This window comes from Homo sapiens, chromosome 6 (assembly GCF_000001405.40).
Source record: "Homo sapiens chromosome 6, GRCh38.p14 Primary Assembly".
Lineage (NCBI taxonomy): Eukaryota > Metazoa > Chordata > Mammalia > Primates > Hominidae > Homo > Homo sapiens.
Window position 1 is genome coordinate 115,158,430 of NC_000006.12, and position 72,089 is coordinate 115,230,518.

General features: G+C 35.7%; 1 annotated feature.

Moving 5' to 3' along the window:
- Positions 28,605-28,774: an enhancer, noted in NCBI's record as "experimental_87752 CRE fragment used in MPRA reporter constructs". NCBI's record gives its function as "activates a minimal promoter by MPRAs in K562 erythroleukemia cells, with activity observed for the non-introgressed 6:115508283 variant allele {active_cell/tissue: K562}" and the evidence as "EXISTENCE:reporter gene assay evidence [ECO:0000049][PMID:34662402]".

The following is a 72,089-nucleotide window of genomic DNA, read 5'->3' on the forward strand; positions in this document are numbered from 1 at the left end:
TTCCCTCATAAATGGCTTCATGTTAAGATTTCCTATCTAAGACCCACAACAAGTCTGATGTCTGGAAAAGCAAAACTTTCCTTTGGTATAATAAAAGATGTTTATAAGAAAAGGAAGCATATTAATCACAGAAATAAGTGCAGGCTGAGTTATTTTGAAGCAAAATTAAAATTTATAAAATCAAAGAAAAAATCTGCATGTTAATTTTTCTAAATATGCAAACTTTATCTATTTAGCAAAAATAAAAATATGATCACCAATATGCTTTTCACAGAAATGCCATCAGTGCATTGATTAGAATGTATTAGATCTCTAGAGAGAATGAGTACTTTTTTTCTATCACAACCCATAAGCACAACTTATAATAAGAGACCACACACACTAATAGATTTATCAAAAAAAGGAGAAATAGCATTTAGAGATGCAAAACATCATTTTGAGGTTTTCCAGGTACCATAATGATAGTTTTTCTTACCACTGAATATTCATGACACCTCATAAAACTAATGATAAACATAAAAATTGATGTGAACATTTGACTAATCTGCTCTTATTTGTTTGGAAGAGCTGTCGTAATTGCCTGGTTTGTAAATTAAACATCTGCTATGGAAATAAACAAAAACATAACTGAGCATATTCAAATAAATTGAATTCACTCTGGTTTCATAAATTTTATTATATGGGCTCATCACTTTTATTACACCTGAGTGCAGCATTGCTGTCAAAGTGAATGCATTTTTAGATGTCCTATTTGTAAGAATAAATGCTTTCTTTTTCTAATAAAATGCAGGTATTATTTAGATCATTTTTAAAGAAGCATTTCAATAGCCAAGCTCAATAGATTGATGCGACATGCCATATTGGTTGAACATGAGTGGGAGCTCCACTACCAGCTTCCTTAAGAGTTTCAGTGGACCATTAAAATCATGTCTATATTGAAGCAGCACATATCAAACAAGATAACAATAATTTCACTTTAGCCAAATTAATCTGTCTAATGTTAGGCAAAGCCATATTTTTCTAGCTTCTTAACCATATAAAATGAAACATATTGCAGAACAATTAACCAGATCAAGGGACACAGTGAAAGAAACCAAGTGGGCTTGGCAAAATATGAGAGTCATGCATTTGATGTAATTATATATTTTTTCTTCTGTAGACAATTTCTTAGTGCTGCATACCTACTAAAATGATTTATATCAATATTTCACTTTTCTGTAGAGATTACCAAGTTAAATTTAGTATTTAAAGCAACAGACAGTAAGTCATAGCTAGAAATAACACTTTGCTGCTACAGCTACTAAACCCAATATTAGAATGACTGCCTGTGAAAGGAAATTATGGAAAGTAGCATAAGACAGAATATAAAATGGCTTAGAAATCCCTGACTTTGGATATTTGTAAGTTGTGTTCCACATTATTCTGAGAATTATAAAATGACAACAAAAGACATATTGTGTGATGATTCCCCTTCAATGTTTGCATAAAAATGACACAAATATGCTGACATAGTAGATTTCCTTTTAAAAAGAAAAGCAGAAATTTCAGTTAGCAAGGAAACTCAAAACTTCAAATTTACTTCATTGATATTACAGGTGCTGACCTAGAGGCTTGATGCCTGTTACTCTGACAAGCTAGGCCTTTTTCTGGTTCCTACTTTCTCTAAGAAAGGAAGCAATTCCATCATTGCTCAATCAGGAGCTGTGTAACCTGAAGGAGGCCTCTGGAAGCTTCAAGAAGGGATATTCTCTTGACTGCAATTTGTCAGAAACTCCAATTATGAAATGTATTTCACTGAGGACTTCTCATTTCTAGGTTTCTGTTATAAACTGAGAAAGACTTTTGAGTCAAGCAGGTAATGGCAAGATTTTAATCAAGGTTCCAGGCCAATGATTCAGAAATTGAACCACCCAGTAATCTAAAAAATTCATATAATGTGAAAGAAAAAAATCACCAATATTTTCTGAGAGAAACAAAATCAAACACAGATGATGGGTTCATGCAAAGACAGTGTCTGATTAGATCTAATTTGATTCATTAGTAAATTGTCACTGACTCAGAACATTTTAAAAAATTCATATCATACCCAGCTGGAGAAAACATGGAAGAAATACCAACCGCAACTGGTATACTGTTCAAGAAGATTTGATTTAGTAACAACAATACTCTTAGAGAGGAAATTCATCTTGTTTTAGTCCACTAGATATGCTTTTAACAGTACCTGAAATAGTTATTGTTTAATTTTTTTATACTTTAAGTTTTGAGATATATGTGTAGAACATGCAGGTTTGTTACATAGGTATACACGTGTCATGGTAGTTTGCTGCACCCATCAACCCATCACCTATGTTAGGTATTTCTCCTAATGCTATCCCTTCCCTAGCCCCCCACCCCCTGACAGGCCCTGGTGTTTGATGTTCCCCTCCCTGTGTCCATGTGTTCTCATTGTTCGAATCCCACTTATGTGTGAGAATGTGCAGTGTTTGCTTTTCTCTTCCTTTATTAATTTGCTGAGAATGATGGTTTCTAGCTTCATCGATGTTCCTGCAAAAGACATGAATTCATCCTTTTTTATGGCTGCATAGTAATCCATGGTGTATATGTGCCACATTTTCTTTATCCAGTCTACCATCGATGGGCATTTGGGTTGGTTTTAAGTCTTTGCTATTGTGAATAGTGCTGCAATAAACATACTTGTGCATGTGTCTTCAAAGTAGAATGATTTATAATCCTTTTGATATATACCCAGTAACGGGACTGCTGGGTCAAATGGTATTTCCGGTTCTAGATCCTTGAGGAATTGCTACACTGCCCTCCACAATGGTTGAACTAACTTACACACCCACCAACAGTGTAAAAGTGTTCCTATTTCTCCACATCCTTTCCAGCATCTGTTGTTTCCTGAATTTTTAATGATCGCCATCCTAACTGGCATGAGATGGTATCTCACTGTGGTTTTGATTTGCATTTCGCTAATGACCAGTGACGACGAGCTTTTTTTCATATGTTTTTTGGCTGTGTAAATACCTTCCCTTGAGAAGGGTCTGTTCATATACTTCACCTACTTTTTGATGGGTTTTTTTCTTGTAAATGTGTTTAAGTTCCTTGCAGATTCTGGATATTAGCCCTTTGTCAGATGGATAGATTGCAAAAAATTTCTCCCATTCTGTAGGTTTTCTGTTCACTCTGATGATAGTTTCTTTTGCTGTGCAGAAGCTCTTTAATTACATCCCATTTTTTAATTTCGGCTTTTGTTGCCATTGCTTTTGGTACTTTAGTCATGAAGTCTTTGCCCATGCCTACGTCCTGAATGGTATTGCCTAGGTTTTCTTCTAGGGTTTTTATGGGTTTTGGTCTTACGTTTAAGTCTTTAATTCATCTTGAGTTAATTTCTGTATAAGGTGTAAGGAAGGGATCCAGGTTCAGTTTTCTGCATATGGCTAGACAGTTTTCCCAACACCATTTAGGGAATCCTTTCCCCATTGCTTGTTTTTGTCAGGTTTGTCAAAGATCAGATGGTTGTAGATGTGTGGCGTTATTTCTGAGGCATCTGTCCTGTTCCATTGGTCTATATATCTGTTTTGGTACCAGTACCATGCTGTTTTGGTTCTGTAGCCATTAGTATAGTTTAAAGTCAGGTAGCATGATGCCTCCAGCTTTGTTGTTTTTGCTTAGGATTGTTTGGGCTATACAGGCTGTTTTTGGTTCCACATGAAATTTAAAGTAGCTTTTTCTAATTCTGTGAAGAAAGTCAATGGTAGCTTGATGGGGATAGTGTTGAATCTATAAATTACTTTGGGCAGTATGGCCATTTTCAAGATATTGATTCTTCCTATCCATAAGCATGGGATGTCTTTCCATTTGTTTGTATCCGCTCTTATTTCCTTGATCAGTTTTTAGTTCTCCTTGAAGAGGTCCTTCACATCACTTGTAAATTGCATTCTTAGGTATTTTATTCTCTTTGTAGCAATTGTGAATGGGAGTTCACTCATGATTTGGCTCTCTGTTTGTCTATTACTGCTGTATAGGAATGCTTGTGATTTTTGCACATTGATTTTGTATCCTGAGACTTTGCTGAAGTTGCTTATCAGCTTAAGGAGATTTTGCGCTGAGACGATGGGGTTTTCTAAATATATAAATCATGTCATCTGCAAACAGAGATAATTTGACTTCCTCTCTTCCTATTTGAATAGCCTTTATTTCTTTCTCTTGACTGACTGCCCTGGCCAGATCTTCCAATACTATGTTGTAATAGGAGTGGTGAGAGAGGGCATCCTTGTCTTGTTCCAGTTTTCAAAGGGAATGCTTTCAGCTTTTGCCCATTCAGTATGATATTGGCTGTGAGTTTGTCATAAATAGCTCTTATTATTTTGAGATATGTTCCATCAATACCTAGCTTATTGAGAGTTTTTAGCGGGAAGCGGTGTTGTATTTTGTCGAAGGCCTTTTCTGCATCTATTGAGATAATCATCCGGTTTTTGTCTTTGGTTCTGTTTATGTGATGGATTACATTTATTGATTTGCATATGTTGAGCCAGACTTGCATTCCAGGGATGAAGCCGACTTGATCGTGGTGGATAACCTTTTTGATGTACTGCTGGATTCGGTTTGCCAGTATTTTATTGAGGATTTTCAAATCGATGTTCATCAGGGATATTGACCTAAAATTTTCTTTTTTTGTTGTGTCTCTGCCAGGTTTTGGTATCAGGTTGATGCTGGCCCCATAAAATGAGTTAGGGAGGAGTCCCTTTTTTTTCTATTGTTTGGAATAGTTTCAGAAGGAAAGGTACCAGCTCCTCTTTTTACCTCTGGTAGCATTCAACTGTGAATCCATCTGGACCTGGGCTCTTTTTGGTTGGTACGCTATTAATTACTCTCTCAACTTCAGAACTTGCTATTGGTCTATTCAGGGATTTGATTTCTTCCTGGTTTAGTTTTGGGAGGGTGTATGTGTCCAGGAATTTATCAATTTCTTCTAGATTTTCTAGTTTATTAGCATGGAGGTGTTTATAGTATTCTCTGATGGTAGTTTGTATTTCTGTGGGATCAGTGGTGATATCCCCTTTATTATGTTTTATTGTGTCTATTTGATTCTTCTCTCTTTTCTTCTTTATTAGTCTGTCTAGCAGTCTATGTATTTTGTTGATCTTTTCAAAAAAGCAGCTCCGGATTCATTAATTTTTTGAAGGGTTTTTCATGTCTCTAGCTCCTTCAGTTCTGCTCTGATATTAGTTACTTCTTGTCTTCTGCTAGCTTTTGAATTTGTTTGCTCTTGCTTCTTTAGTTCTTTTAATTGCGATGTTACGGTGTCGATTTTAGATCTTTCCTGCTTTCTCCTGTGGGCATTTAGTGCTATAAATTTCCCTCTAAACACTGCTTAGCTGTGTCCCAGAGATTCTGTACGTTTTGCCTTTCTTCTCATTGGTTTCAAAAGAAATGATTTTTTTTCTCCCTTAATTTTGTTATTTACCCAGTAGTCATTCAGGAACAGGTTGTTTCCATATAGTTGAGTGGTTTTGAGTGAGTTTCTTCATCCTGAGTCCTAATTTGATTGCACTGAGAGACTGTTTGTTTGCACTGAGAAACAGTCTGAGAGACTGTTTCTTATGATTTCCATTCTTTTGCGTTTGCTGAAGAGTGCTTTATTTCCAATTATATGTTCAATTTTAGAATAAGTGTGATGTGATGCTGAGAAGAATGTATATTCTGTTGATTTGTGGTGGAGAGTTCTGTAGATGTCTATTAGGTCCACTTGGTCCAGAGCTGAATTCAAGTCCTGACTATCCTGGTTAATTTTCTGTCTGGTTGATCTGTCTAATATTGACAGTGGGGTGTTAAAATCTCCCACTGTTATTGTGTGGGAGTCTAAGTCTCTTTGTAGGTCTCTAAGAACTTGCTTTATGAATCTGGGTGCTCCTGTATTGGATGCATATATATTTGGGACAGTTAGCTCTTCTTGGTGCACTCATCCCTTTACCATTATGTAATGCCCTTCTTTGTCTTTTTTATCTTTGTTGATTTAAAGTCTGTTTTATCAGAGACTAGGATTGCAACCCCTGCCTTTTTTTGTTTTCCATTTGCTTGGTAGATCTTGCTCCATCCCTTTATTTTGAGCCTGTGTGTGTCTCTGCATGTGAGATGGGTCTCCTGAATACAGCACACTGATGGGTCTTGACTTTTTATCCAACTTACCAGTCTGTGTCTTTTAATTGGGGCATTTAGCCCATTTACATTTAAGCCTCATGTTTTTATGTGTGAATTTGATCCTGTCATTATGGTGCTAGCTGGTTATTTGGCCCATTAGTTGATGCAGTTTCTTCACAGTGTCAATGGTCTTTACAATTTGTTATGTTTTTGCAGTGCTGGTACCGGTTTTTCCTTTCCATATTTAGTGCTTCCTTCAGGAGCTCTTGTAAGCCAGGCCTGGTGGTAACAAAGTCTCTCAGCATTTGCTAGTCTGTAAAGCATTTTATTTCTGCTTTGTTTATGAAACTTAGTTTGGTTTGATATGAAATTCTGGGTTGGAAATTCTTTTAAGAATGTTGAATATTGGCCCCCACTCTCTTCTGGCTTGTAGAGTTTCTGCAGAGAGATCCACTGTTAGTCTGATGGGCTTCCTTTTGTAGGTAACCCGACCTTTCTCTCTGCCTGCCCTTAACATTTTTCTCATTTGTTTCAACCATGGTGAATCTGACAATTATGTGTCTTGGGGTTACTCTTCTCAAGGACTATCTTTGTGCTGTTCTCTGTATTTCCTGAATTTGAATGTTGGCTTGTCTTGCTAGGTTGGGAAAGTTCTCCTGGATATTATCCTGAAGAGTGTTTTCCAACTTGGTTCTATTCTCCCCGTCACTTTCAGGTTCACCAGTCAAGCATAGGTTTCGTCTTTTCACATAGTCCCATATTTTTTGGAGACTTTATTTGTTCCTTTTCATTCTTTTTTCTCTAATCTTGTCTTCAAGCTTTATTTCATTAAGTTGATTTTCAATGTCTGATATCTTTTCTTCCGTTTGATCAATTCTGCTATTGATACTTGTGTATGCTTCACGAAATTCTCGTGCTGTGTTTTTCAGCTCCATCAGTCATTTATGTTCTTCTCTAAACTGGTTATTCAAGTTGACAATTCTTCTAACCTTTTTTCAAGGTTCTTAGATTCCTCGAATTGGGTTAGAGCATGCTCCTTTAGCTCAGAGGAGTTTGTTATTACCCACCTTCTGAAGTCTACTTCAGTCAATCCATCAAACTCATTCTGTGTCCAGTTTTGTTCCCTTGCTGATGAGGAGTTGTGATCCATTGGAGGAGAAGAGGCATTCTGGCTTTGGAATTTTCAGCCTTTTTGTACTGGTTTTTCCTCATCTTTGTGGCTTCATCTACCTTTGGTCTTCGGTGTTGGTGACCTTCGGTTGGGGTTTTTTTGTGTACATCCTTTTTGTTGATGTTGATGCTATTCCTTTCTGTTTGTTTTCCTTCTAACAGGCCCCTCTGCTGCCGGTCTGCTGGAGTTTGCTGGAGGTCCTCTCCAGACCCTGTTTGCCTGGGTATCACCAGCGGAGGCTACAGAACAGCAAAGATTGCAGCCTTTTCCTTCCTGTGGAAGCTTCATCCCAGAGGGGCACACCCCAGATGCCAGCCAGAGCTCTCCTGTGTGAGGTGTCTGTCGACCCCTACTGGAAGGTATTTCCCAGTCTGGAGGTACGGGGGTCAGGGACCCACTTGAGGAGGCATTCTGTCCATTAGCAGAGCTCTAGTGCTGTGCAGGGAGATCCACTGCTCTCTTCAGAGCCAACAGGCAGGAATGTTTACTGAAACTGTGCCCACAGCCGCCCCTTCCCCAAGGTGCTCTGTCCCAGGGAGATGGGAGTTTTATCTATAAGCCCCTGACTGGGACTGCTATCTTTCTTTCAGAGATGCCCTGCCCACAGACTAGGAATCTAGAGATGCAGTCTGGCTATGTGTTGCTTAATTTAACCATTCATGATGGTAGCAGCAATTAGGAACAAGTAGTGTTCATTATAGCTAATGTAAGAACAACTTTCACCTTTTTATAGTGCTTTTAGTAGGACCTGAACCTCCCAAATACAGATTTAACTCTCAATCATATTTTGAGAGGTAGAAAAAAAAAGTGTTGCCTCTCATTGTATTGCCAAAAGAGAAAAAAATTCTTTTTTGATTTCAACATCATATCTAACACCATGTTGAAAGATGCAATTTTTTTGTGCACTAACTAGCATCTATTTATTTTTCAAATGCAGTCATTTGATAGTATATTTTTTATAGTTTTGCAAACTTTTAAAACTTTAATACATGTTAGTGTTCAGATTTATATTTTGTATGTAATAGAATGTGGCATAAACTATAATTCTCTATGTAAGACTCTATAATGGCCCTTTTTAGTCTTTGTAAGAAATACAGATTTCAATAATTTTATAGCTGTAGGTCATCTGCAAGAGTCTGTTGTAATAATTTGGATTTATGAGATTTTTCTGTTTTATACAAAATATATGAAATATGTTGATTGTTCAGTAATTATTTCTGAATGAATATTCTGGGCAATATGCTGTACCAGGAACTGTGAATAAAGCAGTAAAAATGACAGAAAAGCCCTTTACCTGATGGAGCTCACCTACATATCAAGGACGGCAACATCAAACAATGGATTCCAAACATGGCATTACAATTGTGAGAGGTGCTATGAAGAAGTAGAGCTTCCTAATCTTCAAAGTGCATTTGAATCATCTGGAGATGTTATTAAAATGCAAACTCTTATTCAATAAATCTGGGCAGAGGCCTGAGGTTCTATGTTCCCAGCAAACTGCAGTGATGCCAGCACTGCAGGCTGTTCTACAGCTCACACCTGTACTAACAAGGAGCCAGCGTTGGGCAGAATGTACAGCAGGAAACCTGGCTGAATTTAGGAGGATAAGGATAGCTTTTCTGAGAAGTAATGCACACATTATCCAGACTTGAAGGAGAAATAGGAGTTAATTGATAATTGAGGAGGAATAGAGAATATTTTGTGTAGAAAGAATAGCAAGTGTGAAGGCCCAGGCAGGAAGAAATCCTGTCACACTCAAGAACATGCAAGGCCAGCATGGTTCCAACACAAAGTCCAGGAGAGAGTTGAGGCCAAGGTATTGGCAGGGATCAAATCACTAAGGGGTTAAGGAAGGGATGTTTGGAAGCATAGTGGAGAGAGTCTAAAATGTAAGGGATTGGAAAAGGTTTGAGCAAATGGATTCTTGAGGTTGCAGGCAATAGGTTTTGCAGAGGAGAGGAATGCAGTTGAGAGCCAGGGCTCCAGGAATGTTCTCTGGGGCACTCTTGGGGGTTTGTAGTCAGAGAGGGGCCTGAGAAGTTAAAAGAATGCTTCTAGGGATCCCCAAAGGATGACATTTAAAGAGGAGAGAAAGGACAGAGAACAGATAGAACTCAAAATGTGTTGATGAAGTCACATTAGGCAGCAGAAGGGGAACCCAGACTTAGAATGATCATCTAAGCTTTAAGTCTAGCACCACTGTTGTGTAATAAAGAATGTGAGAAAGCTTGCTGAGTGGTCAGGAATAAGGGCTTTGAAACCTGTCTGCAGGAGTCAGGACCTGCCTTAGCATCCTCCTAGCCCTGTGAATATGAGCAATATTCTTCACTGCTCAGTTGGTAAATGTCCTCATCTCTAAAAAGAGTTAATTTAAGTGTCAATGTCCTAGCGTGGTTGTGAGGATTAAATGCAACACACATGTCAAGAGATTCTTGGTGTATGTTAGTCAATAAATGTTGGTCATTATTATTTGTATTCTTACATAAATCATGTATTTATTTTGTTGATGTTATTTTTCTGAGGAGATTGAAGTTCGTTATATGCAACAAATTATCTAATTTAAAGATATTATCATTAAAAGAAATATATTTAATATGGAAATAACACAATTAGAATTACACAGTTTCCTACTCCAAAGTTCTTGCACAGGTGTCCCTATCATTTGTGCATATGACTATCACTTTTTAACTAGCTTTGTACTTTGTTCTTTTAGTACTCTAATGATATTTTTTGAACATAGCCACAAAAGCAACTCATGTAGGAGACTGTATCTACACATTATTTCATTTTTTGATGGTTTTTAAGTAAGTTGTATTAGAGACAGCAATTTGCACAAATATATGAAACTGTGTGTTTTTAGAGACTTAAAATTAAGATTACCTTTTCTAGTCTTTCCTTTTGTAGGGGTGGTCAAGAGATGAAAGATCTGGCAAATGAGATACACATAAACATGTTATATGGTAGCCTACAAGAAATCTCACTTATGTTTTGGGGCTCTTCTCCCTTCTTCATCTTCTCACTTACTGGAATGTGGATGTGATGCCTGAACTGACATATCATATAGGAGTATAAGATGGGAGTCAGGCTGATGATGGAGAAGAACAAGATATAAAATACCTGCATCACTGAACACATGCCACTATGCCAGTCCAGAATAACCTTCACCTTGGTTCTGTCATGTGAGTGAGGAATACACTGTTATCTCATCTAAGCCAGGCATTTTGACATTTCAAAAATATTTGTTACCAAATTAATCCTAACTACTATACTACCATAAATAATAAAATTAAAAGAATATATATATAACTATATATATAAAAGCTTTCTTAACTTTTTAAAATTATACTTTAAGTTCTGGGGTACATGTGCAGAACGTGCAGTTTTGTTACATAGGTATACACATGCCATGGTGGTTTTCTGCACCCGTGAACCCATCACCTACATTAGGTATTTATCCCAATGCTATCCTTCCCCTAGACCCCCACCCCCCGACAGGCCCCACTGTGTGATGTTCCCCTCCCTGTGTCCATGTGTTTTCATTGTTCAGCTCCCACTTATGAGTGAGAACATGTGGTGTTTGGTTTTCTATTCTTGTGTTAGTTTGCTGAGAATGATGGTTTCCAGCTTCATCCATGTCCTTGCAAAGGACATGCATCCCTTTTTACAGCTGCATAGTATTCCATGGTGTATATGTGCCACATTTTCCTTATCCAGTCTATCATTGATGGATATTTGAGTTGGTTCCAAGTCTTTGCTATTGTGAATAGTGCTGCAATAAACATATATGTGCATGTGTCTTTACAGTAGAATGATTTATAATCCTTTGGGCATATACCCAGTAATGGGATTGCTGGGTATTTCTAGTTCTACATCCTTGAGGAATCGCCACACTGTCTTCCACAATAGTTGAACTAATTTACACTCCCACCAACAGTGTAAAAGTGTTCCCATTTCTCCACATCCTCTCCGGCATCCGTTGTTTCCTGACTTTTTAATGATCGCCATCTAACTGGCATGAGATAGTATCTCCTTGTGGTTTTGATCTGCATTTCTCTAACGACTATATATAACTTTCTTTTATATATATTTATATACAAAAGTTATATATATGAAGTTATGTGTATATATAACTTGTATGTATATATAACTTCATATATATAGTTATATATAAACTATATACTTAACTATATATAATTATATAGTTAATATATAGCTATATATAAGTATAGAGTTATATATTTACACATTTTAAAAGTTTTGTTCAAGCTTTTTCAAAATATCAAAGTAATTTAGGCCACAAAATAGTTAAATATGTTTGTATGAGCCTAAGATCTTCCATATATATATATATGTATATATATACTATATAGTTTATATATAACTACATACTTATATATAGTTCATATATAACTATATACTTATATAGATATATACAAAAATTATAGTTCTATATATATAGTAAGTGTAACTTATGGAAGTATTTATACTTACTATATAAACTATATAGTTATATGTATTTATATATAAAGTATATATATACACTAAGTGTATATTATACCATATAACTATATATGCCTAGCATATATAGGTTTTCCAGGTATATATAGCATCTGTCATGATAGGATGAATTCCCTCAGGTGGTTCAGCACCACACTCAGCACACAAGTAAGCTGCAGGATCATTACATAAACGACTCAGGCTCTTCCTAACTGATCTTATTGTTTTGATTTTGCAAGTGGGTAAATAAGAGGTTGAACTTTTGTTGCTTTGCTAAAATGAGTCTTTATATTTTAGTCTCTCACAGACCAGTGGGTGGTAAGTTTGATGTGATAGCATACACCAAAACTGTTGCACACATTCTAGCACTAAGAGAAGGCTTATTCATACCTTAGTGCGCATATCAGACACTTCTTATGTACCACTTCAAGTTCTCTCAGCCTTATCTCTCTTGTTGCAGTCAGGTGTGGACCAGCTGTGTGTGTGAGTGTGACAGATTTCACAAAGACACAAGCTAAGAGTGCCTTGCTTAATGTCTACACTGCTCATTCCTCACCTTCTACCTGGAACTTCCCTGCTGATGTTGAGACATGAGATGCCATCTAACCCCAGTCGGTGCCCTCTCATGTGCAAACCAGAAGCTCAATGAAGTTAAGACCTTGTGAGGCAAACGTTTAACCAATAAGACACAGCAACCAGTAGATAGAAGTTTTGTGGGTATTCGCTTCTTTCCCCTTCTTATGTGTATAATCTTCAGATTCAGTCCTTTGTAACCCTTTTAATTTTTGTAGGCCATCCAAAGATTGTATCAAGATAAAGCAATGGCACTTGATACTAGGTATTAATTGTTGCCAGATTATTAATGCACCCACATAATGGTGTTTCTCATTCCCTGACTCATGCTGATTTTCCCTTACTCCCTTTTTCCCTTTTTTCTTTCTTTTCTATGTTTATTTATTTATTTTCTTGGGGGGACAGAGTATTGCTGTGTCGCCCAGGCTGGAGTGCAGTGGTACATGCAACCTCCACCTCCTGGGTTCAAGCAATTCTCATGCCTCAGCTTCCCAAGTAGCTGAGATTACAGGTGCCTGCCACCAGGCCTGGCTAATTTTTGTATTTTCAGTAGAAAATAAGATGGCCTATGCTCATTCAGAATACATGACTCAAGAGGGTCAATGATGCTAAGATGTCTGTTGTAGGTAACAAACTTGTGGACTGTCTCTGTTAAGCCCTGATATGAAAGTGACAGTGCAGACCCCTAAGGTTCAGAAGCAAGGCCATGCCTTCTCTGGCAGATAATTGCTCTTTATTTTAAAAAAGGCTACCTGTATCTCCTGCATGTTCAGGGATGCTAGTACATTTATGAGAAACTGTAAAAATGAAAGAAAGAATGACCTAAAGTATAGATGTACATGAACTTCTAAGCATTGGCAAGTAGCTTAGTTATGGTGAGAATCTGGGAAGACCCCAGAATATTAGGGACGAGCCAATCTGAAGAAAGGATATGTAGCAGTGACCAGCCATTTTCTTTGGCCACTCTAGTGTTTATTCAATGGACATATGAACAAATGACCATTATAGTAGGGATGGAGGTCATGCATGTAACCACAGTAGAGATTGTTATCTCTCACCAAGACTAATATAATTACTTCCACTGCGAAACGTTTAACCTTCCAGGAGAAGAGACTGATATTGAACACTTAATATGCCCTATTACCTCAAGGGGTACAGTACTTCCATTCTTAAAAAGGCAGCAATTTGCCATTATCTCATCAGATATGCACCCTGGGAGTCTGATTGCCTTCTCTTACTGCAGTGCCTCCACTTCTGTAAATCAGAAAAAAAAAAAAAAAGAAAAAAAAAGTAGAGGGAAAAATGAGGAAAAAAAAGAACAGTTTCTCAGTGAACTGTAAAACAACATCAGTACATGTAATTTTAATTCTAGAAAGAAAGAAGAGAGGGAATGGGGCAGAAAGAGTATTTGAACACAGAATGACAAAAATCTCTGATATTTGTTGAAAGGTGGTAAGTTTACAGTTTCCAGAAATTCAGTGAACCCCAAGTAGAGTAAATGCAAAAAAGAACCACACCTCGGGAAATTATGGTCAAATTGCTGAAAGCCCAAGATAAAGGAAAAAAAAAAACTTGTAAGCAGTCAGAGTAAAATCACACATCATATGTAAGGAAATAACAGTGTGAATGTCTACTGACTTCTCATAAGAAGCAATATAGGCTAGAAGAGAATGAGATAATATTAAAGAGCTGAAAGAGAAAAAAAGTCAGAATTCTATACACAGTGAAAATATCCTTTGAAGGTGGAATATAGGCATTTTCAGACAAAATAAAAGCAAGAAAATTCATCACCAGCAGATATGCTCCATAATAACTGCTATAGGAAGTTATCCAGGCTGAAGGGAAAGAAATTCAAAAGAAAATTCAGATATTTTAGAAATGTAGAGTTAAACCAGCAGTTTTATATTTTCTGTCACATTTTATAAAATATACATGATACAAGCAAAAAATGTATATTATTATGAGTTTAAAACATATAAATATAATTCTATAACAACTATAGCATATAAAATGGAGCTAGAGGTAAAAAATGGACCTAATATTGCAAGATTTCTACATCATAAAAAAGTGATCCAGCGAAATAGTTAAGAATGCATATTGGGGTCCTTAGAGTAACCACTAAAAACGAATGTAAAGATAGAACTAAAAATAAAATAAGCCCTTAATTACTACAGGATATTCATATGATAACTCTGTCAACACTGTCCCTAATGATGCCTGAAGTAATGGAAAATAAGAATATCTGGCAATTAATTCACATGTTGATAATTCAAAAGCAACTATCCTTGAGAAATTCTAAGCATTCAATGCTTCCCTATGAAGAGAGAATGTGAACAAGACTTAGAATGATAATCTATCAGCTATAATTTTTTATGTTAACTGGCTACTTTAAGGTATTTCTTATTGCTTTAATACTTGAACATATCCAACATCTAAAATACAATAAAAAATAATTTGACATTTAAAAAACAGAAAAAATAAACAATGAAAATTAACTTCAAGATGATCCAATGTTGCCCACTGATACATATTGACACATTGTTACATAACTACAAAATGATTTATTGTAAAACTTTAAAATATATATGCATAAAAAGGATTAGTTTTCAACAGGAAGTCAGTATACTACAAACAGTTTAAAGTCAGATGTACATCAGTGATCAATTTTTTAAAATGTTTGTTATAGAGAGCAGAAGAGTAGTTATGTGGTTGGGGTGGAGACGGGGTGACTACAAAGTGGTATGGTAGATAAATATTAAAAGTAATAAAAATAATGTTTTATATCTTGATTGTGGAGGTGGTTACGTGAACAAATGCATTTGCCAGTACTCATTGAACCTGTCACTTAAAAGAGGTACAGTTTAATATGTAAACTGTACCCCAAAAAGTAAAAAATGTAGACCAAACTCATTAACTTGTTGTATATCTGGGAAATCAAATAATCATAATCAATAGTTATTGGTCAACATGAAATTTGACAATAATTTCAGAAAAATAATATTTTGAGAAAATTATTTCCTCAAATTAGCTATTTAATTTTATAATACAGCAATTTTCTATGTAACAAGTTTGATCAGAGCACATTTTTCCCCCTTAAGAGGAGGACAGCTTATCAAGTAACACCTGGAGAAAATAATCGGAGGACAGAGATAAAATTCAAGTAGTATATTTCCTGTTAACGAACCACAAATTGGGTATAAAATGCAGGCTTCAGGAAGATAATACAGGTAGTTGAGAAAATGAAACAAAGTAATAATGCAGAAAGATTATAAAGAGCTGCAGGTTCAGCTTTGTATCTTTACTATCAGCAAACATAGCGCCAAGTAGATTATAATGGTTTCATCTTTACTTTTCTATTTCTCTCAAGTTTAATGTGATAGCACGATTTTAAATGCTGAGTTAATTAGATACTTCAGTGTATTAACTTTCTCTCCCTTTTTTGGCAGTTAGTATCTATACTGTTAAATTCCTCTAGAATCTGTACTTTTATAAATAGTTTACTTAAACTTTAAAAATAAATAAGAGTAATAAATTACTTTGATAGAATTAGGCCCTGTAAGTTGATTATATTCATTCATCTATTTATTTAAGTACTCACAAACTGTACTATGCAAATGTTACTCCCAGCTACTGAAGAGCATGAAAAGAAATGCAGGCATACTGCTTATTCCAAGGACTTCACATATAAAAAAGGAGAGCTGGAAAAAAATTACAGGTAGCAAAACAAGGTCAAATAGAATTAATTACCAAGCAAATTACCTAGATGCCTATTCAAGATAATAATTGCTAAAAATGCCAATGAAATTTAAAAACTTCTTAGTTTACTACCACCCAAACAAAATGGAACTTGCTTTGATCTTTAAAGATAATATGACAAACACTGAAATACTTGAACTCTTTTGCAGTTTCTCTTTTCATTTTCTCAAGGACAAATATAAAAATAGTCTTGGAACATATTTTTTCTATAACTACTGATTAAGAACTTAAACACAGCTTGCATTTTATAACAATGTGTTTATTTTTTAAATTGTAAAGGGACATTTTTGAAAGAGTATATTGCCCTCACAGCCAAAGAACCCAAACTATTTTATGTTTCTCTTCTGAAGCCACTTTTATGAAACATAAATGCAATATGTTATTGGAAAGAGAAATAAATTTGTATGCATGAATTCACACTTTCTTGTGAGCCTTTCCCATGGAAAATACTACACAAATGTACTCTGTGACTACCAGTATTATAAGGTAAATGCAAAATTATTTTTTGGCTATTACTATAATTAACGTATATGAGCTATGTAAAGGGAGGAGAAAATGAATTCAAACTGAATCTGAATATTCTGGGTAATACACGGATTGCAAATGGATTAATACACTAGGAAAGAAGTAACACTGTAGATAAATTAAGAACAAATAGGAGGAGCCAAGATGGCCGAATAGGAACAGCTCCGGTCTACAGCTCCCAGTGTGAGCCACGCAGAAGACGGGTGATTTCTGCATTTCCATCTGAGGTACCGGGTTCATCTCACTAGGGAGTGCCAGACAGTGGGCACAGGTCAGTGGGTGCGCGCACCGTGCGCGAGCCGAAGCAGGGCGAGGCATTGCCTCACTTGGGAAGCACAAGGGGTCAGGGAGTTCCCTTTCCGAGTCAAAGAAAGGGGTGACAGACGCACCTGGAAAATCGGGTCACTCCCACCCGAATATTGCGCTTTTCAGACCGGCTTAAAAAACGGCGCACGACGAGATTATATCTCGCACCTGGCTCGGAGGGTCCTATGCCCACGGAGTCTCGCTGATTGCTAGCACAGCAGTCTGAGATCAAGCTGCAAGGCGGCAGCGAGGCTGGGTGAGGGGCGCCCACCATTGCCCAGGCTTGCTTAGGTAAACAAAGCAGCCAGGAAGCTCGAACTGTGTGGAGCCCACCACAGCTCAAGGAGGCCTGCCTGCCTCTGTAGGCTTCACCTCTGGGGGCAGGGCACAGACAAACAAAAAGACAGCAGTAACCTCTGCAGACTTAAATGTCCCTGTCTGACAGCTTTGAAGAGAGCAGTGGTTCTCCCAGCACGCGGCTGGAGATCTCAGAACGGGCAGACTGCCTCCTCAAGTGGGTCCCTGAACCCTGACCCCCGAGCAGCCTAACTGGGAGGCACCCCCCAGCAGGGGCACACTGACACCTCACACGGCAGGGTATTCCAACAGACCTGCAGCTGAGGGTCCTGTCTGTTAGAAGGAAAACTAACAAACAGAAAGGACATACACAGAAAAAAACCCATCTGTACATCACCATTATCAAAGACCAAAAGTAGATAAAACCACAAAGATGGGGAAAAAACAGAACAGAAAAACTGGAAACTCTAAAACGCAGAGCGCCTCTCCTCCTCCAAAGGAACGCAATTCCACACCAGCAACGGAACAAAGCTGGATGGAGAATGACTTTGATGAGCTGAGAGAAGAAGGCTTCAGACGATCAACTTACTCTGAGCTACGGGAGGAAATTCAAACCAAAGGCAAAGAAGTTGAAAACTTTGAAAAAAATTTAGAAGAATGTATAACTAGAATAACCAATACCGAGAAGTGCTTAAAGGAGCTGATGGAGCTGAAAACCAAGGCTCCAGAACTACGTGAAGAATGCAGAAGCCTCAGGAGCTGATGCGATCAACTGGAAGAAAGGGTATCAGCAATGGAAGATGAAATGAATAAAATGAAGCGAGAAGGGAAGTTTACAGAAAAAAGAATAAAAAGAAATGAGCAAAGCCTCCAAGAAATATGGGACTATGTGAAAAGACCAAATCTATGTCTGATTGGTGTACCTGAAAGTGATGGGGAGAATGGAACCAAGTTGGAAAACACTCTGCAGGATATTATCCAGGAGAACTTCCCCAATTTAGCAAGGCAGGCCAACGTTCAAATTCAGGAAATACAGAGAATGCCACAAAGATACTCCTCGAGAAGAGCAACTCCAAGACACATAATTGTCAGATTCACCAAAGTTGAAATGAAGGAAAAAATGTTAAGGGCAGCCAGAGAGAAAGGTCGGGTTACCCTCAAAGGGAAGCCCATCAGACTAACAGCAGATCTCTTGGCAGAAACTCTACAAGCCAGAAGAGAGTGGGGACCAATATTCAACATTCTTAAAGAAAAGAATTTTCAACCCAGAATTGCATATCCAGCCAAACTAAGCTTCATAAGTGAAGGAGAAATAAAATCCTTTACAGACAAGCAAATGCTGAGAGATTTTGTCACCACCAGGCCTGCCCTAAAAGAGCTCCTGAAGGAAGCACTAAACATGGAAAGGAACAACCAGTACCAGCCACTGCAAAATCATGCCAAAACGTAAAGACCATTGAGACTAGGAAGAAACTGCATCAACTAACGAGCAAAATCACCAGCTAACATCATAATGACACGATCAAATTCACACATAACAATATTAACTTTAAATGTAAATGGACTAAATGCTCCAATTAAAAGACACAGACTGGCAAATTGGATAAAGAGTCAAGACTCATCAGTGTGCTGTATTCAGGAAACCCATCTCACGTGCAGAGACACACATAGACTCAAAATAAAAGGATAGAGGAAGATCTACCAAGCAAATGGAAAACAAAAAAAGGCAGGGGTTGCAATCCTAGTCTCTGATAAAACAGACTTTAAACCAACAAAGATCAAAAGAGACAAAAAAGGCCATTACATAATGGTAAAGGGATCAATTCAAAAAGAAGAGCTAACTATCCTAAATATATATGCACCCAATACAGGAGCACCCAGATTCATAAAGCAAGTCCTGAGTGACCTACAAAGAGACTTAGACTCCCACACATTCATAATGGGAGACTTTAACACCCCACTGTCAACATTAGACAGATCAACGAGACAGAAAGTCAACAAGGATACACAGGAATTGACCTCAGCTCTGCACCAAGCGTACCTAATAGACATCTACAGAACTCTCCAACCCAAATCAACAGAATATACATTTTTTTCAGCACCACACAACACCTATTCCAAAATTGATCACATACATGGAAGTAAAGCTGTCCTCAGCAAATGTAAAAGAACAGAGATTATAACAAACTATCTCTCAGACCACAGTGCAATCAAACTAGAACTCAGGATTAAGAATCTCACTCAAAACCGCTCAACTACATGGAAACTGAACAACCTGCTCCTGAATGACTACTGGATACATAACGAAATGAAGGCAGAAATAAAGATGTTCTTTGAAACCAATGAGAACAAAGACACAACATACCAGAATCTCTGGGACGCATTCAAAGCAGTGTGTAGAGGGAAATTTATAGCACTAAATGACCACAAGAGAAAGCAGGAAAGATCCAAAATTGACACCCTAACATCACAATTAAAAGAACTAGAAAAGCAAGAGCAAACACATTCAAAAGCTAGCAGAAGGAAAGAAATAACTAAAATCAGAGCAGAACTGAAGGAAATAGAGACACAAAAAACCCTTCAAAAAATTAATGAATCCAGGAGCTGGTTTTTTGAAAGGATCAACAAAATTGATAGACCGCTAGCAAGACTAATAAAGAAAAAAAGAGAGAAGAATCAAATAGACACAATAAAAAATGATAAAGGGGATATCACCACCGATCCCACAGAAATACAAACTACCTCTGCGCAAATAAACTAGAAAATCTAGAAGAAATGGATAAATTCCTTGACACATACACTCTCCCAAGACTAAACCAGGAAGAAGTTGAATCTCTGAATAGACCAATAACAGGAGCTGAAATTGTGGCAATAATCAATAGTTTACCAACCAAAAAGAGTCCAGGACCAGATGGATTCACAGCCAAATTCTACCAGAGGTACAAGGAGGAGCTGGTACCATTCCTTCTGAAACTATTCCAATCAATAGAAAAAGAGGGAATCCTCCCTAACTAATTTTATGAGGCCAGCATCATTCTGATACCAAAGCCGGGCAGAGACCCAACCAAAAAAGAGAATTTTAGACCAATATCCTTGATGAACACTGATGCAAAAATCCTCAATAAAATACTGGCAAACCGAATCCAGCAGCACATCAAAAAGCTTATCCACCATGATCAAGTGGGCTTCATCCCTGGGATGCAAGGCTGGTTCAATGTACGCAAATCAATAAATGTAATCCAACATATAAACGGAGCCAAAGACAAAAACCACATGATTATCTCAATAGATGCAGAAAAAGCCTTTGACAAAATTCAACAACCCTTCATGCTAAAAACTCTTAATAAATTAGGTATTGATGGGATGTATTTCAAAATAATAAGAGCTATCTATGACAAACACACAGCCAATATCATACTGAATGGGCAAAAACTGGAAGCATTCCCTTTGAAAACTGGCACAAGACAGGGATGCCCTCTCTCACCACTCCTATTCAACATAGTGTTGGAAGTTCTGGCCAGGGCAATTAGGCAGGAGAAGGAAATAAAGGGTATTCAATTCGGAAAAGAGGAAGTCAAATTGTCCCTGTTTGCAGACGACATGATTGTATATCTAGAAAACCCCATTGTCTCAGCCCAAAATCTCCTTAAGCTGATAAGCAACTTCAGCAAAATCTAAGGATACAAAATCAATGTACAAAAATCACAAGCATTCTTATACACCAACAACACACAAACAGAGAGCCAAATCATGAGTGAACTCCCATTCACAATTGCTTCAAAGAGAATAAAATACCTAGGAATCCAACTTACAAGGGATGTGAAGGACCTCTTCAAGGAGAACTACAAACCACTGCTCAAGGAAATAAAAGAGGATACAAACAAATGGAAGAACATTCCACGCTCATGGGTAGGAAGAATCAATATCGTGAAAATGGCCATACTGCCCAAGGTAATTTACAGATTCAATGCCATCCCCATAAAGCTACCAATGACTTTCTTCACAGAATTGGAAAAAACTACTTTAAAGTTCACATGGAACCAAAAAAGAGCCCACATCACCAAGGCAATCCTAAGCCAAAAGAACAAAGCTGGAGGCATCACACTACCTGACTTCAAACTATACTACAAGGCTACAGTAACCAAAACAGCATGGTACTGGTACCAAAACAGAGATATAGATCAATGGAACAGAACAGAGCCCTCAGAAATAATGCCGCATATCTACAACTATCTGATCTTTGACAAACCTGACAAAAACAAGCAATGGGGAAAGGATTCCCTATTTAATAAATGGTGCTGGGAAAACTGGCTAGCCATATGTAGAAAGCTGAAACTGGATCCCTTCCTTACACTTTATACAAAAATCAATTCAAGATGGATTAAAGACTTAAATGTTAGACCTAAAACCATAAAAACCGTAGAAGAAAACCTAGGCATTACCATTCAGGACATAGGCATGGGCAAGGACTTCATGTCCAAAACACCAAAAGCAATGGCAACAAAAGACAAAATTGACAAATGGGATCTAATTAAACTAAAGAGCTTCTGCACAGCAAAAGAAACTACCATCAGAGTGAACAGGCAACCTACAAAATGGGAGAAAATTTTTGCAACCTACTTATCTGACAAAGGGCTAATATCCAGAATCTACAATGAACTCAAACAAATTTACAAGAAAAAAATAACCCCATCAAAAAGTGGGCAAAGGACATGAACAGACACTTCTCAAAAGAAGACATTTATGCAGCCAAAAAACACATGAAAAAATGCTCATCATCATTGGCCGTCAGAGAAATGCAAATCAAAACCACAATGAGTTACCATCTCACACCAGTTAGAATGGCAATCATTAAAAAGTCAGGAAACAACAGGTGCTGGAGAGGATGTGGAGAAATAGGAACACTTTTACACTGTTGGTGGGACTGGAAACTAGTTCAACCATTGTGGAAGTCAGTGTGGTGATTCCTCAGGGATCTAGAACTAGAAATACCATTTGACCCAGCCATCCCATTACTAGGTATATACCCAAAGGACTATAAATCATGCTGCTATAAAGACACATGCACATGTATGTTTATTGCGGCATTATTCACAATAGCAAAGACTTGGAACCAACCCAAATGTCCAACAACGATAGACTGGATTAAGAAAATGTGGCACATATACACCATGGAATACTATGCAGCCATAAAAAATGATGAGTTCATGTCCTTTGTAGGGACATGGATGAAATTGGAAATCATCATTCTCAGTAAACTATCGCAAGAACAAAAAACCAAACACCGCATATTCTCACTCATAGGTGGGAATTGAACAATGAGATCACATGGACACAGGAAGTGGAATATCACACTCTGGGGACTGTGGTGGGGTGGGGGGAGGGGGGAGGGATAGCATTGGGAGGTATACCTAATGCTAGATGACAAGTTAGTGGGTGAAGCGCACCAGCATGGCACATGTATACATATGTAACTAACCTGCACAATGTGCACATGTACCCTAAAACTTAAAGTATATAAAAAAAAAAAGAACAAAGTAGCTTTATGGGGATTTATAACATTATTGCTAAATTTTCTTACTAGACCTCTGTTGGCAAAATGATTGCTCACTAGAAGTTTAACAATTATATATATTTACATTTAGAATTATAGGACTGGTTAGAATAAATACTAGTTTACCCCCATTGTCTCTAGACCCCATTGTCTCTGAGATGGTTTCACCATGTTGGCCAGGCCCATCTCGAACTTCTGGCCTCAAGTAATCTGACTGCCTCAGGTTCCCAAAGTTCTGGGATTATAGATGTGAGCCAACACACCTGGCCGATCAGTTGACATTAAGTAAATGAATTACCTTTGATAAGGTGGGTGAACTTCATCCAATTAGATGGAAAACATTAAAAACAAAAACTGAGGTTTCCATGGAAGAAATCTACCTGAAAACTGTAGCATCAACCCTGCCAAAAATTCAGCCTGCCTGCGTACCCTACAGATTTCAGACTGGCTAGTTCATTGTGTGAGTCAAGTCCTTAAAATCTCTTGGTAGACAGATGGATAAATAAATGGATAGATGATAGATAGGTGATAGATTAGATAGATATCCTATCTATCAGTTATATTTCTCTGCAGAAACCTGATTGATACAGTAGGACTTTATTTTTTATCCTTAAGGAATGGTAGCAGAAAAGAGAAGTATGGAGTAGAGAAGAAAGAGGAAAGACGAGAGAGAGAGGGAGAGAAGGGGGATGAATAGCATCCAGAACCTGAGCCAAGATTGCAGAAATAGCCATAATTTTAGAGAAATATAATGGTGAAAATTCAACTTTATTTATATTACTGCAAAGAAAATATCTGTATCCTGGAAGTATTTAATAAAGACTGCTATAAAGATAACACTTTTGGTCAGTGAGGATCAGGGAATACCAGATTGCCAAAAAATAAAAAATAAAAACACCAGCATGGCACTAAGTTTGCATGAAAACCCTTAAGCTGAATTAGGCTCTGAGCCATAGACAACATGATAATTTCCATATCCATTTCATTTAGATTTTTCTTGCTAATCATTTCAAATCTGTTACTGATGGCTTCATCCCACTAATAATTTCTAGAAATCTTAGAAAGAGCTTTGAATGTCCTGAAATTATGAAGTGAAAGAGCAAATACTATCAAGATCTTAAAAAGCAGTGGGGCATGGTGGCTCATGCCTGTAATCTCAGCACTTTAGGAGGCTGAGGTGGGTGGATCACCTGAAGTCAGGAGTTCAAGACCAGCCTGTCCAACATGGTGAAACCCTGTCTCTACTAAAGATACAAAAATTAGCCAGGTGTGGTGGCAGTCAACTATAATCCCAGCTACTCAGGAGGTTGAGGCAGGAGAATCACTTGAACCCTGGAGGTGGAGGTTTCAGTGAGCTGAAATCGCCCCAGCCTGGGTGACAAGAGCAACTCCGTCTCAAAATATATATATATGTACAATTAAAAGGCATATGACCCCAGCTAACAACTGTGGTTACAAAGGTGACTATGATATAAGCATCAGTTATCTATTGCTTATGTAGTTAGGTATGACGTTTATTTTTAAATGGCAGCTTGTGGTGAGCTTCACAGGAATTTAAAATAATTGTATTTCATATTTTAAAAATATTTCCCCAAATGTATTTTTTCCAAAATTAACTTTCACAGTCCATTAATAAGTTTTCAAAAACAAAATTAAACTATTAATAGAGTTGAAGAGAATAATTTTACCATATGCTTTTTCTGTTTCAATCATGTACATTGACTTCTCGGTTATGATATGCAGTGTAATTTTGGTAAACTTCGACTTATTTGTTTATAGTCTTTCTTTTCTCCAGAGTAGAGTTAACATTGCCTACATAAATATTTACAATGCAAATGAAAGCAGGTGCAGTATAATAAATTAAAATTGAGATGAGTATAATACCTAGGCAATAAACTTGCTAATTGTGGTTTTAAAATATGTTTCTTGGCAATCCAGTAGCCAAAAAAAAGAAAAGAAATGGTCACATCAAATCACCTGTAATAAAAAATAGACTGGGTACTCAGAACAATGTAACTCTTCCACATGTTGAAGCTACTGAAAGTATCCTGAGTTTTCAAAAGGAGAAGAGCAACTCGTGGTACTATAAACACATTCCTCAGCACCATCCTTACAATGAACAGGGCAATGAGAATTTCAAAGGCACTTTTAGATAACATCCTTCCAGGTAGGCTGAAAGCAAAATAAGAACAATCTTTTTGTCAACCAAAATTATATAGCCTAACTTCCAGATCAGGTTAAGATGGAAAAAGTACACTCTCTCTCCCAGGAAACACCACCAAAATCCCCTGGACAGTGCAGTGAATATAGACAGAGAAATGTCCATGAAAAACAGTCTCTTTTAGTCCAGAGAACTCGGAAGGGCCACATCTATGGGATGTATGCACGTAAAAGGAAATCCTCTTTTTGTATTTTCTTTCTTTTTATTCTCTCAGCATTACCTCAAAGCAAGCCCCCTTAGGAAACTGCACTCCTGCGAAAATGCGGTGAAATAGCAATAGTGATGGCAGTGACAGTAGAGATGGCAGTCACCTAGGTATCTAAAACACTGATAAAAATATTCTCATTCCTGACTAGAGAAACACGAAAGGAGCTCCTGTGGTCAAAGCATATAGGGGGAATCTCTGTTACTTGTTCTCTCTCTTTTGTCACTTTTCCTCAAAACAGACCTATTTGCAGAAAGCTTGTAACAGTTTGGGAGACAAAATTTTCAGCTTTCTAGCCAGAGCACCAAAAATTGGTCCTTTGGGAGCTGTAATATGTTAGAGAATTACAGGGGGTGGAGGATACAGAACAAGGTCCCTTAAAACCCTATATAACGTCCTGAACTTACTCCTGATCTGTACAGGTGAGGGAATGATGTAGAACAACAGAGCAAAGGCTTATGGAATGGAAATACTCTACAGATGGCCATTCAAGTGCCATTTGACTCACTCCTGAGGACTGGATAAATAGAATGGACCAAAATAGCACTGAAAGGTGTTACAATCAAAACTAAGATTGGAACCTGCAGACCACAGAAGGTGAATCTGGACTGCTTCGTGTGACATTAACTAGCAAACAACAAAAAGTACACATTCAGCAGAGGATTTTAACAAGACACAGAGACAAAATCTTCAAAATTTCCAGGATACAATATAAAATTATTCAACCTAAAAAGAGGGGGAAAATGTTAAAAATTATTAAGAAAAAAGATCATCAATAGACAATCACAAAAGAATCCAGATGCTAAACTTAGAAAGATGTTTTAAAGTAACTATTCTACCCGTGTTTTATAAAATACGATGAAAAACTCTTGAAATGAAGGGGAAGATAGAACTTGTCAACAAAACTGGTAAGTAAAAAACTACCAATAAAAATTCTAGAACTAAAAATAAAAGAAATTAAAACTTCAACAGAGGAGTTCAATCACAGAATGAAAATTATAAAAGAGTCACTGAACTTGCAGATGGATCATAGAAATTATCCAAGCTACATAAAAAATAGCTATTGAATAAATGGAGCCTAAGAGACCTGTGTGACAATATCAGAAGTTCCAACAACTATGTCTTTGGGGTTCCAAAAAAAGAGAAGAATGTTCTGTACGTGTGCATGTGTGCCTGTGCACACACATAAACACACACAATGTAACTTGCTAAACATTACCAAAAATTGGAAAAATATATAAATTTACAGATTCAAAATCTCAGTGAACTCAAGCAGAACACATCGAAAAGAAAACCATGACCAGACACATCATAATCAAACTACTGAAAAGCAAAGATTAACAAAAAAAAGTCTTGAAAGTAGCCAAACGAAAACAAAATATTGCTTGCAGATAAACAACTCAAATGCCTGAAGAGTTCTCATTATAAAAATGGGTGCCAGAAGACAGTGGAAGAATATTTTCAAAGTATAGAAAGAAATGAACCGTTATCCCACAAATCTAGATTTAGTGTAATATCTTTCAGGAATAATGACAAAACAAGGATATTTTTTCTCACTTGAAGGGAAACTAACATAATTTATCACCAGTAGAGCTAGTCTAAAAATAAATGTTAAATAAATTTCCTCATGATGAAGTACAATGAAAAAAGAGAGAAATTTGGAATTTCTGGAGAGAAAGTAAAGCAGAAGAATTGGTAAATACCTGAATAAATATAACAAATTTTCTACTCTTATGTAAAATAGGTGTGATTGTAAAAAGTGATAATTATGAGGGTTTCAATGTATGTAGACACAATACATATGAACAACACAAAAATAAACAGTAGAGAATAAAGACATTTATAATGTGATAAAGTTTCTCCTTTTTTTTTTTTTTTTTTTTTTTGAGACAGAGTCTCACTCTGTTGCCCAGGGTGGAGTGCAGTGGTGCAATCTCAGCTCACTGCAAGCTTTGCCTCCTGGGTTCACTCCATTCTCCTGCCTCAGCCTCCTGAGTAGCTGGGACTACAGGCACCCGCCACCACACCTAGCTAATTTTTTGTTTTTGTATTTCTAGTAGAGACGGGGTTTCACCACATTAGCCAGGATGGTCTCGATCTCCTGACCTCATGATCCACCTGCCTCTGCCTCCCAAAGTGCTGGGATTACAGGAGTGAGCCATCACGCCTGGCCAAGTTTCTCCTTTTTACTTGAAGTGGTAAAATATTAACTCCAAGTGGAATGTGTAAAAAGTTACATATACATGTATGTATGTATGAATATAGAGCAACCATTGAAAAACAATATAGAGACAAAAAGGCAATATTTTTGTTAAAATGGAATTTTAAAATATTCAAATAACCAAAAGAAGTATAAAAGGGAAATCAGCAGAACAAACATAATAACAATAAAATTAACAATCATTCATCAATAATAAAATAGAAGACCTAAACCCAATATTGAGCAAACAGACCAACTAAAAGAGAACATCAGATTAGATGAATAAAATAAGTCACAAGATATATTTTGTATCTTTTATATCTACAAGAAACTTTATGTATAATGAAATAAGGTCATTAGAAAAAGGATGGAAAAAGACGCAGTATGCAAACACTAATCAAATATTAAAGTGGCTATGTTATTACTAAAAAAGTAAACTTCAAAAGAGGGAAAACAACCAGGGATAAAAAGGTTCACTAAATAATGATAAACTTACCAGGAAGCCATAGCAATGTCTATACATGAAACTTAGAGCTGCAAAATACGTGAGGCAAAAAATAACATAACTGAAAGGAGACATAGAAAAATCCACTAATGGTATATTCAACAACATAAATGAATCTCAAAAACATTATGCTAAGTGAAAAAAGCCAAACAGAAAGTTTCATATTGAATGACTCCATTTATATGACATTCTGGAGAAAAAAAATCAAAGCTCTCAGAAAAGTGGTTACCAGGGTATAGAAACAATGTAGTTGGTGAAAATATTTTGGGTGACAATTGCACTTGTTCTACATCCTGATTGTGGTAGAGGTTATGTAACTATGCTTTATCAAAACTCCCAGAATCATACATCAAAAAGTGTATTTTTATTAAGTGAATTATAAATAAACAAATCACTAAATTATAGATAAATGAATTGGCGATGTAGCTAAAAATTGCACCCCTCTGTTGCTCTGACTTAATAGAAAAAATTTTTAGAAATCTGAAATAATGGATCTCAATTTTCTCAATTAAGAGAAATACTTTGTGCGATAGAATGTCTTTTCTTTTCCTGATACTTCCTTCCTCTCTGTATGCATCCCATTTTCTTGTGACTGTGTAGCTTCTTGCACTAGAACCAGCTCCTATTTCTCCACATCACTAATATTAGGCTTTGCCAGGTAATCTTTGCCCAGTGAAGTCTGGGCAAAATTAAGATTGTACCGAGTGTGAGCCTAGTCCTTAAGAGATATCGAGGGTTTTCTTTCATATATCTTGTTTTTCTCCCATTGGTAATAGATAATGTGCGTCCAACTAGCCACTTCTTTTTTTTTTTTTTTTTTGAGACATAGTCTTGCTCTGTAGCCCAGGCTGGAGTGCAGTGGCGTGATCTTGGCTCACTGCAACCTCCGCCTCCCAGGTCTCAGTTCAAGTTCAAGCAATTCTCCTGCCTTAGCCTCCCGAGTAGCTGGGATTACAGGCACGCTCCACCATGTCCAGCTAATTTTTTGTATTTTTAGTAGAGACGGGGTTTCACCATGTTGGCCAGGCTGGTCTTGAACTCCTGACCTCGCGATCCACCGGCCTCAGCCTCCCAAAATGCTGGGATTACGGGCGTGAGCCACCACGCCCAGCCTAGTCCACTTTCATCTCAGGGAGATGAAAGACACACGTAGCAGACCTGACCCAACCTGTAGTTTGAAGCCAAACCCAGACAAAACCAGCATAGATCAACCAACCAAGAGATAATTTGCTGACATATAGGGCAAATGAATTATTATATTTTAAGCCATTGAGTTATGAGATGCTTTACTAAGCCACATTAATGCCCAAAGCTGATTAAATAGACTTTATGATATTAAAAAATGGTCCCATATCCTTAACGATAATAATTATGCTTTTATTAATACTATCTGTTGATAGAAAGGATTACAGTGAAAGCTACTATAAATCCAAAAATAATTATTAAGAAAGCTATATTTTGTTTGTCACAATAGCATTTTTATATATTTAAAAATGTAGTACATACACAAAAAGCTACTATTCAGTCTAGTTAATATTCTTGATATAATTATGGAAAATTAGAACATTTTTTGTGATAATTCTATACTCGCTCCTCATCTATATCCATCCCAATCACCCACCAGTGCCTTCAGGAAGGGATGTCAAAAGCATTGGTTGAAATTCTTTGAACTAGAAAATAGCTTTTAAAACAAATCTCCATAGATATACTACTTTTCCTCAACTGAAGCTTCAAAATTATTTAACAGTCTTGAATTCAACATGATTATCTCGCTAAGAGGACTGTGAAGTATACCAATTATAAGTTGTAAGATAAGAGTGGTGCTAATATTTTTTGATGGTAAGCCAATCTATGAATAAGATTAATATCTTAAAAAAAAACAGAGGAGCTTAACAAAGACGTAGCCACCACTCCTCACTCAGGTATCCATTGATTCATGTACTTTTAAATGCTTATTCAATAAATATTTATGAAGTACCTGTTGGTGCTTAGCAGTGAGGATACATTCCTGAGTAAAATAGATGGTCCTTGTTATCATGGTGCTTAGAGTATTGTGTAAGAGACTATTATAAGCTAAATAGTCACATAAATGTGTAAGTCCAAGCTCTGGCAAATACTCCAACAATAAAAACAATTTAAGAGAATATCAGTGGGGCATCTATCTAATTTGAAGCATCAAAGAAGACTTTCCCAAGGAGGTGACATTTAGTGGTAGTAAAAAGCCATGAGAAGAAAAGGAAGTCTAGGCAAAAGGACTAAAAAGCATATGCAAAGAGCACACAAACAATTGAAATAAGTTGTGTCTGAGGGCCAGAAACAAAGCCAGAGGTATTGAATCTCAGGGAAAAAAGTGAAGAGTGGCATTAAATGAGGCTGCAGAGGAGAAATGATCTGGACTTCACCAGTCCTGTGGGCCAGGAAAAAGGTTTAGGTGTTGATATAAAAGCAGCGGGAAACCATTTTAGGCTTTTAATCAAATTAGTGGCATGATAAAATTTTTACTTTTGTAATAAATGAATTCTTTTTTTTTTTTTTTTTTTTTTGAGACGGAGTTTCGCTCTTGTTGCCCAGGCTGGAGTGCAATGGCGCAATCTTGGCTCACTGCAACCTCTGCCTCCCAGGTTCAAGTGATTCTCCTGCCTCAGCCTCCCTAGTAGCTGGGATTACAGGCATGTGCCACCACACCTGGCTAATTTTGTATTTTTAGTAGAGACAGGGCTTCTCCATATTGTTCAGGCTGGTCTCAAACTCCTGACCTCAGGTGATCTGCCTGCCTCAGCCTCCCAAAGTGCTGGGATTACAGGCATGAGCCACTGCGCCTGGCCTGTAATAAATGAATTCTAATGAGGACAAGCAAATTAGGAATAACAGGAGACCAGGCAAGAGATAAAGATATCTTAGCTGAGAAATGGAATATGTGATATGAAGAGAAGATAACAAATGTGAGATATATTTAGGAAGCAAAGTCAAAGTGGCTTAATGATGGATTGGGAATGGGGTGAAGAAGAAGGAGGTGCAAATAATGGATCTTAGAATTCTGCTTTCATGTAGCAAATATAATCCATTTATTCTACTTACTCACATAGGAAGAGAACCAGAGTTGATGGATTAAATCACAATTTCTGTTTTGAACCTAAAGAGTTCAGAGTACCTTAAAACATCAAATTCATAAGTTATGCATTTGTGGGTCTGAAGCTTAGAGAAGAGCTAGAGGTTTTAAAAGCAAGATAAGAGAATTATTTAGAATGTATATTTTTAAAAAAATACAGCACAGAAAAAAATCAACTAGAAAATGACCAAAATGTCAAGATTTTGGTAATAGGTAGTCATTGGTGATATTTGTGACAGCTATAAGTGGAGTGTGTTTATTTCTTGGAGTAGTAAGAGCTAAAATTGATTAGGAAGAGATTCAGAGTTATGAGGAACATAGAAATGTGGCCAGGTAGCATGAAGGGCCAAGTATGTTGATGACTATATTTAATTCATAGTTACCAATCTACTCTATTTTTAATTTTTTCAGTAGTAATTAGCTACCTGAAGGTTGAGCTCAAATATCTCTTCAGAGAAGAAATTTTGTGGAAAAACATAGTATGTTTTGGTTTGTTTTGATGTACTGATAAAAACATATCAAGGATCTACCATCCTTTTCCAAAGAGCAAGTGTTCAAAAAAGTCATCTCATTGGAGGTACCCAGTAAGAAAATGGGCGTTATTTGCTGGCAAAGTGCTTTTCCCTTTAAAATCATTTTGAATTCCCAAGGAAGGAGGAATACTTTGGCAATTCACACATGGACATAATTCCCTGGCTTGATTAACAATTTTTGTTACCTACCTCTTCCCTATAAGCATTGGAGTATATAATCTATTACCTACAATATAGTTGCCATCACATTGTCTTGAGTAAACAGTTAAATGAGGTATAATTCATTGAAAAAAGAAGACATGTCATTAAATAAGTGGATGTTTAACTTCCCAGCATAAATGAATGTACTTAAGTAAAGGGATGAGATTATTAATCACATGCCAGATAAATATTATAGATGTTAATAAAAAATAATGACGATAATTTTAGAATAAAATGCAGGCCTTCTCCATCACTTCACTTTTTGACATTATTTAAATTGTTGGGCAAGTTATCTATTGAGATAGGAAGAATTCTAAGACCACACCAATAACCTATGCTCTTGTATAATCAATCCACTTCCCGTGTGAGTGAAACCTAATGAGTGTACTGGGATATCCTTACCATGATTACATTATATAATGTGGTAAAAGACATTTTGAAGATGTAATTTAGGCCAGTTGACTTTGAGTTGATAAAAAGATTTTCTCTGGTGGGCCTGACCTAATCAGGTGAGTCTCTTAAAAAATACAGTGAGAGAGATTCTCCTACTGGCTTTAATGTAATAAGTTACCATCTTGTGAGAAGGCCATGGCTAGGACTTAGAGGCAGCCTCTAGGAGCTGAAAGCAACCCTAGTCAACAGCCAGGAAGAAAATAGGGACCTCAGTCCTACATGGCCAAAAAAACTAAATTCTGCAAACAACCTGAATGAGCTTGGAAGAGGAATACAGGCTCCAGTTGAAAATGCAGGACAGCTTACACTTTGATCTTGGTCTATGAGACTCAGCAAAGAGCCCAGCTGCAGTGTGCCTAGACTTCTGACCTATACAAACCATGATATAATAAATGAATGTTGTTTTAAGGCATTGCTTCTGATCATTTGTATGCAGCAATAGAAAATTGATACATGTATTACGTCCACATCCATTTTGTAATGATTAATCCATAACATTCTTCCACATGAGAATTATCACTTCTGTTTTCTACTTAGAAATCATTATAGAATATCTGTTAAATTTTAGAAACTAATTTTGATCTCAAGAAAATTAAGAAGCAATAAAAAATATTCACAGGCCACTTATTCACTTATTTATTTAAAAACATTGTAGGTTTTTTTTTTTAAAAAAACCTATAGGAACCCATGGGGTCCTATAAGGAGATGGGAGTGTAGGTGGAAGTGAGAAATGTATAATCTTACAATGTAAGAATAGCTACTTCATCACATAAGCCAACAAAAATGTTGACCATGCTTTTTAGCACCAAAATGGTAACATCTGGATATATATGAGTGGTAGCAATATAAATGCGCATTCAAATCTTTACATCCTGTAATTAAATATCAGGCTGTACTGAGAAGCCAGTCATGGCCATCAGATTTTCATTGCCTATATAGGGTATCAAAAAGTAGTAATTTCAAAGTACTCATCTGGGCTTTTCCAATCACCACTTTCCTGTGCATCACAGAACTTTACAGTTTCTAAATGCAACTCAGAAAAACCCTTTTAACTTCTCAGTATAAAAAGGTAGCAGAAATTCTTCACAAATATCATACACTGTGGTAAAATAAACATTCTTAATAACACTTTGGGCTTTTTATATTGCTTCAATAGATAGTAAGCTATTATTAGTTATCTCTGAACTTGTTTGATTTAGAAATAATTTGATATGTATTTTAAGGAATTATTGGCTTATAGGAACTTCTGAGAAGACAGAAGAATATGTTATGGTTACACCTTTGATTATAGTCCTTGCAATTGGAAACAGTGTTAAATTGCTGACTTATTACTTAAAATATAAATTATGCATTTTTCTTACACTAGACCTCAGATAGTTATGCAGGGAAGAGAATGGGGTAGTTTAGAGCAAACCTCATGAACAAACTCTCATTTCTATATAAAGAATAATTACTTATAATAATTACTTTGGAAGTGAGCACCTGGCTTTCTTTCCAAAATTTGTATTAGTCAGCGTTATTTCTCAAAATTTTTATTAGCATTAGTCAGCTTATCTCAATACCCAATATCTCAATGGCTTATGACACCTAGCCTGCAGGAGCAGTCTCTGTGTGGGACATGTGTATTTTCACAGTAGAGGACAAGAGAAAGGGCTGAGAGAAACCATGCAACAGTATTAAAAGCTTCTGCTCAGACATGGTGTATGTCACATTGGCTGAAGTTCCATTAGCAAAAGTAAGTCATATAATCAAACCATAGTGCAATGACGCAGGGACAGCTTCTTTTCACAGGAGGGGAAATGACAAAGCAATGGGTAGAGATGTATAATCTTACTGAGATGGGGGATTGAATAACTATAAACAATAGTACAATCAAACTTAGAATTGAGAGAAACAAGTATCAGCAGATGGATGGATATGAAAATTTATATTATAGATATAGATATATCAATAATATATATATATATCATATAATAATATCCTAATATGAAAGAATTGTTAGCTACTATTAGATAGATACTTAGATATTAGTCATAATATTGTATCATATACTTGAATATTATTCAGTCTTAAAATAGGAGATTCTGACATTTTTGACAACATGGTGAACCCAATGGGCATTATACTAAGGGAGACAAGCCAGACACAGATAGAAAAATACCGCATGAAAATAGTTGAACACATAGAAGCAGAGAGCAGAATGGTGGTTACCAGGGGAGGGGACAGTGGCAGGATGGAAATGGGGAAATGGAGGTCAAAGGGTACAAAGTTGCATTTACATGGAATGAATAAATCTAAGAGACTTAATGTACAATATTAGTTAATAACAGTGTATTATATATACTGGTAATTTACCAAGAGAGTAGTTTTTTAGGTACTCTTACACACACACACACACACACACACACACACACATGAACACACACAGCAAGAAAGTAACTATATGGGATGATGGGTATGTTGATTTGTTTGACTGAAGTAATCAGTTCACTATGTATTTGCATGTCAAGGTAAGCATATGACAATATTTAAATACAATTTTTAAAAAACCTTTCTTAACAAAAAACAAAAAAATTAAAAATGTTGTCTGAATATATTGTACCTTTTTATAACCTCTTCCAATAAAAATATATTTAAATATTAGTCCTTTTAAAGAGGTTCACTATCTCATAGAGATATTTATACATTTACAGGTCAAACTCAACATTTTTCAAACTTTGGATCATAAATAGCAAGGAGAATTAAGGTATAAACAACTGTCAAATAACTTCTATTCAAGTACCATGGAGAAAAATAGGTGTAAAATATCCTCAGAAGATGAAAACATATTATTTTTAGGAAAAATCAATGAACACATAAGTTTCAAAAGCAAAATGTGAATATTCACACATTTTAAATTAATTTAAAGTAAAAATCAAATATCACTGAAATCATGACATAATATGTCATTTCCAACAATTCATTTACTTGACCATTTTACTCTGAAAAAAAAAATGCTAACCACTATTTCCTGACTACTTTAATTTCAGGCGGACCGGCCAGATAAAGGATGCAATCTTCAAAAGTATGCCAGGAATGACTCTAGGTATATCCTTAAGAAATGTATTGCTAAATGTTAAATTTTGTTGGGAATTTTCAACATCATAGATTATGTTTAATACAAAAAGAGAGCCTGTTATATTGTGTAACAAGTATTTTTAAAAACTTGTTTAAGTAATATATCTAATAGCACTGTGTAAAAAATATATCTCATCAACTTATAAATTCACATTGAATTTGTTTTCATTTAAAAAAAAGGTATGTTTACCTTTGGGGCCTGAAAAAAAAATTTCATAAATTTTAAAATAATATAATGTTATCTTATAATCTGATATAATTTTATCTTATAATCTAAATAATCTTAAAAATTATTTAAAATAATTTTACCTTATAATCTGATATCTATTTCTAAAACATTTTCAGAATAGTAGCCTATAATATTATCTTTATAAAATAACATGTGCTTGTATATCTGTGTGAGTGTATGTGTACCTACAATAATGTGTATCAGCAAATGATAATTTTAGTTACTATTTACTGGAAAGTAGAATGGGTGGGAGATAGGATCAAGAGTTTTAAAAATATGTTTTTGTATTGTTTTAAGCAAGGAGAATACATTCATTTTCTAATAAATATGTCAAATTAAATGTCTAAATCAGAAAGAAAATTTTGTACATACTTTTTGTCCTTCACAGTTCAGTTTGAATTTTAGTTCAGTATAGATCCTTGTGAAATTATTAAAATCTTCAAATAACAAAATAACTATTTTTTAAATAATAACTCTAGATCCAGAATGTAAGGATGTTAAAAGATACATGTAAGAATATTTTTGTTTTATAGGTAGTTTAATCTCAAAAGGTCTCACTTGGTCTCAGTATTGTGAAGTCATCAGTGTTATTTCAAGAGCACTATGAACATTTCTGAATATGTTATATTGCAGAAGAAAAAAAACGTATCTAACCAATTCTCCAACTGTGAAAAATTCATGTAGTTCTCAAACAGTTTTTTCATACTTATCTGGATGTTACCTAAATTATTTGTTATACTAAAATTATTTTAATGTATTTGTTTAAAGTATGCTATGGTATTTTACTTAAAACTATAGCATTTATGGAATATATTTGGAATTTATTTGGTAAAGAAAATTTACTCTGTAGCCTTTAAATGTCATACTTTTTATGAATTTTGCTAAAGATACATTCAAATTTGTATAAGGAACCAGGGACCTCCTGGGAAGAAAGGGAGGCCAAATTGGCCTCCTCTTTCCCACAAATTCAAGGCTACTAAACTAGTTAGAACTGGTCTCTCCCAAAGCCAGTATCTGGCAAGAGTAGTTGGCCTCAAAGCGGGAAAGATATGCTAAGGCACAAAGCAGATGAATTATGGCTTGAAGTCTCTCAGGACAGACACTAAAACCTTTCTCAAATGCATCATCCTGGAAGAAAGCAATTTTTAAAGAGGAGAGCTTAAGAGCAAAGGCAATAATTTTTTTAAAGAGCTGCAGCTTGGGGAACTCAGTTCATTTTTGACATTAGCTCAACTTTGGCAAAGTATAACACTGGTTTTCGAAAGATGGTCCCACCTAGTACTTTATGGGAACACTGAAACCCAGAAGTGCACTCTATCAGTTATGTTGGCAGCAAACTGACTGTGAGGTTTCCATCCAACCTTCCTTCCTTGGATATAACATGGAGTGACACAAACATTACCCCAGCAGAATCAGCAGCACCTGTCAACAGAGGCCTCTTCAGACTATGTGTTTCAAAGCCTGTGCCAGGCTCCTGCTGTGGAAGCAGAACAGGACTGAGCTGCTGAGCTGCATCCTTCTGAAGCAACCAGCTTCAGGTATGATTGGGAAGTCCTCCTGCTCAAGGGGGCAAGTATTCTCAAGGCCAAGCATTGAGTTCAGAGAAGGTGCAAATGTGATGGACCCTTCAGATAGGAGAAAGCCCAGTATGGATCTGGGGGTTTCTAAGATATTGACATTGGGAAAGCAGGTTGAGAAGATACAAGGACAGGATACTAGGCTTTCTGCTAAAATGTAGAATATTGCATGTGTTACAGTTTGGAAGCCCTATTGTTTATAAATTGAACCATTATTTACAATAATGTTCATAACAACCTAATTATGTAGACACTATTATCCCCATTTTATAGCAGGAAGAAACAAAAGTATGAGTTTTGCTAACATGCCTAAGGCTGCACAAGCAGCAGCAAGCATACAGCTTAGGACTTAAATTAAGATTTATCTGATTTAAAGTCTCCTCAGTTTTCAGAACCACAGGGTAAAGAATGTATATTCTATTATAACCATAATTCTAAATATTGAAATGCAGACTTTGATAAGTAGAATGGCTTGTCTCAGAGCTCAAACCTTAGCAAGTAGCAAAGCCAAGACAAAAACACAGGTTTTCCCATGGTTGACACTACATTTCATTGGCTCTTTAAGTCATTTATTAAATTATTTTCCTGATTACTTATTAACAAAGAACCTTAGAATGTATTGCATACATTCTCGTTTAGTATGATTATCCCCCATGGTCTTAGATTTTTGAAATCCAAATTTCCTAAGAGTAAACACTGGGACACTGTTTACTGTCAGATATGCTTCACCAAGTGCATATTTTAGGTGAAAGAAAAATAAAAGCTTTTGTCCAACAGGAGACCTCCATGTTTGCACTGAAGTTCAGTTTTACTGGTTGCTGAAAGTGCAACTTTATCACATAGTCATCATTGTTTTCTTATGTTCTTGAACCACAGAAAGAGAATCATTAATCTAGTGGGGCTTGTGACAATTTATCTTCAAAGACTTCGAGTAGTGTAGAGTCTATCAAAAGATTAATAAACCTGGAGTGCAATTTTGGTTGAATTAGCAAACTGTCCAAAGTAATTGATTTGGCTTAATACAAATCCTTATTTATGAAAGTATAAATTTCACAAAAAATCAGAAAACTGGCAAAATGCCTCAGACTTTGAAATGTTTACAAGTTTAGGTCTTTGAGAATGTAAAATTAGTACCTATGGTTAAAATACCTTTAATCCTGAGAGTTTTAAGGATTAAAAATAATACTAATTAATTTTAAAAGCTTTGAGCTTAAAATTAATACTTAATATGGTACTTAAAGCATATATTTTCTTTATTTCATTTTCCTAAATAGTTTTTACAATTAATACTAAGTATTTTTATCAATTTTTACCAGAGAAAAGAAATCAAATATGAAGGAGTTTGTTAGGACATTTTTCTATGTTTACAATGTGTAGGTCTCAGTTAAAAATTGTTCATCTTATGTATCAATATCTATTTTTTAATCACTTCACCAATTGCAATTTGTGATAAGTTAATTTCTAGAAGATGACTTTATTTCATACCCTGAATGTCAGCCAAGCTTTTAGATAAGGTCAAATCATTTTATTCTAATCAAAATTTTGCAGCATCTGAACAATGAGATCTAATTTGCTTTGACAAAATAAGACCTCAGAGTCACAGCAGCATAGCCAGTTTAAGCATGTCAACTAATATACCCTTTTCCTTTCAGCAAACATTAATTAAGACCTACTATCAGCCAGGTATTGTAGTTGGCACTTATGGTACCAAAAACAAATAAGATTAAGTCCTTTCTTCACAAGGCATATTGTCTAGTGAGAAGGCATAAATATGAAAAAACAATTATAAATGATAGAAGTACAGTGATACAGTAAAATACAAAATGCTGTGTAAGCATACGGAAGAGATGGTGTATTAGTCTGTTTTTGCACTGCTATGATGAACTACCTGAGACTGGGTAATATATAAACAAAAGATATTTAACAGACTCACAGTTCTGCATGGCTAGGGAGGTCTCAGGAAGCTTACAATCATGGCAGAAGGCAAAGGGGAAGCAAGGCATGTCTTACATGGCAGCAGGAGAGAGAGCGAGAGAAGGGGGTAATGCCACACTTTTAAACCATTAGATCTTGTGAAAACTCACTCACTATCTTCTGAACAGCATGGGAGAAACCACCTCCATAATCTAATCACCTCCCACCAGGTTCCTTTCTCAACAAATGGGGATTATAATTCCAATGAGATTTGAATGGCGACACAGAGCCAAACCATATCATCCCACCCTTGACCCCTTCCAAATCTCATGTCCTTCTCACATTTCAAAACACAATCATGTCTTCCCAATAGTCCTGCAAAGTCTTGACTCATACCAGCATTAACTCAAAAGTCCATAGTCTAAAGTTTCATCAAAGACAAGGCAAGTTATTTCTCCCTATGAGCCTGCAAAATCAAAAACAAGTTAGTTACTTCCAAGATACAATGGGGTAAAGTATTGGGTAAATGTTCCCATTCCAAATGGGAGAAATTGACCAAAACAAAGGGGCTACAGGCCCCATGCAAGTCTGAAACCCAAAAGGGCAGTAATTAAATCTTAAAGCTCCAAAGTAATCTCCTTTGACTCCATGTCTCATACCCAGGGCACATTGACACAAGAGGTGGGCTCCCAAGGTCTTGGGCAGCTCCACTCCTGTGGTTCTGCACAGTACAGCCCCAATGGCTGCTCTCATGGCCTGGTGTTGAGTGCCTGTGGCTTTTCCAAGTGGATGGTGCAAGCTGCCAGTTGAGCTACCATTTTGGGGTCTGGAGGTAGTGGCCCTCTTCTCACAACTCCACTAGGCAGTGCCCCAGTGGGAACTCTGTATGGAGGCTCCAACCCCACATTTCCCCTCTGCATTGCCCTAGTAGAGGTTTTCCATGAGAGCTCTGCCCCGGCAGCAAACTTCTGCCTGGACATCCAGCCGTTTCTATACGTCCTCTGAAATCTATGCAAAGGTTCCCAAACCTCAATTTTTGCCCTCTGCATACCTCAGGCCCAACATCACGTGGAAGTTGCCCAGGCTTAGGGCTTGCACCCTTTGAAGCAATGGCCCGAGCTGTATGTTGGCCCCTTTAAGCCATGGCCTGGACACGAGGCACCCAGTCTCAAGACTGCACAAAGTAGCAAGGCCCTGGGCCCTGCCCAGGAAACCATTTTTCCTTCCTAGGCCTCTGGGCCTGTGATGGGAGAGGCTGCCATAAAGATCTCTGAAATGCTCTGGAGACATTTTGTCCCCATTGTCTTGGAGATTAACATTTGGCTCCTGGTTACTTAGGCAAATTTCTGCAACCAACTTGAATTTCTCCACAGAAAATGGGTTTTTCTTTTCTATGACATGGTCAGGCTGCAAATTTTCCATACTTTTATGCTTTTCTTCTCTTTTAAACATAAACTCCAATTTCAGACCATCTCTTTGTGAATGTATATGACTATACGCTCAGAAAAAGCCAGGTAACATCTTGAACACTTTGCTGCTTAGAAATTTCTTTTGCCAGATACCCTAAATCATCTCTCTCAATTTCAAAGTTTCACAGATTTCTCAGGCAAGGGCAAAATGCTGCCAGTCTCTTTGCTAAACCATAGCAAGAGTGACCTTTACTCTAGTTCCCAGTAAGTTCCTCATCTCCGTCTGAGACCACCTCAGCCTGGACTTCATTGTCCATATCACTATCAGCATTTTGGTCAAAACCATTCAACAAGTCTCTAGGAAGTAACAAACTTTCCCACATCTTCCTTTCTTCTCCTGAGCCCTCCAGATTATTTCAACCTCTGCCTGTTTCCCAGTTCCAAAGTTGCTTCCACATTTTCAGGTATCTTTATAGCAGTACCCTACTCTCCCGGTACCAATTTTCTGTATTAGTCCATTTTCAACTGCTATAAAGAACTACTTGAGACTGGGTAATTTATAAACAAAAGGGGTTTAATTGACTCACAGTACCGCATGGCTGGGGAGGCCTCAGAAAACTTCCAATCATAGCTGAAGGCAAAGGGGAAGCAAGGCATGTCTTACATGGTGATAGGAGAGATAGTGGGAGAAAGGAGAAGTGCTACACTTTTAAAGCATCAGATCTCATGAGAATTCACTCACTATCATGAGAACAGCATGGAGGAAACTGTCCCCATGATTCAATCACCTCCCACCACGTCCCTCCCTAGGCAAATGGAGATTACAGTTCAAGATAAGATTTGAGTGGGGACACAGAGCCAAAGTATATCAGAAGGCTATCCAAATATAGTCTCCCAAGAGCTGTCAGAGAGGAGGAGGTGTTGACTACCTAGCTTATTCACAAGAAAGAAGAGGTAACAGCACTACATTAAGAGGTAAGGTCATTCTAGACAGAGGATGCATTAGTTTGTTTTGCATCACTATAAAGGAATACCTGCAACTGAGTAATTTATAAAGTAAAGAGGTTTGATTGGCACACAGTTCTGTAGACAGTACAGGAATCATGGCATTGGCATCTACTCAGCTTCTGGTAAGGGCTCAAGAAGCTTTCAATCATGATGGAAGGCAAGTGGGGAGCTGGTGTATCACCTGGCAAGAAAGGGTGCAAGAGAGAAGGGGGAGGTCTTATACTCTTTTAAACAACCAAATCTCACATGATCTAACTGATAACTCACTCATCACCAAGAGGAGGGCACCAAGCCATTCATGAGGGATCTGTCTCCATGATCTAATATCTCCCAATAGGCCCCACCTCCAACACTGGGGATCACATTTCAACATGAGATTAAGAGGGGACAAATACCCAAACTATATCATAGAAGACGACATGAGCAATCCTACAGATGCCAAATGTGGAATTATGAGTGCTGAGATGCTGTGGCCAAAATTAGTCAAAGAAATAAACATAAACTTCAGTCCAGGAAGCAGCTGGAATTGTGGTGGCTGAATTGGCAGACAGTAAATCAAGGCATAAATTTGTGCTAAGGAACTGAAAATTTGTCTATGGGAGGTATTAGCTTTTTTTCTTTTAATCACTCAGGAACTCTGGGAAGAATGGTCTAAGAGTAACAGGACTGTGAGCAGTGGGATAACAATGAAGATTGTCTCAGTCCAAATGAAGTTCTTGTTTGGGGCAGTGATAGCAAGGTGAAGAGGATTTGATAGATTTTGAAGGTACTTCAGAGGATAGCTCAACAGCATTTGGAGTTGGAATTTATAAGAACAGGGAAAAGGGGCTAAAGTTCAGAATTATTATCTTGCTTTGTTTAATTTCTGTATCTTTTTTACCCTGATTTTATAACTACACATTGTATGCATGTATCAAAATATCACATGTATACTATAAATATGTACAATTATTATCTATCAATAAAAATAAAAATAATTTCTGTATTTTTATTGTGGTATGATTATACATAGTAAAATACTGAGATTTTAAGAAAAAAGTTTAATAAGTTTTGAAAAACATACATACCTGTGTAACCCACAACCAATCAAGATATAGTACATCCCCAGCTCCTCAGAAAGTCCCCTTCTATCCCTTTTCTGCCAATCTCTCACCTCCGATATAGAGCCACAGTTCTGATTTCTATCTCCTTGGGTTAGTTTGGTTTGTTCTTTAATGTTTTCATGTGTGTCTAGATGCTTTTTCTCAGCATGCTTTTGAGATTAATTCCCGTTGCTGAGTGTTCAAGTAGTCCATTTCTTTTTATTGCCGAGTAGAATTCTACTGTATAAGTGTACTACAAGTTGTACATCCATTTTTCTGTTGATGGGTATTTAGGTTATTTACATATTTTTGTTGCTATTTGCTCTGAGACTTTCTCTTTTATTCATGGATTATTTAGAAGTGTGTTTTTTAGTTTCCAAGTCTTCAGAGATTTTCCTTTTAAGTTAACCATATTTATTCCTAGTGTGATCCCGTTGTGTTCAGAGAATACAATGATATCATTCCTTTTAAATTTGTTGAGCTTTGATTTATGGCCCAATATTGTCTACTTCAGTATCTGTTCCATGACTACTTGAAAAAGTGTATTTTCTGCTAATGATTAGTGGAGTATTCTATAACTGTTGATTGGACCTTTTGGTCAATAGTTTTGAGTTCTTCTATGGCCTTGTTAATTTTCTGTTCAGTTGTTCTATCAATTGGTAAGAGGGGGAAATGACATCTCCAACAATGATTATGGATTTCTCTATTTATCTTTTCAGTTCTATTACTTTTAATCATTTTTATAATTTATTAATTGTGGTAAAGATCTATCACTTTTTGCTTAATATATTTTGTACCTCTGTTGTTTGGCACAAATACATTTAAGATTGCCTTGTCTTGATAAATTTACTTTTTTCATTATATAAAATCCCTTTCTGACCACAGTAAATTTATTTGCTCTGAAGTCTCTTTATTCGATATCAATATAACTAATCTTCCTTTTTTGATTAATATTTTATATATATAAAAAACTCTATATATTATATATGCATATATAATATATATTTCCATTCTATATTTTTAACTTATCTATGTCATTATATTTGAAGTGAATTTCTTATACACAGCATATAGTTCATTGTATTTTTAATTTTTGTCAATTTCTGTCTTTATACACTTAATGTAAGTGCTGATATCTTAGGATTTAATTGTACCACTTTATTTTTGTTTTGTTTTGTTTTGTTCCACCTCCCTATGGGTTAAGCTTTTGATCTGCTTTTTAATAAATCTCTTTGTATAGACCTTTTCTGATATTATCCAATGGAGAGAGGTGCCTTGTTACTGCTGGGTGGGGACAGAAGTCTAGGCTCCACATGTGGTCTCTACTGCCCAGCTGGGCTCAGGAATAGAGAGGTGGTGGTTCACTACTGGACAACAGAGATGAATTCTCAGCTACCTACTTGGCCTTCTCTGAAATAACCACAACAGTGGTTTTGGACTATCTCAGTACAACCTTGTGATGGTGGAAGTCTAGGGTTTCATCTGGCTTTTGCTTTCATGGGAGAGGGGAATAAATTGTGTTTTAATCTTAGACTAAAAGTTGTATACAAAGCTACACTGCCCCTTTCTGGTCCTTTGATTAAAGAGAGCAGGTTTGTCAGAGCTTTTGTAGTTTGTGCCTGTTGACATTTCTGAGTTGTCAACTTCTTCAACTCTATGTCTGAGATCTCTAAGATAAAAAAGAAAACCCAAGGGAATTAACAACTGTGTCCCTAGCCAGCCTCTCTTCCCTCTACCTTTCAGAACCTTCTTGTGTTTGTTTTCTTCTCTATATTGCATGCAGGGATTTTATTTGTACTTAGTTTTCTTGAAGCAGAACTACTTCATTCTTTTTTATATTTTTCATCTCTTCTGAGATGTCCACATTTGTTTACTAATTCTTTACACCTTTTCCTACATATTTATAAACCTTTTTGCAATAGTTGTTTTAAAGTCCTTGTCTGCTAGTCCCAATAACTGGATCATCTGGAGATTGAACTTGTTAATTTTATTCTTGATTGTGTATCACATTACTTGCTTCTTTGTAGTTTCTATGCTTTAAAGAATTGCATTGGATATTTTATATAGGAGAACAATGATGATGCAGGTATAGTAATATTTTGTGTTTTATTCCTCAGACAGGGTGTGCTCATTTTTATATGTTGCACCTAAGCTATTGAGCCAAGAGTCTAGCTCATCTGGGACTGAGCCATAACACTAGGAAGAGTGAGCTTACTTTCAGTTAACCCAACTCTTAACACCCCACGCTGCCACTGTTGCTGGGAGGCAATAGCCTCTTTGACCTTAGCACTGTTTTAGCCTGCAACCAGGGGTCTTATTGAGCCAAAGTATTACCTTTAGATTAAACAGTTCCAAACATTGAGAAATTGCATGAGGATTTCCACGCTATTTCTCCTGTTCAGTCCCAACTTTACTGCCTTTTTCTCAGCAACATTGAGATAAGTTAGAGTTAGAATACCAAGCAAAATATTGTCACATTTTATGACATTGTAGACTTCAATATTTCCCACCTGCTGCTGCCATCAACAATAGCTTGGCTGGCCTCTTTTAGACCCGGAAAATGACTCTGTTTTTGGCACGCTTTCTCATCCATCTGTCAAAGACATGAAATTCGTCCCCAGTTGTGCTGTGAAGGGAGTTTATGTCTGAAAATCTGTTCAGAAGACTTTCTTCAACAGAGTGAAGGTCTTCTGGGGATTTTACATATTAATAATTAATGGTTGTTTTATTTTACTTTTTTCTTTTATTCATTCTTTATATACATATATAATAAATTCTATAATAATCATATATATATACGTAAGTATGTCTATGGGGCAAGTTTTACAAGATTCTCTTGTAAAAATTGAAAATGTTTTGTATTAGTTGGGAAAATATTTAAGAAAATTCGATTTAAAAAATATGTGCATTATGTTTGTGTTACATATATTAGAATACATATTAATTTGCTTGTTAGGAGCCAGTTTGTGAGCCAAAATGTTGAATTTGAAGTGCCTGAGTCTTCCAGGTAGAAGAAAACACCTCACACAAGTGCCATCCCAATCTGAAGCCAAGCACAGGTGTGAGAAGCTGTGAAATAGTTCATTTGGAGAGCTGGAAACAAGGCTATGAGTTAATGGATATTTTTAAATGTCTTTTGTTCTTAATGGGAGGCACTCCATAATATTGCCAAAATTACTACACCACAAATAAAACTTATATTTTTATTGTTTTAGATAACAGAAGGAATATAATGAAAATACTCTACATCTATTTCAAAACACCTGCAAACTTTATCTTCTTGAAGAATCTCTCCTTTCCACTTTTCACCATTTGTTTCCTCTTGTCTAGTGCTAATAACTCTGTAAGTTCCCTAGATGTCTTATTGACTTTCTCCTTTAGTGACCAGGTTTCATCAGTTTCCTCTTCTACTCTCTCTCTCTCTCTTTAGCATTTTAAAAATCACCTCCCTTTCTGGTTATTTTCCACAATCCTTAATTCTCATTCTTAAATCAAAAAATGTTCTCAATTTTTTCATCTAGAAAAGAAACAAATGAGTTTCCCCTTCAGGTCATGACTAAGTTTCTATCAGACCAACTCTTAAGTACATACAAATAATGAACGCTGGATAAAATACATAAAACAACTACCTGCATGCACTGAAGAATATAGGGAGATTAACATTTAGAAGAAGGGAAGAGCAAAGGGGAAGTCTTCCATATTTTTAGATCTTTTTTTTTTTTTTACAGCTTTTGACCAGAGGGCAGAGTAAATCAGGTAGGCGACAACAGAGTGTAGGAACTTTGATATAAAAACCTATATTTTACTGGCACAGAGAGCTTGAAGACAGATTGCATTGCAAATGTAGATACTAGAAATTGAGATGTGAATCTCAAAAACAAGAGGTCAAGGAAGGAGGAGTCCAAATTCTGTACATAAGCTCTGCCTCACTCTCTTAACTACCTGTGTGCAGGAGGAAAAAAAGTGAACTTACATTTGACGTGCTGTTCATTGCAGATGGCAGGGGCAGTTTCCAATTTTAGCTCATCCAAATTAATTGCCTCTTTAAGGGAAAAAAAAGAAGCAATTATTCTTTGGCAGAACACAATAAAATGTAGATGCTAAAATGCATCATTCACAGTATATAAGATACAATCAAAAATTACTTAAAAATACAAGAAACTGGAAATCATAAATGATCCTCAAAAAAAAAAAAATCAATGAAGACCAATGCCAAATGACCCTGATGTTAACACTAGCAGATAAGAATTTTAAGGTGACCATTATAACCATGCTCAATGGGATAAGAAAAAAAAATGGAGTTTTTTTTGTAATGAGTAAAACAGACAATAAATCTCAGAAATGAAAAAGGAACTATTAAAATGCAAATTTAAAAACTGACAGAAAATACCAGAAATTGCTTTTTAAGTCACTCAGCAGACTTAATAGCAGAATAAAGATACTAGAGGAAAAAATGAACTAGAAAATCAATCAACAGAAATTATGTAACATTTAAAGTAAAAAAAAATTGAAAAAAATTTAATAGAGCATTGGAGATGTGTGGAATATTAAAAGGTCAAATATATATGTAGGGTCCCAGAAAGAGAATATAGGATGTGGGACAGAAAAAAAAATTTGAAGAAATAATGTCTGACAATTTTACTAATTTCTGAAACATGTAGATGTACTAATTCAATAAGATCATCAAGCCCAAAGCAAAACAAATACAAAGAAAATCACAAGTATGATAGTCATTTCAAAGTGCTAACTACCAAAGATAAAGCAAATATCTTTAAACTAATCTGATAAAACTCACTTAAGTGGAAACAACTTGAATACAGCTGACTTCTCCTCAGAAGGAATGAAGGACAGAAGACAGTGAGGCAATATCCTGATGGTGCTAGGGGAAAACAAAAACAACAACAATAAACATTTTACCTAGCATTTTCTATCAAGGGAAAATAACCTTAAAATAGCAGCAAAATAAATATATTTTTGGATTAAAAATCTAAGAATTTTCACCAAAGACCGATCTGCATTATCACAAATTCTAAAAGCCTTGACCCTCACAAAGGAATGAAAGAGCATTGAAAATGGCTAGTATCTTGGTAAAATTAAGGACAATTTGTCCTCCCAGTCTACTTTTTTGGCTGATTTAAAGCAAAACTTATAATCCTTTGGGGATTATATGTTCTTATAATGTATATGACAACCGTAGTGTAAAGGGTAGGGGAATTAAATGAACTACAAAATTGCAGGATTTCTACATTACAGATGAAGTGCCTGAATTCATGACCTGGGTATGCATTAGACTGTCATTACACTCTTAGGTATTCACCCAAGAGAAATGAAAGCATATGTCCACACAAAGGTTTGTAACATGAATGTTCGTAACAGCTTTACTTGCAGTGGCCCCAAAATGGAAACAAGTCAAATGTCTATCAAAAGGTGAATGAATAAACAAATTATATCATATCCATAAAATAAAATTTAATTCAATATAGTAAGAAAGTACTCATTATTTTAATAGATTCAAAAGTAAAATTCTTGTGAACAAGGAATCCAAGAAATTTCCTTAATGTAAAAAAGTCATTGTCAAAAATCCTACAGCTATAATTGTACTTAGGGATGAAATAGGGTAGGCTTTTCCTCAAAGATCTGGAACAAGGCCAAGAAGCTCACTCTTAACAATTCTAACTAACATGATACTAGAGTTTGCCTAAATGTTGTAATAAGGCAAGAAACAGGCCAGGCGCGGTGGCTCATGCCTGTAATCCCAGCACTTTGGGAGGCCGAGGCGGGCGGATCACAAGGTCAGGAGATCGAGACCATCCTGGCTAACACGGTGAAACCCCGAGTCTACTAAAAATACAAAAAATTAGCTGGGCATGGTGGTGGGTGCCTGTGGTTCCAGCTACTTGGGAGGCTGAGGCAGGAGAAGGGTGTGAACCCAGGAGGCGGAGCTTACAGTGAGCAGAGGTTGCGTCACTGCACTCCAGCCTGGGTGACAGAGTGAGACTCTGTCTCAAAAAATAAATAAATAAATAAATAAGGCAAGAAGCAGATATTAGAATCGGAAAGATTGAGAAGAAAAATTTAAGAAGATCTCTATTGGTAGATTTCAAGATTATTTATGTAAAATGTATAAGGTGTTTGTAACCACTAGAATTAATACACTAATTTATGAAGTTAACAGAATAAAAGTCTAATAAGCTAAGATTAATTTTATTTAATATATTTTAACACAGAACTTGGAAATAAAAATGTTTCAATATTTAATTTTCAAAAGTGTCAAAAAATTAATTTGTGATATTAAAGACTATGCTGAAAAACTGCAAAATTTGTTGAGAAAAAATAAGGAAGATCTAAATAGGAAGATGCATCCTATTTATCAATTGAAAATCTGTGCATTGTTAATATCAGTTCTCCCCACACTGATCTATAAATTTAAAGTTTTGTGATTATAACCATAGTAGGCTTTTTTCTTTATGAATTCACAATCTGAGTCTAATATTCATACAGAAATGCAAATGGTTTATTTCCAAAGCAGTCATGAAAAACAATAGTTTGAGGACTCCTGCTATCTGACTTTAAGACTTGTGTAAAAAAGACAGTATGCTACTTTCAAAGGATAAATAAACATATCAATGGAACATAGTAGTCTAGAAATTGCAGAATTAGTCACTCATGGGTACACTGATTTGATGTTTAAAAAAGCTTGCAAAGAAATCCAATGGAGAGGAATGTCCGTTTACCAAATGCTGCTAGAAAACAAGCAGATATCGATAGAGAAAACAATGATAATTGACCACCACCTCATTTCATACACAAATATTAAATTGAGATTAATCATAGACCAAAAGACAGAAGCTATAATTATTAAGTTTTTAAGAAAAAATATCACAGGAGAATATCGTCACACCAAGGGATATACAGATATTTCTTTTTTTTTTTTTTCTTTTTTTTTTTGAGACAGTCTCGCTCTGTCGCCAGGCTGGAGTGCAGTGGCACAATCTCGGCTCACTGCAACCTCTGCCTCCCGGGTTCAAGCTATTCTCCTGCCTCAGCCTCACGAGTAGCTGGGATTACAGACGCATTCCACCACATCCAGCTAATTTTTGTATTCTTAGTAGCGATGGGGTTTCAACATATTAGCAAGGATGGTCTCGATCTCTTGACCTTGTGATCCGCCCATGTCAGCCTCCCAAAGTGCGGGGATTACAGGCTTCCAGATGTTTCTTAAACACAGAAAGCAATAAGCATAAAAGAGCAAAAAAGATGAAAATAAAAATCAATAATTCCTATTCATAAAAATAGATAACTAAGAAAAGTAAATAGCCACAAACTGGCAGAAAATATTTGCAAAATATATATTTAACAATGAACTAATATCCAGGATACTTAAGTCTTATAAGTCAATAATAAAAATATGAAGAACCAAATTTAAAATGGGTAAACATTTGAACAGATATTTCATAAAGGAATATATGTGATAGGGCCAGGTATAGTAGATGTATCACACATATCACATAAAGTACCTATAATATCAGCACTTTGGGAGGCTGAAGCAGTAGGATTCCATGAGAAAAGGAGTTTGAGGCTGCAATGAGCCATGATTATGCCACTGCCCTCCAGCATGGGCAACAGAGAGAGACCCTGTCTCTAAAAAAAAGAAAAAAAAATGTGTTAGGCCAGTAAATACACAAAAAACCATTCAATATAATTAGTCATCAGAGAAATGCAAATTAAAATCATGAGATTTGTGCCCAAAGAAATTCTTTTAACAATGTAGACAGCACCTTTATTCATTCATAAGTGACAGAAGCTAGAAACATTCTGGTTATTCATCAAACACATTGTGGTATATTCATTCAATGGATAATAATAAAAAGAAATGGATGTATATGCAATAACTGGGATAAATCTCTAAAACTATAGGCTGAGTGAAAGAAGTCTTTACAAGAATTTCATAATGCAAACTACTATTTGTATGAATTCTAGAAGAGATAAAACTAATGTTCCTTCTTACTACTTCACAATCTCCCCCTAAGGTATATACACTGCCTTAGGGAGGAATTGTGAAGTAGTAAGAAGGAGTTTTTTGTGTTGATGATAATGCTCTTTATCTTGATAGAGATTTTAGTTGCATATCTATGTGCATTTATCACTACTCAATGCAAGGCATATTTAAAATATTTTTACGTTTTATTTTATGTAAATTTTATCTAAACAATTAAAAGAACCATAAGTAAATATTTGTTCTTTTAATTATATTCATGCTGAAGTATTTGGGGGGAAATGTACCAATGCCATGCAAATTGCTGTAAAAAACATAAAAAATATTGAATTAATGAATGGATAGGCGGTTGTATGTGTATATGGATGTGGTAATAGAGGTGAAATAAAATATTAATTAAATAATAACAACATGTTTTAGTGTGGGGTGTATGGACTTTTACTGTAAAATTCTCTTTTGTATATTTAAAGCTAGATATAACAAAATACAGGGAGAAAACATATGTATTTGACATAGGTAATACAAACCAACCTAACGAAAGCACCCAAACAAAAAAATCACACTCCGAAAGCAATGTTCTTTTGCAGGATTTGCAGGTACTGGCTTACTAAACTGCCTCCACTCTCATTTCACATTCTCTCTTCAATGCCTTACACATTTTTTCCCCGTGTCATTTTATTGCAACTGCTGGCTCAAAAAAACCCTTTGCTACATGGAAGGGTGATAAATTAGTACTTAAATGATTTGATATGTATACCTACTTCCTTTAGGCTCCCATGATTTCTGATTCACTAGGTTTATCCCCAGCTTTTTTTGTTTGTTTGTTTGTTTTCTTTTCTTTTTTGAGACCGTGTCTCATTCTGTCGCCAGGCTGGAGTGCACTGGTACTATCTGTTCACTGCAACCTCCTCCTGCTAGGTTCAATTGATTCTCCTGCCTCAGCTCCTGAGTAGCTGGGACTACAGGCACACACCACCATGCCCAGCCAATTTTTGTATTTTTATTAGAGATGGGTTTCACCATATTGGCCAGGATGGTCTCCATCTCTTGACCTCATGATCTGTCCACCTCAGCCTCCAAAAATGCTGGGATTACAGGCGTGAACCACTACACCTGGTCCCCAACTTCTTTCGTATTCATTTCTGGTCATCTCTTTAACCCTCTTTGACTATAATCATTCCAAGTAGAATGATTATTCTCAACATTCCAAATGCCCTTAGGTACCCCATGCATTCATATATCTTTAGTGAAAGAATACATCTTAAACTAAATTTTTAGCTCATAACTCTTCAGAGAGCCCGAACTGGATTATCCAATTACCTGCTGGGTATCTACATTGAATTATTCATACGCACCTTAATCTAAAGATGTACAAAATAATTATTTGCTTCTAAACATGTTCCTGTGTATTTCTTGCATCAGTGATTAATTATAATATTTACCACACTAGCCAAAGTCTAAATTAAAAATTCACCATTATTTTTTCCTCCACATTCCCAAACACAATCAATCACTGACTTTGATTTTTTTCTGTTCCTTTTATATCTTATAGCTCTATTTTTCTCTAATAATTCTGCCTTTTATTAGTCAAGCACATTTTAAGTCTTGTCTAGACAGTTCAAGTCTTCTAAATAATATTACTATTTCAGATGCTGTCTTTCTTCTGTCCAGTCTCAATACTGAAGCCAACATGATCATTTTGAAATGGATCTCTGATTATTTTTTTAATCTTCTTAAAAATTATGTAGTGTTATCTCATTGCCTTCAGAATCATACATAGATTAAGTCTTGCTTCTCAGCCTGCCATATAAGACTTATTATTATCTTTTCTCTCTTTACATCTTGAGTGTCATATCTTTACACTTACCCATTGTAATAGGCTAATAATGCCCTCCCCCTGCAAAGTTGTCCATACTGTAATCCCCAGAACCTGTGAATATGTTGTATTACATGGCAAAAGGGACTTTACAGATATGATTAAGTTTACCAACTTTGAGATAGAGATAATATCTTATATTATTTAGATGGGTACAATCTATTTATATGAGCTTTTCAATGCAGAGACACTTTACTCTTTGAAGTCAGAGAGATAAGGCAGAAAGAAGGCAAGAAAGACGAAGTGGGAGAAGGACTTGACCCCACCTCATCTCTCTTGCTTTGAAGATTAATGGGCTTTGAGGCATGGAATACAAGTAGGCCCTGGAGGGTGGAAGTGACCTTGAACTGACGGCCAACAAAGAAATGGATCCTTTAGTACTGATTGTACATTAGTACAATATCAAGAAATTGAATTCTGTCAACAACTTACAAAAGCCTGGAAGCTGATTCTCAACAAAGCCTCTAGTGCAGCCCTACTGCCATTTTGATTTTAATCCCAAGAGAACTGTGCCAGGGTTCTGACCTGCAAACTGTGTGATAATAAATTTGTATTGTTGCATGTGCAATCAATTGATCTTTGACAAAGATGACAAAAATAAACAGTGGAGAAAGGACATTCTATTCAACAACTGGTGCTGGGAAAACTGGCTAGCCATTTGCAGAAGAGTAAAACTGGACCCCTACCTCACACCATATACAAAAGTTAACTCGAGGTTGATTAAAGAGTTAAATGTAGGACATAAAACTATAAAAACTCTAGAAGAAAGTCTAGGAAAAACTCTTCTAGGTGTTGATGTAAGCAAATAATTTATCACTAGGACCTCCAAAGCAATTGCAAGAAAAAAATGGACAAATGGGAGTAAAGAGATTCTTCACAGCAAAATAAACAATCAACAAAATAAACAGACAACCTACAAAATGGGAGATAATATTTGCAAACTATGCATCCTACAAAGAACTAATATCCAGAATATATAAGGAACTTAAACAAATCAACAAGAATAAAAAGCAAATACACCTATTAAAAAATTGGCAAATGACATAAACAGACACCTCTCAAAAGAAAACTTACAACAGAAAACAAACATGAAAAATGCTCAAAATCGCTTACCATCAGATAAATGCAAATTAAAACCACAATGAGATACCATCTCACAAAAGTTGGAATGGCTATTACAAAATTATTAAACACATGTTGGCAAAGATTCAGAGAAAAGGGAAAGCTTACATACTGTTGGTGGGAACGTAAATTAGTTCAGCCTCTATAGAAAACTGTATGAAGATTTCTCAAATGACTAAAAATGGAACTGCTATTCGACCTAGCAACTCCACTACTGGGTGTCTACTCAGAGGAAAATAAATCATTTTATTAAAAAGGTACCTGCACTCATATGTTTATTGCAGCACCATTCACAATAGCAAAGACATGGAATCAACCCAGGTGCTCATCAATGGTAGATTGGATAAAGAAAATGTCATATACATACACCATGGAATACTATGCAGCCATGAAAAGGAATGAAATAATGTCCTTTGCAGCAACATGGATGTAGCTGGAGGCCATTATCACAAGTGAATTAATTCAGAGAAAGAAAATCAACTTCTGCATGGTCTCAACTATAAGTGGGAGCAAAACAATGGATACACATGGATAAAAGGATGAAAAATATAGACACTGGTGACTCCAATAGTGGGGAAGATGGAGGAGTACAAGGGTTAAATAAACTACCTATTGAGTACTATGTTCACTATTTCAGTAATGGGTTTACTAGAATCTGAAACCTTAGCATCACTCAATATACCCATGTAACAAACTTGTACATGTGCCCCCTGAATCTAAAATAAAATAACAATTTTTAAAAATTGTGTTTTTTAAGTCACTAAGTTTGTGGCAATTAGTCACATCAGCAATAGAAAACTAATACAGTTATATTGAATTATAAGCTTCAGCATTTCAAGAACCTTGTATACCTTTTTTTGTCTCCAGAGGTTTTCATATCCTTTTCTCTCTGCCTGGAACACCCTTTCTTCTTTGATTCTTATCTCCATCATTCTCATACATTATTTTCTAATAATATTTAAAGTCTCTTTTTAATCTCCTATTTTTGACAGAGTTATTTCATTTTCTATGAACCCCTCTAAAATCTGGGCTTTTCTCCAGCAGAAAACCTGTCATATAATATTAAAACTTTCCATATTCCTGCCTGTCTTTCACCTGAAGCTAATTGAGACAGGAACTATGTGTCATTTATTACACTACCTCTTCTATTAATCATAATACCTGGCATATTATAGGCTCTTAGCAAATATTTTTGAATGAATAAAAGCTAACGCAAAGTAAATACATTAACTCTATTTGTTTAGACATTTTGTATTTGACAAATTACATACATACCTTGAGATTACTAAAGGCAATCACTCTATCTGATCAAACAGAAAATAAGGGGGATATATTTATATAGGACGTTCTTCCATTTCTCTGTCTATCCAATTATCCAGCCAAAGTTTGTCAGTCTTGTTATTCTAGTCTCAAGGTTGCTATCACTTACAATTAACCTGTTTTTAGCTTTTGGACTTTCTTGGGTATTTCATTCAGATATTTTACCATGCCTAATATTATCATTACAAGTCTGTGTCAAGTGAATGACTATTTTGTCTTTTGGAGATGTAACTATTTGCAAATTTGTTTGTGTAAAAGATGTGCTGGTATCATATAATTTAGCTCTTTACCTTCTCAACCACAACTACCTGTATAAACATGAAAGGAAAGGCCCCATTTTAGGGGAGTGGCATACTGAAAGATACTAGCTTGGAATAAAAGGCTGTCTAATTAGAAGTACTAATATTTTCCATGTTAGCTGCAATTAATTCTAATATCATGAAGCCATCGAATAAATTCAAAGAAACAGCCAAAAATGGATATTTGGGAGAATTATTGTTTTGTGTTTTATTTTTCTAGCATAAGGTGACCTTTGAATGTGTTCTCCCTTACTTTTAGAAAGAGATGGAGAGAACATAAGAAAATGCAACAGTTTACAAAGCCCTATAGTCAGCCCTGTGATACATTTGTATGTGTCCAATAATTGTCGTTAATGTTGTTGGGCCTACCAGAAATAACTAAATTATTTAGAGAGGGGAGCTCTAGTTGTTATATAGCACATGTTCAGATCTGTCATAGCCCAATGGTCAGGAATTCAGATGGTTTTGTGGATCATGTTTCTATTTATAGGCAAAATTTTATATGTATGTGTATGTTTTAAGGAGAAGAAATTCATAGCTTTTACTAAGTTCTCAGAAGCTACAGGGTCTGAAAAAAATTAAGAACTACTACATTTAAAACCACCTTTAAAAATATATAACCCTAAGCCTACTCAATGAATTGATACACCAGTATGTTTTTTAAATATAAATTCATATAATGTCTTGAATATAATGAAACTCATAATTTCTTATAAATGTGGAATAAAACAAATATTGAATAGAATTTCTTAGATTTTCTTTTTCTTCTTATTTTCTTTACTCTTCAAGATAATTAGCAACCTAATCTTCTCTTAAAATATAAAATGATGTCCTCTTGCCACTTTTTGTCAAGTAAGCATCTTTGTAATGACTTTCAAAGCTAAAAAAGAATATTAGAAAATAAATTTTTGGTTACAGTGGTAAAAATTTCACTAATGTTTTGACCTAAATTAGGGACTCCGTGCTTCCAGATATCATAAATCATCAGTGAGATGGCCTTTCCAGAACTGAACTTCATTTACTGCTTTCATTGACCATATGAAATACAGGTGTCCTTATCAGTGACCACCACAAAGAAACAGGGAAGACTCTTAACCTTTTAATGTGGTCTATTTCAATATGTAGCAAAATAGAATAGAATCCACATGAAGGTGAGTGGATTATAAAAGTAGGTGTTCAGATTTTAGCAATGTAAAATTCAAAAATGTCTCAGCAGAACCCTTAAATCATAATTATTCAACACAGGTCATTCCTTGGTAATAACCAACAAAACAGTTTTGTGGTAAAAGGAAAAAACTTGAGTAAAGTATAAGAACTATCTTGTAAAGTCAAAGAATGTGGGTCAAAAAGCAGCCTAAATTAGTCTGATTGCTTCATATTATTTGTTATGAAGCCACACCAAAGAAATATATAAACTTGTACTAAAACTTCCATTAGAGATGCAGCTCTATGTTTCCATGTATTAGAACTTTGGCAAGTAAATTAACATATGTAAGCCTCACTTTAGTTTGTTAGTTAGAAATAGTATGCCTATTTTATAGCTACTTTTAATGATATTTAAATTAGGGAATTTATATTTTAATACATTATAAACATGTAAGACCCTGTCATTACCACCTGTGTCTTCTTTAGAGAGGGCTCTCTTCTCTCATGATTGTGCTCTCTTTCAGCTTCTGTTTTCTATTTTAATTGTTTACTTTTCTTCTTATCTACTCTATGGACTCTTGGAGCATTAATTTATGTATTCATTGTGTCCAACATAACTCTTAACACACAGAAGGGTTTTTAATGGTTTATATGTTATAACGGACACATAAATACTCCTGGTAAACTATTACTTACCTTATTAATTTGCCATTAGCAATAGTATTTAGTCAGATCTGAGTAATAGTGTTTTCCAGTTATCTTTATTTGAGGGAATGATGTCTTTCAAAACTATAATTTACATAAACATAGAATTTTAAAAATGTATTCTTGGCTAATTCGCCAAGAATATATAAAAATTGTAAATATATTGTAAACACAACAGCAATATGGAGCACTTAAATACAGTATGTGCACCATATTGGAGTACCTAAATACATGAAACAATTATTAAATGATCTGAAGGGAAAGATAGACCCTAATATATAATAGTAGATTACCTCAATTCCCCAATTTCAACAATAGACAAATTATCTACAGAGAAAATCAATACGGAAACATTGGATTTGAATTACACCTTCGACCAAGTAGACCTAACAGAAATATACAAAACATTCCACCCGACAGCAGCAAAATACACATTGTTCTGAAGTGCACACAAACGTTCTCCAGGATAGATCACATGTTAGGGCACAAAACAAATCTTAACAACCTTGAGAGGACTGGAATGGTATCAAATATTTTTTGCATCCCAATGCAGGAAACTAGAAATCAGTAGCAGGAGACATTTTTTAAAATACACAAATATGTGGAAATTAAATACCATAGTCTTAAACAATTAATAGATTACAGAAAAATATTACAAAAAAATGAGTAAATGCCTTGAGGCAAGAGAAAATGGAAACAAACATACAAAAACTCATGAGGTAGCAAAAGCAGTCCTAGAAGGGAAAATTATAGTGATAAATGCTTATACCAAAAGAAAGAAAAGATATCAAATAAACAATCTAATGTTACACCTCAAGGAGCCAAAAAAAAGAACAAACTAAGTTTAAATTTAGCAGAAAAAAATGAAATAACAAAGTTCAGAGCATAAATAAATAGAGTACAGAAAAGCAATTTAAAAATCAACAAAACTAAGAATTGGTTTCTGAAAAGATAAGCAAAATTTAAAAACCCTTAACTAGACTAACTAGAAAAAAAGAGAGAAAACTTAGATCAATAAGATCAGAAATGAAAGAGGAGACATTGCTACTGAAACCACAGAAATACAAAACATCATAAGAAACTACTATGACAATTATTGCCAACAAATTAGATAATCTAGTACAAATGGATAAATTCTTAGACACATACAATCTACCAGAACTGAATCACGAATATGTAGAAAATGTAAAGAGATGAATAAGAAGAGGTTCTATCAGTAATAAAGATACTCCTATCAAAGAAAACCCAGAACTGAAAAAACTTCACTGCTGACTTGTAAAAAAAAAAAATTGAATAATATCAAGTATTCTCAAATTTTTCAAAAAAATTGCAACACAGCGTCACTTTTTGAGGTTAGCACTACCCTGATACCAAAGTCAGACAAGAACACTACAAGAAAAGAAAGTGTACAAGCCAATATCCCTCATGAACACAAACGCAAAAATCCTCAACATAATATCGGCAAATGGAATTCAAGAACAAATTAAATGAATCATTCACCATAATCAAGTGGGCTTTATCCGTAGGATGCAAGGATGACTCAACATATGATACATCATGCTATAAAATAAAGAACAAAAATCATATGATTACCTCAGAAGAAAAAAAGCATTTGGCAAATTTAACATCTTTATAATAAGAAAAATGCAACTCTTGACAGACGATTGATACAAGACTCAACAGGTATTGAAGGAACGCAGCTCAATATAATAAAGGCCATAAATGACAAGCCCATGGTGAATAGTTGAAAGCTTTTTTTCTAAGATGAGAAACAGGACAAGGATGCCCACTACCACTTGTTTTCAACATGGTACTGGGAAGTCCTAGCCAGAGCAACTAGCCAAGAGAAAGAAACAAAAAGTAGCTTTAAAGGAAAGGAAGAAGTTAAATTGTCTCTATTTGCTGACAATATGATCTTATATAGAGAAAACCCTAATAACTGACCAAAACTGTTAGAATTGATAAATTAATTCAGTAAAGCTGCAGGATACAAATCAGCAGGAAAAAACTTGTAGCGTTTCCATATACTAATAACAAACTATCTAAAAACTTTTTTTAAAAAAAGATCCTATTTACAATAGCAACAAATCAATTAAAATTAATCAAGGAGATTAAAATTGTACCGAAAATTGTAAAATACTGATGAAAGAGATTGAAGAAAACACAAATAAATATAAAGCTATAACATGAATTAATATTGTGAAAATGTCTGTACTACCCAAAGTGATATACAGATTCAGTGCAATTCCTCTCAAAATTCCAATATGATTTTTCAAAAAAATAGAAAAAAATTCTTTTTTTTGGTATTTGTATGGAGCCATAAAAGTCCCAAAACAGCCAAAACAATCCTGAGCAAACAAAGAAACAAACAGCAAAAAAACAAAGCTGTAGGCATCACACTACCTGATTTCAAAATCAGCTACAAAGCTAAATTAATTAAACACCAGCTTATTTGCATAAAAACAGATACATTGATCAATGGAACATAATAGGGAGCCCAGAAATAAACCCACACATATGGCCAATTGATTTTTTGATGAATGTGCCCAGAACACACAATGGGGAAATGATAGTCTCTTCCATAAATGGTGATGGGAAAACTGAATAACCAAACAGAAACAAATAAAATTAGACCCATGCCTCACATCATATAAAAAAATCAATTTAAAATAGAGTAGACTTAAATATAAGACCTGAAACTGTAAATCTACTAGAGAAAACAGAGCAAAATCTCCATGACATTGGTCTAAGCAACAGGATATTTTGGATGTGATCCCAAAAGCATAGGCAACAAAAGAAAAAACGAAAAAAATGAATTTATTTCAAACTAAAAAGTTTCCACAGAGAAAGAATAAAACTAATAAGGTGTTGTGACAACACAGAGAATACAAGAAAATACTTGCAAGCCATACATTTGACAGGCGGTTAATACACCAAATATATGGATGATCCTTGATTATGATGGGATTACAACCCAATAAACCCATCCCAATCTAAAAATATAACAAATAAAAATACATTTAACACCTCAATAAACTCATTGTACAGTCAAAATTATAAGTTGAAGAGATGTCTAGATATTCCTCACATTATGATGGGNAGTCTATCCTGATAAACCCATTGTAACGACAAAAAATTGAAAGTTGAATCATTATAAGGGAAGGAACATCTATACAAAGAACTCAAACCAACTCAATAGCATTAAAACAAGTCACTTAATTTAAAAATTGGCAAAGAACCTATAAAATATATTTCCAAAGAAGACATACAAATGACCAAAAGGTACATGAAAATATGTTCCACATTACTAATCATTAGGGTAATGCAAATTAAAACAACAAGTTATTACTTCACATCTGTCAGAATTGCTATTATCAAAAACATGGAAAGATAAGGGTTGGCAAGAAATCAGAGAAAAGAGAACTCCTGTACTTTTTTGGTGAGAATGGACATTAGTACAGCCATTATGAAAAACAGTGTGGTAGTTTTCCAAGAAACTAAAATTAGAACTGCCATGGGATTCAGTAATCCCACTTCTGAGTATATTTCCAAAGGAACTGAAATCAACAGTCAAAGTGATGTCTGCATTCTCATGTTTTTTGTAGCATTATTCATAATGGTCGAGATATGGAATTAACTTAAGTGTCTATCAAAGCATGAATAGATAAAGGGAATATGGTAAATATATACAATAAAACATTATTCAACTTTTAAAAAGAAGGAAATCCTGTCATTTGTGATGACATGAATGAATCTGGAGGACATTGCACCAAGTGAGATAAGCCATGCACAAAAAGACAAATATTGCATGGTCTCACTTATATGTGGAATCTAAAGTACATTGAACTCATAGAAGTAGAGAATAGGATAATGGCTACCAGGAGCTGCGGGAAGAGTAGGGAGAGGAAATGGGGAGATGTTAATCAAAAGGAACTAAGTTTCAGATAGATATGAAAAATAAATCGAGATCTATTGAGCATTGGGGTAACTACAGTCAATAATAATGGACTGTACATTTCAAAATAACAAAAAAAGTAAATTTCAGAAGTCTTGCCATAAAAATGATAGGTAAATAAAGTGATGGATGTGCTAATTAGCTTGATTTAATTAGTCCACGTTGTATACCTATATCAAAACATTGCATCATACCCCTAAATGTATACAACTTGTTTATCAAAAATAATATTGAGAAACAAATAAGAAAAGAAAATGTGTCATTTTTTCTGACTATATATTCCATTATAAATATTTTAATTACAATCTAAAATTAAGGAAACTTTTTTTTTAGAAAAGATGAGAACCTAAAATTCTACAAATCCTCTTCTCCTATTTCTTCATCATGAATATCATTACAATCAAACTCTTGGTAGCTTTTTATTGATTGCACAACAATTTCTAAGACCTTTACTGGTCACATCAACTCATTATGTCATTGAGTTTTTATAAGAATCCAGGGGTAATCATAATGATTCCCATTTTCAAATGTGAGGAAACAGAAGGCTTAAAGAGATTAATTTGTTTATTTTAACAAAAAATATTGATAAAGCAAGGATCCATGTACAAACATAATTAGAACCCATGTTCACAACATAATGGTTAATTCATAATTATTTTTCTCAAGGATTCTTCAGTCTGTTAAATTAGAACTTCTAGATATATCAAAAGAAGGTCACTAACTATATTGACCTTCCAGCCATCATCCAGATTTTTAAATGACTTAACAAACTGGTTAAATATTTATCCATATAGCTAAGAAAGAGAACTGCTAAAACATGGCTCCTATAAGTTGCAAAAGTATATGCCTACAGACCTTGAAGATTTTGCCCAATCAAACATGTGGATGATGGTGATGTCACTGGAATGGAAAGTCAGTCTCTGCACTGTCCTCCATACTACCTAGGAGAGTAAGAACAGCTTGAGTACAACAGTACACCATTTATAACACATTAGTCAAGGAAGCTATGTGTAGAAAAGTTTGCCCAGAGAAAAGCTATACAGTTATAAAATACTGAGCCATAAAGTTGAGGTGGAGTGGAGGTAAAAAGTTATGACTGATTTTAAAGAAAAAAATACAGTAAGCTACTTAAGGAGGCATAAGTTGTAAGTGTGTCTACTATTTCTATTTGCTCTTGGAGTGGTTTTTTGGGTGCCCAGGATGAATTCCAGAAAAATTGTGACATCTTGAAAATACATTTGATTCATAATTTTTCACTGCTGAGAGTAATTCACTGGATTGGAAGCCTGAATTGAGGATAAGCCAGAAACTTTGAGGAATTTGGCAATTTAAGTGCAAAAGTAATCAGAATGAAGAGAAGAACAAAATGTTGGCACACAATATACTTCTCACAAGGAAAACCTGGCCTTGTAGCAAGGAAGGCTAAACACAAGTCCCCCCCACCCCCTAAAAAAAGGAATGAAAGCTAAAGAGGTCTTAAAACTTACCAAAAAATTTTCCATTTGTATTCTTTCATTTGCTATGAGTCAGCAGAATTTGAAAACACCATCAAACTTGACATCAAGGGGCCAGGCTGACTCAATGGACCAAAAGATTATGGTAGACACAGTTGTCAAAGCAAAAACTGCACCATGCAATGTTAAACAGGTAAGGGAGACTAAGCCTACTGTAAGAGTATAGAGAGGTTAATCTGAGCTCAACTTTGCTGAAACAAAAAGCAGGACAGATTTAAGAGCTGGGTTAAGGAATCTTAGGATATCTGTGTTTGCTAATTGGCATTGCTCAAAGGAAAAGTACACTTTCTTGAGAGGAGATAGTTTTATAACTTCTAGGAAGACATCCACTAAACTTAGGCTCCTACTGTCCCACAGAGAGAGGGAGAAAGGGGCTGTATCTTCCTTGACAATTATATTTCAAAAGAATGGCTCCCAGGTCCTGGAAAAGTCAGTTCTGCATTGTAAGCCTAACGGAGGCTTTTAAAAAGATTTACATCACAAAAGGGAAGAGAAACAAACTGATTGCAAGTTTTCTAAAGTAAATGCTCTAAAAAAAGTTGCCAGGAGATCAGGGCCTGGAATCAGAAAGAAGCAGGTCTGAAGTTTACTTAAGCTGAGAGCAGCTTTAAGGTCCATCTTGGTCACAAGTTAAGTAAGTTAGAAAAAATAAGACATAATATGAAAGCAAAAATCTCTTCTCAGCCTAATGTTAGGTGTTGCTCCTTTGCATCTTTTGTTTTTAAGTGCTGTTTTTTGGTACTGAGCCCTAGGATCACTTTTCTTTTCTTAATACAATTTCCTGAAGCATATCATCAGCCCACATTACTTTAATTGTTATTTATCTGATGACAATTTTCAAACTATGATATTTATATTTTCAAAGGAAAATATGTTTGGCTCATAAATTCTAAGTTGAGTGTACTTGTCTTTACTGGAGAAAATATATATACACACACTTGTGCATGAGCACATACATGGAACTCAGGCAAAAACAAATGAACAAGCAAAATAAGAATTAAAAACAAATTAAAATTAAAATAACCAAAGACCTAGAGGGTTGCAATAGAAAACTGCTGTAAATGCAGTTATGGAAGAGTTTACAGGTATCAACATTTCTTAGAAGAGTAGATTTCTTATAAAAAGTGACTTGAGGGGGCAGTTCCAAGATGGAAGAATAGGAAAAGCTCCAGTCTACAACTCCCAGCATGAGTGATGCAGAAGACAGGTGATTTCTGCATTTCCAACTGAGGTACCAAGTTCATCTCACTGGGGCTTGTTGGACAGTGGGTGCAGGACAGTGGGTGCAGTGCACCAAGAGTGAGCCGAAGCAGGGCAAGGCATTGCCTCACCTGGGAAGTGCAAGGGGTCAGGGAATTCCCTTTCCTAGCCAAGCGAAGCTGTGACAGACAGCACCTGGAAAACTGGGTCACTCCCATGCTAATACTGTGCTTTTCCAATGGTCTTAGCAAATGGCACACCAGGAGATTATATCCCACGCCTTGCTCAGAGGGTCCCACATCCACAGAGCCTCACTCATTGCTAGCACAGCAGTCCGAGATCAAACTGCAAGGTGGCAGTGAGGCTGGGGAAGGGGCGCCCACCATTGCTGAGGCTTGAGTAGGTAAACAAAGTGGTTGGGAAGCTCGAACTGGGTGGAGCCCACTACAGCTCAAGGAGGCCTGCATGCCTCTGTAGACCCCACCTCTGAGGGCAGGGCATACCTGAATAAAAGGCAGCAGAAACCTCTGCAGACTTAAATGTCCCTGTCTGACAGCTTTGAAGAGAGTAGTGGTTCTCCCAGCATGGAGTTTGAGATCTGAGAATGGACAGACTGCCTCCTCAAGTGGGTCCCTGATCCCCGAGTAGCCTAACTGGGAGGCACCACACAGTGGGAGCAGACTGACACCTCATAAGGCCGGGTAACCCTCTGAGATGAAACTTCCAAAGGAACAATCAGGCATTTGCTGATCAGCAATATTCGCTGTTCTGCAGCCTCTGCTGCTGATACCCAGGCAAAAAGGGTCTGGAGTGGACCTCCAGCAAACTCCAACAGACCTGCAGCTGAGGGTCCTAACTGTTAGAAGGAAAACTAACAAACAGAAAAACATCCAAACAAAACCCCATCTGTATGTCACCATCATCAAAGACCAAAGGTAGATAAAACCACAAAGATGGGGAAAAAAACAGAACAGAAAAGCTGAAAATTCTAAAAATCAGAGCGCTTCTCCCCCTCCAAAGGAATGCAGCTCCTCACCATCAATGGAACAAAGTTGGATGGAGAATGACTTTGATGAGTTGAGAGAAGAAGGCTTCAGGTGATGAAAGTTCTCCGAGCTAAAGAAGGAAGTTTGAACCCATCACAAAGAAGGTAAAAACCTTGAAAAAAGATTAGATGAATGGCTAACTAGAATAAGCAGTGTACAGAAGTCCTTAAATGACCTCATGAAGCTGAAAACCACAGCATGAGAACTATGTGACAAATGAAAAAGCTTCAGTAGCTGATTTGATCAACTGGAAGAAAAGGTATCAGTGATTGAAGATCAAATGAATGAAATGAAGCAAGAAGAGAAGTTTAGAGAAAAAAGAGTAAAAATAAATGAACAAACCTCCAAGAAATATGGGACTATGTGAAAAGACCAAATCTATGTCTGATTGGTGTACCTGAAAGTGACGGGGAGAATGGAACCAAGTTGGAAAACACTCTGCAGGATATTATCCAGGAGAACTTCCCCACCTAGCAAGGCAGACCAACATTCAAATTCAGGAAATACAGAGAATGCCACAAAGATACTCCCAGAGAAGAGCAACTCCAAGACACATAACTGTCAGATTCACCAAAGTTGAAATGAAGGAAAAAATGTTAAGGGCATTCAGAGAGAGAGGTCAGGCTAACCACAAAGGGAAGCCCATTGGACTAACAGCAGATCTCTCAGCAGAAACTCTGCAAGCCAGAAGATAGTGGGGCCAATATTCAACATTCTTAAAGAAAAGAATTTTCAACCCACAATTTCATATCCAGCCAAAATAAGCTTCATAAGTGAAGGAGAAATAAAATCTTTTACAGACAAGCAAATGCTGAGAGATTTTGTCACCACCAGGCCTGCCCTACAAGAGCTCCTAAAGGAAGCACTAAACATGGAAAGGAACAACCAGTACCAGCCACTGCAAAAACATGCCAAATTGTAAAGACTATGGATGCTAGGAAGAAACTGCATCAACTAATGAGCAAAATAGCCAGCTAACATCATAATGACAGGATCAAATTCACACATAACAATATTAACCTTCAATGTAAATGGGCTAAGTGCTCCAATTAAAAGACACAGACTAGCAAATTGGATAAAGAGTCAAGACCCATCAGTGTGCTGTATTCAGGAGACCCATCTCACATGCAGAGAAACACATAGGCTTAAAATAAATGGATGGACCAAGATCTACCAAGCAAATGGAAAACAAAAAAAGGCAGGGGTTGCAATCCTAGTCTCTGATAAAACAGACATTGAACCAACAAAGATCAAAAGAGACAAAGAAGGCCATTACATAATGGTAAAGGGATCAATTCAACAAGAAGAGCTAACTATCCTAAATATATATGAACCCAATACAGGAGCACCCAGATTCATAAAGCAAGTCCTTGGAGATCTACAAAGAGACTTAGACTCCCACACAATAATAATGGGAGACTTTAACACCCCACTGTCAACATTAGAAAGATAAGTGAGACAGAAAGTTAACAAGGATATCCAGGAATTGAACTCATCCCTGCACCAAGTTGACCTAATAGACATCTACAGAACTCTCCACCCCAAATCAACAGAATATACATTCTTCTCAGCACCATATCACACTTATTCCAAAATTGACCACATAGTTGGAAGTAAAGCACTACTCAGCAAATGTAAAAGAACAGAAATTATAACAAACTGTCTCTCAGACCACAGTGCAATCAAACTAGAACTCAGGATTAAGAAACTCACTCAAAACCACTCAACTACATGGAAACTGAACAACCTGCTCCCGAGTGACTACTGGGTAAATAACAAAATGAAGGAAAAAATAAAGATGTTCTTTGAAAGCAATGAGAACAAAGACACAACATACCAGAATCTCGGGGACACATTTAAAGCAGTGTGTAGAGGGAAATTTATAGCACTATGTGCCCACAAGAGAAAGCAGGAAAGATCTAAAATTCACACCCTAACAACACAATTAAAAGAATTAGAGAAGCAAGAGCAAACACATTGAAAAGCTAGCAGAAGGTAAGAAATAACTAAGATCAGAGCAGAACTGAAGGAGATAGAGACACAGAAAACAACCCTTCAAAAAATCAATGAATCCAGGAGCTGGCTTTTTGAAAAGATCAACAAAATAGATAGGCTGTTAGCAAGACTAATAAAGAAGAAAAGAGAGAAGAATCAAACAGATACAATAAAAAATGATAAAGGGGATATCACCAGCGATCTCACAGAAATACAAACTACCATCAGAGAATACTATAAACACCTCTATGCAAATAAACTAGAAAATCTAGAAGAAATGGATAAATTCCTGGACACATACACCCTCCCAAGACTAAACCAGGAAGAAGTTGAATCTCTGAATACACCAGTAACAGGCTCTGAAATTGAGGCAATAATTAATAGCTTACCAACCAAAAACAGTCCAGGACCAGACAGATTCACGGCCAAATTCTACCAGAGGTACAAGGAGGAGCAGGTACCATTCCTTCTGAAACTATTCCAATAGATAGAAAAAGAGGGAATCCTCCCTAACTCATTTTATGAGGCCAGCATCATCCTGATATCAAAGCCTGGCAGAGACACAACAACAAAAGAGAATTTTAGACCAATATCCCTGATGAACATCGATGCAAAACTCCTCAATAAAATACTGGCAAACCAAATCCAGCAGCACATCAAAAAGCTTATCCACCATGATCAAGTGGGCTTTATCCCTGTGATGCAAGGCCGGTTCAACATATGTAAATCAATAAACATAATCCAGTATATAAACAGAACCAAACACAAAAACAACATGATTATCTCAATAGATGCAGAAAAGTCCTTTGACAAAATTCAACAGCCTTCATGCTGAAAACTCTCAATAAATTAGGTATTGATGGGACATATATCAAAATAATAAGAGCTATTTATGACAAACCCACAGCCAATATCATACTGAATGGGCAAAAACTGGAAGCATTCCTTTGGAAAACTGGCACAAGACAGGGACACCCTCTCTCCCCACTCCTATTCAACATAGTGTTGTAAGTTCTGGCCAGGGCAATCAGGCAGGAGAAAGAAATAAAGGGTATTCAATTAGGAAAGGAGGAAGTCAAATTGTCCCTGTTTGCAGATGACATGATTTGATATCTAGAAAACCCCATCGTCTCAGCCAAAAATCTCCTTAAGCTGATAAGCAACTTCAGCAAAGTCTCAGGATACAAAATCAATGTACAAAAATCACAAGCATTCCTATACACCAATAACAGACAAACAGAGAGCCAAATCATGAGTGAACTCCCATTCACAATTGCTTCAAAGACAATAAAATAACTAGGAATCCAACTTACAATGGATGTGAAGGACTTCTTCAAGGAGAACTACAGACCACTGCTCAACAAAATAAAAGAGGACACAAACAAATGGAAGAACATTCCATGCTCATTCATTGATAGGAAGAATCAATATCATGAAAATGGCCATACTGCCCATGGTAATTTATAGATTCAATGCCATCTCCATCAAGCTACCAACGACTTTCTTCACAGAATTGGAAAAAACTACTTTAAAGTTCATATAGAACCAAAAAAGAGCCCATATTGCCAAGAAAATCCTAAGCCAAAAGAACAAAGCTGGAGTCATCACACAACCTGACTTCAAACTATACTACAGTGCTGCAGTAACCAAAACAGCATGGTAATGGTACTAAAACAGGGATACAGACCAATGGAACAGAACAGAGCTCTCAGAAGTAATACCACACCTTTACAACATCTGATCTTTGACAAACCTGACAAAAACATGAAATGGGGAAAGGATTCCCTGTTTAATAAATGGTGCCTGGAAAACTGGCTAACCATACATATAAAGCTGAAACTGGATCCCTTCCTTACATCTTATACAAAAATTAATTCAACATGGATTAAAGACTTAAATGTTAGATCTAAAACCATAAAAACCCTAGAAGAAAACCTAGGCAATACCATTCAGTTCATAGGCATGGGCAAGGACTTCATGTCTAAAACACCAAAAGCAATGGCAACAAAAGCCAAAATTGACAAATGGGATCTAATTAAACTAAAGAGCTTCTGCACAGCAAAAGAAACTAACATCAGAGTGAATAGGCAACCTACAGAATGAGAAAAAAATTTTGCAATCTAGTCATCTGACAAAAGGCTATTATCCAGAATCTACAAAAACTCAAACAAATTTACAAGAAAAAAACAACCCCATCAAAAAGTGGGTGAAGGATATGAACAGATATTTCTCAAAAGAAGAAATGTATGCAGCCAACAGACACATGAAAAAATGTTCATCATCACTGGCCATCAGAGAAATGCAAATCAAAACCACAATGAGATACCATCACACACCAGTTAGAATGGCGATCATTAAAAAGTCAGGAAACAACAGGTGCTGGAGAGGATGTGAAAAATTGGAACACTTTTACACTGTTGGTGGGACTGTAAGCTAGTTCATCCATTGTGAAAGACAGTGTGGCAATTCCTCAAGGATCTAGAACTAGAAATACCATTAGACCCAGCCATCCTATTACTGGGTATATACCCAAAGGATCATAAATCATGCTGCTATAAAGACACATGCACATGTATGTTTATTGCGGCACTATTCACAATAGCAAAGACTTGGAACCAACCCAAGTGTCCATCAATGATAGACTGGATTAAGAAAATGTGGCACATATACACCATGGAATACTATGCAACCATATAAAAGGATGAGTTCATGACCTTTGTAGGGACATGGATGAAGCTGGAAGCCATCATTCTTAGCAAACTATCACAAGGACAAAAAACCAAATACGCATGTTCTCACTCACAGGTGGGAATTGAACAACGAGAACACCTGGACACAGGAAAGGGAACATCACACACAGGGACTGTTGTTGGGTGGGGGGAGCGGGGAGGGATAGCATTAGGAGATATACCTAATGTAAATGATGAATTAATGGGTGCAGCACACCAACATGGCACATGTATACATATGTAACAAACCTACATGTTGTGCACATGTACCCTAGAACTTAAAGTATAATTTAAAAAAAAAGTGACTTGAAGAGAGTAAAGTAGATCTAAATTTCCAGATTTTCCTAACAAAACTAAGCAGAAAGAAAAGAAATAGCAGAAAGAAAATATAACGTGCCAAAGATGTAGTAAGCACAATTAGTGTTATTATTACAGCAAATTTTTAGAGAATTGCAATTTTTACATTATTGAAAAACTAAAAGATCCTTTAAAGCAAAACTTAAAAGAAGATATGGAACTAACAAATCACTAAAATTGAGACACCATATAAACCATCTAGGAAAGGATAGAAAGACTATAGAATTTTAAATTATATGCATATGTTACTGTTTTGAATCTCCTTTGTAAAGGCAAAGACATGAGACTGTTAAATTATAGGAGGCTGGTTTTATTGGGCAAAACTCCTACACTAGTTCCCAACGGACCGGACTCAAAATGGAGTTACCTATGCTCACCAAAGTGAAATTGAATTTTCATCTGTCCTTCCAAGGAATTAGAAGAGAGAGAGATAACAGTCTAATTTCTGAACAGGGAAGTTTCCATCTTCAATTAGCATGATAATAAAGTGTCCTTTTAAAAAGATTTTTAAAATTTCAAAATAGTTTTATATTTATAGAAAAATTATGAAGACTGTACAGTTTCCATATACCCCACATCCAGTTTCCCCTATTAACAACATTTTATATTTGCCACAATTAATGAACTAATTTAAAAAATTTTTGATACAAAATATTTGTACATGTTTATGAGGCAGGTATGATATTTTGTTACACTCATAGAATGTGTAATGATCAAGTGAGTGTATTTAGGATATCCATCACCTTGATTATTTATTTCTGTGTTGGGAACATTTCAAGTTCTCTCTTCTAGCTATTTTTAAGTATATAATACATAACCATATATAATACATTGTTGTTTACTATACTTAACTTACTTTGCTATCGAATGTTAGAACTTATTCCTTCTATCTAATTGCATATTTGTACCCATTAACTTCTCTTTATCCCTCTTTTACCTGTCCCGATCTCTGGCAACCATCAATTTACTCTCTACTTCAATAATATAAATCTTTGTAGTTCCCACACGAGTGAGAACATGCAATATTTGTCTTTCTGTGCCATTATGTTATTTCACTTAACATAGTGACCTCCAGCTCCATTCCCGTTGCTGCAAATGACAGGATTTTATTAATTTTTGATGGTTGAATAATATTCTATTATTGTATATACACACACATACATAGATAGGTGAGATATCTATCTATATAGCTCTCTATGTAGATATATATGTGAGCTATATGTATCTCTATAGCTCTATCTTTGTCTCTCTCTATATATATAGCTCTCTATAGATATATATATCTGTGAGCTATATAGATCTATATAGAGCTATATATATAGGTAGCTATATAGACATATAGATAAATAGAGATATATTTCTATAGAGAGAGATATATAGAGATTTGTCAATATATCTATGAGATATATATCTAGGTATATCTCACATGTGTATGATATATCCTCCTTTGCTCAACTAATTGGAACACATATTTTATGGAACAAAATGTCGCCTGATTCTAAAATCACAATAAAACCAATATATTTAAATTAAATTGGTTATTTTGTCTGTTGAAAAGATAGATTTTTTAAAGTCCAAAATATACAACCCCAAAAAACTCAGAAAGCTTAACTATATCTCATATTTTCTTTATCCATGCATCCATTGATAGAAGTTGATTCCATATCTTTGCTATTGGGAACAGTGCTGCAATAAACATGGGGGTGCATGTATTTTTTGATATACTGATTTACTTTCCTTTGGATACATGACCAATAGTGAGATTACTGGATCATAGATAAAATAATAGTTGGAAATTTGAACATTTCACCTCCAACAGATTATCTAGACAAAAAAAATTCATCAAAGAATCATTGGATTTAAACTACATTTTAGACCAAGTGGTCCTAACAGATATTTATAGAGCATGTTATTCAACAGCTGCAGAATATACATTCTTCTCACCAGCACATGGAACACTCTGCAAGATAGATCATATGTTGGGTCACAAAACAAGTTTCAACAAATTTTTAAAAATCAAAGTCATATCAAGTGCTTTCTCAGACCACAATGGAATAAAACTAGAAATCAAAACCAAGAGTAACTTTGGAAACTGTACAAATACATGGAAATTAAGCAACATGCTCCTGAATGAGCATTGGATCAATGAAGAAATTAAGAAGGGAATACATATTTTTAAAATTCTTAAAACAAATGAAAATGAAAAATCAACAAACCAAAATTCATGTGAAAAAGCAAAAACA